This window comes from Anopheles maculipalpis, chromosome 2RL (genome assembly GCF_943734695.1).
Source record: "Anopheles maculipalpis chromosome 2RL, idAnoMacuDA_375_x, whole genome shotgun sequence".
NCBI classification, from domain to species: Eukaryota; Metazoa; Arthropoda; class Insecta; order Diptera; family Culicidae; genus Anopheles; species Anopheles maculipalpis.
The window spans coordinates 23,062,170-23,134,258 of record NC_064871.1 but is presented as its reverse complement, the minus strand read 5'-3'; the positions used below and the strand labels follow the sequence as shown (position 1 = coordinate 23,134,258).

Genomic DNA, 72,089 nt, shown 5'->3' with positions numbered 1-72,089 from the left:
TTCATTTGCTCTTGTTTACTAAACTAAGTCTTATGATGTCTAAGTCTAAAAAAGTCCCCTCTATTGCGGTCTTCCTTAAACCTGTTCTTAAATGTAGAATTCCTCTGGTTACAACATGCAAGAGAAAAATTGGGTCAGATACGATAAGGTCCGAATAGGCTTCGCAATTTTTACCATCGCATACGTTCATATATTCATAAAGCACTTTCTTTTTGAATAAGGCAAAATAACCTTACCCGGAACTAAATGCGTACGTGGCTTTGGCAATGGCCTTTACTGACCATCAACCAGACGAAACAAAAAAAAATCCACGAGAAATGAAAGCAAAAACCCATCTTTTGCGACTTGTTTTCGGTCAAAAGTGTGCGTGGGATGAAAGAAAAAGTTAATTGATACACCCCAGCCACGGACATAGTTGGCGGCAAAAATTTGAAGTACAAGGAGAACAAGAAGACGCGAATGTACCAGACCAAACATTCGAGAAACATAAACTGTGTCTGTGTCACCGACCATCTTCGAGGAGGCCTGATGATAGTGACGAATCAAGGTTTTTGTGCGTTTATATTGTGACGCTAGAGACTAACTGTTAGCGAAATCCACTGTCAGCATTTAGTTGAAATCAGCTAGATAGCACCAATGGAAGTCCCAACACCAAAAAGCTATTAGTTACCTCCAAAATACTCACCTAACGTATGCTTCGATCTTTCCCTTTTCTTCACAGTAAAAATTCTACAATCACCTGTCGTACAGCAACTGATTCTTCCCCGGCCACTGATAGCCGCCGATCCGAGTGTTGCTGCAGACGCACCGGCGGGAGCAGATACGCCTAAGAAAGAATCCAAAAAGCCATCCCCTATGAGCGATGAACCGTCTAAAGTGTCTCAGAAAGAGAAACGGGAACAAAGCGACGAAAGCGATGTGCCGCCGATACGTGCGTTCCTGATACCCCGGACAAGATCCTTGCCGGGCTGTCCATTGTGTGATGCATCGGTGTACAGCTACTGCGACGAAAAGGTGTACCATGATGCGTGCTGCTGTGGTTCCATCAATGGTGCGGTACCGTTTGGCGGTGGTGGCGGCGGCGGCGGTGGTTTCGGAGGTTTTGGTGGCTTCGGACGACAATTCGGTGGACCCGGGGGATTTGGCGGTGGCTGTGGTTTCAAAGGATGTTCCTTCCTGTACGCAAACTCGTGCTACGAACATCAGCTAATAGTGAACTGTTGCTGCAATTCGCCATACTAGTGAGTGGAGTCGCATTTACGGACGGACGGAATTTCTTGCTTCGGATGCTGTGGCCCTTTCGTGAAATAGTCACTCTCGCTCTCTCTCTCTCTCTCTCTCTCTCTCTCTCTCTGTATTGCTGTCTGTCAGCTTTACTTGTTTAATTTAGCGAAATTACTTGCTTCATTTTTTTCTTTTCTCCATTCTTCTTTTTTCTGGTCTCATTCTATCACTTACTTGTTCGTAGGGTTAGTTTAAGTTTCGGTTTCGCCTTCGAGTGCGAAAAAAAGGGGACAAAATATTATTAGTATGAATCCTACAGTGGGATTCTTATTTATACAGCTGCCTTAGTTTTTAGCAGAGCATCGTGGGTGGTTCTCTTATGTGCACATCGTCACCACCACATAGATAATGTGCACAGAGTAACAACATTGCATTCATTGCAAGCCCACATACATACACAAAAACACAAAACAGACACGCGGAGTACACTATATAAGGCTAAAGATTAAAAAGAATAAAATTAAAAGCGACCATCGCGCATCGCGCTCACTCACACATGCTTCCTTCTTTTCCGGGTCGGTCTACAATCGTATTAACAGCAAACAAATACACCTAGTAAAAAGGATCGCTTCGATTGCACGATCACATGCGAGCATTTACTCCACATCGTCCTTATACTTTTCCCGCGCTTCGGCACGCGCATCCGGTACGAGCTGATTTTTCACACCACCGAGCACGTTGCTGGTGGCCTGTGTGGCCAACACGATCGGCTGTACCACGATCGGCGGTATTTGGCGCATCACCGCACCGACGGCACCGGTATAACCTTTCTGATCATGCTCGAGGGCAGTGATCTCCACTAGATTGTGTGCCGTCTCAGTGATACCCTGGCAATATTAGGTGGAGGAAATGAAGGGGAAAAGGCCACAAATAGATTATTATACTGTCTCCTCTCCCTCACTCTCGTTGCTTACACTTACCTCTCGTACTATCTGTATGGCGTTGGACATTCCCTCGCGAATATCTTGCGGTGGATGCAGACGCTTCCTTTTACCTTTGCGGTTTCCACGACCGCGCCGGATCGAGGGTCCGGGTGAAATCATATCGTACGCCGTTTCAGCCGTTATCTATCGAGAAGAATAGTTGTATTAATGTATTTTCACATTGCAATTTTGCTCGTTGCTACACTACCTGTAGCAAATGTATGATTCGGGTGGTAATCTCCAAAGCAGCCAGCGCCGTACGGGCGGTAAAGCTTTGTGCGCCACGCTGTAGTCCTCGCACAATGCGTCCATCCTTTTGGTACTGCTCAATCGGCAACCAAAACAAATCCCAAATACCTTGCACTGTGTTTGAAAAAGGTTAAAACAAGAAATTGAACATTGGTTTATATTTACAATCAACGTACAGCATACTGTAGTCAAAATTCTACTCACATAGCTGCACCAGCGAGTACATCGGTCCAAAACCACCGATAATCTTCGGCAGCTGATGTTTTTTAATATCCTGCAACCATTCCTGCAGCAAGAAGTTCAACAACCTGTCCACCCCGAGCAAACCGTGCCGGTAGGAAATTTTCTTTAACCTTATTTCCGAACACTGCAACTGCCCTAAACCCATCAACAATCCGGCCAACGAACCGTGCGACAACTCCATTCGCTTTCCATGATAATCGATGCGTATCGGCACATCCGGACTGAAGATCACATTACGGAAGTATATCGGTGCCGTATCACCGGCCTCACTGTACGCCGCACCACTCTCCTGTGTGTCGGCTTTGTGCTTTTCCTCCTCCTCGATCAGTAGCATCAAATTTTCCGACACCATCTTCTTCGCCTGCAGTTCCTGCACCGCATCGGGAATTGATTCCACCGTCATTACCGGCGGTTGATGGGCCGGCGTAGTAGTTTGGGAATTGCGACCACCGGTATTTGGAACACCACCGCTAGCAGTCGGTACCGTTGCATCGTTAATATCACCACCACCACCGAGTTGGTTGAAAAAGTTGATCAAAAACAGTAACGAATCTTGATCAATGTTAAGCCGTATCGGTAGTACGGACACCCGGAGACAGCATTCCTGCGCAGCAAGGGCGGGATTGGGACGCATGTGCAGTGCTTTGATGACCACCATATGATTCGTGCTCTGTTTGCTCGTTGGTCGGCTCGGCAGCTTGGGATGGTAAAGGAATTTCTTAATGTTCGATACGGCCAACCCATCCACAATTTCCAGCTCGTTGATCAGTAGCACCTGGCGGGACGCTTCCTTCGTGTTGGATGGATACGTTTCGTGCGAAAACTGTACCTTACTGATGTGAATTTCCATCGTCACGTCATGCTTACGGTCGGGCCCACCACGTGTTTTCCACGTAAGCTTCGCCAATGCAGCGTTAGCCGGACCTCCGAAGCTTACCGATGGCGATCCTTTTGAGTAACTTACGCCCGATTTGTACGCTTCCGACATCGGCAGAGCAGTAGGCAAATGGACGGTACCGACGGTTGTAGCTACAGTCGTCTGCTTATCCGTCTTCCCAACTGTGGACTGCTGCTTCACTTTACGACGCCGATCGTCTTTGGTGAGAAAATCGCGCCCACCGTAAATGTGCCACGTTACCGTCATCTCACAAATTGTGTACCGTTCCACTGCGCTGGGGAAGTCTTCCGGAGCCTTCAACAGATCAGGCTTTCCACTCGGTATGCTGAAATGATTGTCCACAATGCGGATTGGATCTTCCGAAACCGGCACCTCCTGGTTGTGTGCATCCTCTCCCCGATGGGGTCGTTCTTCATCCGCAATGATGCAAAAATCATCATCCGTATCGGAGCTAATTTTTCGCTGAGGGAAATGTGTGCCCACATTAGGTGCATCAACGCGATGTTTGTTCACATCTCCGAGCTCTTTCGTTACCTGTGGTAGGGCTTCCACACCCGTATCATCATCATCATCATCTCCAATTCCATAATTCATCGGATGCTGCCCAAGCACGGAACGCTCAAAATTCATCAGTTCGCGCATATTAACACTCGCATTATCATCATCCACATCTGCACCGGTGAGATGTGCTCCACTGGTGTGATCATGTTGCCTCAAGTAGTGATCATCATCGTGATAGGATGATGGTATACTGGAACCATCATCAATGCTTAACGAATCATCATCCGAACCGAAGCGTCGTTTGTTGCTGTTACCTCCAACGGGATCCTTTTCGTCCTTGGTTCGCCGTTGCCGCTCATCCGGGAAGAAAAACATCTCCACACCAGCACCATCACCACCACCCCCGCCAAGTAGCGGATCGTCTCCTGTTCCATCACCACTTGACGTACTCTCGATGTACAAGCTTTCCTCCATTGCGTCGGCCATCAGTGTGTTAACGTGCTGTTGCTGTTTTGGTGTTACCACCGGCCCACTAGCGCTGGATGGTGGACGTACCGGTAGTAATTCACCTTCCGATTCACCACCCATCGGAAGACCTTGCATGAGGCCATCCTTAGGCTCCAGAGCTCCAACACCACCGATTGCAGCGTCCGATCCGCCAGCTGATGAAATTCCAGCTCCACTCGTCGAAGTTTCCGAATCTCCTTCCGGCAACAGTAAATCTCCTTCTGCCGCTAGATAACCAATCAACTGTGCTAATGCACGTGCCGAATCGGCACACGTTCGCACGTGAACATCGTTGATGGCAGTGCGCAAATCAAACTTGGGGAACTTTACTGTCACACGCTCGTTAAGCATCAGTGAAATCTCGAACAAGCCCACCTCCAGCACGCACACCAGCTCGTTCGACGGAAGGACGGTGATTTTGCTACTATTGTTCGCCATTGCTTGGTGTCCGCTGCTGCTGCTGCTACTGCTGTTGGACGAATCTTTTGCACCCGTTCCCGAGATGGCGATTTGTTGCGGTGCCAGCGACAATGTGACATCTTCCGCGATAAAGTTTAGGGTCAATCCACTGCTGGTGGTCGTAATATTACTGCTAATCATAAACGAACCAACAGTTATTACCGCCCGGTACGGGAAGTAGAGCGGCCGATAATCAATGGCGCAGTCCCACAGATGTAGATGCATCTCGGTAACAACCCCTAGTGGTACGTATCCCTGTACCGGATAATCCACCACATCCAGCATATCGAGCAGTTGCGTCAGCCATGCATGTTGCTGCAATGTGGAATGATGTCGCAGGGTTGTTAGCTGTATACCAGCCGCCAACCGTATGCGTTTGACCGCTAAATCGGGCACCGTTTTAATCTGAATAGCGAGCGACAGCATCTCCCGATTCGTACATCCACGTTGTTCGTGTAGCGTTAAATTTTTCGGCGTTGGATACAGCGTGCTCTGCAGATACGACGGTAGGACACTGTTGATCAAACGTAACGGTGGACTGTTGCACGGTGTAGGAATCAGTCCACAGTGGTAAAATTCGGCCGATTTTGCCTGAATGCAGAGATAGCCTAGGTTTGAATTGCCATGGAATCCGCTCACCGAGAAGATATAACCCGCAGCCAATCGTATCACAAACTCTCCAAATTGTCCCGGAATAACGTGCTTCTGAGCGTCGCGAACGGGAGCAAACATCGTTAGCACCCCTTGGCCGATATTTAGTCGAAATGCTACGGTGTTTGTGTCGGTGCCAGTAGCCGATGGTGCTAGCTTACCACCGTGCGATGAGCTGCGGTGAGAATGGGAAGATGACTTTCGTCCAGCTCCAGGAGCACCACCAGAAGCACCACCACCATCAAGGGTGGCACCGCGCGTACGATCGTAGACCGAGTAGAAAATACCATCGGAATCGGATTCCGATTCGGAATTGGTTGCGGACGAACTGGAATCTGAAATTGGAAGGGAAAATGTAATAAAATTCGTCAACATTGCAGGGCTGTTACAGAAGTCTCAATTAGACTTGGCCGCGAAATCCGCACCAAGTCTATGTACCCGGATAAAATGTGAAATATCTTGAGTTTTTAGAGTCTAATTCGTTTCATCGCCGATAAAGAGTAAACAAATGCGCGAAACGCAAAATCCACGCCCAGCTGTAACAGCTATGACATTACCCTAATATTGTCAACATGTCACGGATTACTTACCCAACTGGATACCACTTTGGCACATTGTGTAGGGCATGTAGATCGAGTCCATCATGCCCATACCGGCGAGACTAATCTCGGGCTCGCGGAAGGAAACACGTGCCGTTTGCTGTGCATTTAGTTGAGCCTCCGCTGCAGCCGTCGCCGATGGCGCACTGGGTTCCCATAGTAACAGATCCGTGCTGATGCGATTGTAGATAACTTCGTACAAATGTTTCGATCTGCGGATGTAAAGCGATCAAAAAAGGTTAAAATTTGCCATAGCCAAAGCAAAAAAGCAGGAAAGACACTCACTTCATCTGCAAACTAACGACAGGAAGATCCACGCGAATCTGCAATTTAGCACGCTTCATCGCGCGCGAACAAAACGTGTTCATTTCATCCGTATCACCCGGTAGTGTGAGCGTTTCCGGCGTATCCGAAGACACGCCCGTAGTGGATGTCTTCGAATGTGGTGTATCACTTTCCCGACAGACACGTTTCGCACTGAACGGTGTGTCCTCTTTGCAGCGTCCAGTAGTTACGCCGATACTTTCCCCAGAAGTAGGATCACTATCGCTCTCTTCATAGGCGCGATGATGATGCCCGGAAGCTGTGTGTGGTTTTGTGTGACCCTTGCTAGCGGCCCCACACTGTGCCGACTGTTGCAGCTGTTCGTCGAGAGCCTTCTGTAACGATGATTCACTTGGGATCTCGATGATTATTCTCGGATATTCAACCGAAGGGACCTGCCCGGGAGCAGCATTCTCTTGCATCACAGTTTTGCCTATATTTACACCTCCGGAAACGGTTCCGGATGTTGCTGCTTTCGGTTCCGATTCGTGGTAGAATAGTTTAATTTCGTTCGCCGAAATATCATACACAGGATGCGGACTGAGCGCAATTCCCGTGCGCACCAATTCCAGCTTTAGGAGCAAGAAGTCGGGCCGAATGTTTCGTCTCCACCAAGGAACGCGCTGAGGATCGTGTATTGGTCGCAAGTCGGGGATGGGAAACCGTAATCGAAAGTCTACCGCTAACGATTCAAGCTGGAGATCGGTTTTTGCTTCCAGCTTAGAGCGACCACCACCAGATGACGTACTGGTGTTTGGTGACGAGGAATTGGGTGAACTACTAGCCGTTTTATGGTAGTAGGATGTGAAGGGAGCTTGATATAGCAGTGAACTCAATCGATCCAGTATGGTAATGTCAAACTCCGTCAGAAACGGTGCCATCATAACGTGTATTTTCGTACGTGGAGGCGAAAATCGTTTGCCGCTTGAGCCTCGCAAAGCGTTACTGCTCTGTTCGAACGTTACACTAATTTCGGGTCGCTTTGGCAAAGAACTGCCGGATGTGTTAGGTCGCTGTTCACGATAGAATTCTACTAGTGGGACAGAAACTTCCAACAGTACTTCGCGCAGATCGGCTCGTGCGATTGAAACCGAAAAACGTAACAGTGAACCGCATCGATTCCGTTGCTCGTCACCTTCGAGTATTAGCGGTGCTAGAAACAATCGTAAGTGACTACAATCACATCCACTGTCCAGCACTAGTCCAGCATTAGTTACGTCATTAGCACCGAGTCCAAGTCCCAGGTTACCGATCGAACGGAAGAACCGATCCGCTTTCGTTTGTAGCTGCTGTACACTCGCTTCTGATAGGGGTGATTCTACCGCACCTAGCTGACTACTTTCCAACAAAATATCTTCATGAAGCAGTACCAGTGCGATGGCCGCTACGCGGACGTTAAACTTGGAAATGTCCGCATTTGCATCCGGATCAATCATGCGCCTACGGCTAGCTGCCGAAGTCGCGGTCGTTCCCGAAGCCGTACTGTTCGAGGTGAACGAGCTAGTCATGGAGCTGGTGGATGATATGATTGATTCCGAGTAGTCTTCACCACCGTCACCCCGGTATTCATCGCGCTGCAAAAACTCGGCCTGCTCCTCGATCATCGTTTGCATCGGATCGGCAAGCGACCAGCCCTGATTGATGCCGATTCCACCGCCCATACGTGTCATGTTGTGCTGGTAATCCATTTCTGATGCTGACGTCGCAGCTTCCTGGCGCTTGGCGGCGGATGCTGCTTTCATCTCCCTTGCTGTCGGTTGCGGTGGAGGCTCTTCATTGCCACCCAGAAAACTATCACAAACCAATACGAGCGAATGTAGCTGCCGAGGTGTAAGAAATAGCTGGATCGAACCAACGGACAGCTCCAGCTCCACGTTCGGTCCGGGCAGGTTGTCCGTTTGTTTCATCTTTAGCCGTATCTCCTGCTTGGAGGTGATCTTTCCAACAATGATCTCCCCGGACCGATACATTCGCAACCCAGCATTGCCTAGTTCATCCTCACTCTCCACATCTTCCTCTTCGCTCGGATCCGTTTCACGATCCGTGCCGCTACTGTTGCTACGCCTATAAAACTCTGTCCCTCGGCTACTGGGACCGCTATTATCACATGCGCTTGTGTGGCTATAGTTAAAGTATCCATCTGCCTCGCTAGCCGGTACGTTCGGTGGCGAACCGCCTTCCGACATGTGTGAGATCGTGCTGCGGAACTGTTCACTGTCTATCATACTTTCTGCATACTGCGGTACCGTCGTCGATTCCGTCGCATCCGCCATACCCTGCTGTTGCTGGCGACGCACACGCGGATTGTCTATCCGAAACTCTTCGGTGTAGAATGTGATGCCTTCGATCGTTATGTGATGGGTGGCGTGTGTCGCAATGAGGAACGATTTTTGCTGCTGTTGTCTGTTGCCGCTTCCACCACCGGTGACGGTGTGATCCGACACATCCGAGCCGGATGACGATGACGTTGACGTTTTAGGGCTACGATCGGGCGGATCATTACCAGCCTCATTCTGGTAATCGATACTGAAAAGGGAGAATGAATTTATAAGCTGCTTTCGCAATGCAATTTGCTATTTTCTCACCTTTTGATTTTCACTATCACAGCCACCCCACGATCACCTTCCGGTGACAAATATTCTATTCTAATTTCGCTGTCATAAAGTTTTGCCTTAATCCTATTTAGCACTGTAAAAGAGGAGAAGAAAAAAAATCGTTTTAGTACATACAACAGTACTGTCTCTAAGAGAAGAAGACCGACTCTGTCAGTAAATTATCCACAACTGTAACAATAATAAGCACAGAAGAAAGGCTAGACAGCATTTTTCCATGCTGTGTGCGCGTGCAACCACACACCGTCCTCGGCACAGACAAACGCACACGAGCATAGCTTGAGATAACGTAAATAAAAACAGAGCGTTAACAACAATGATGCTCTACAGCCCGTCCGTATCCCGCAAAACTTTCAACGCGCACCAACACGTTGGTTTGTTGGTCGGTGTCTTGAGGGAGAAACCAGGAAAGCACACAACACAAGGCAAGGCAGGTGTAAGCGGCCAATCTAATCATCAGCGACTTTGCCCGCTTGCGCACCCGTAAATTAGGTCAATCCGTGTGCCTGTGTGTTGTTACTTCGTAACGTAACGTAGGTTCTTCTTGCTGTTAGTGTAGTGTTTTGGTTTCCTGAATGAGGTTTGAGGACCAAGGTGACTGTTTGCTGTTCATCGAATGCTCTCTTCGTCGCCGACGCTCCCGAAATCTGTCACGGTCAATTTCCTTGCCTTGACTCGCCGTAACGCAACGTATTTTAATTTCAAATTTCACTCACCATTGTCAATAATTTGTGCAAAGTTCTCCAGCCCTTCCATGGCACTCTGGGGCAACTGTTGGCCGGAACCGGACGCACTGGCAAGGCCCCCCCGTCCATGGTTCTGACCACCGTGTGTTGAGTGTCCGTCCGCTATGCTACCGCCCGTACTTTCCCGTTCCAGATATTCTTGCGCTAGCTGCATCGAGCTGGACATGGAGGACCACATGGATTCGAGCATCGAGGTACCATCGGTGGGTCGAGCCTTCGGTCGCAAACTTATCATTAGGTTGGACACCTCGATCGAGCTGTCCTTGGCGAGTAGTGAATCGTACGGTACGTTCACGGTAACCGAACCGATGTGGCCTCCCGTTACCTCGATGCCCCATCCTTGCCCTTCGCAGAGTTCATTTAGTGCCTAGAAAAAAGGGGTAGAAATAAATAATTAGTGACTCATAAAAGTGTGACTTGAGTTGGATAAATAAATTTGCTATCGGAAAAAAACTACGTCCAAGGACTACACATGGTTCTCAGGTCAAGAGCCTCATATTATACATACACACACACACGCATACTTTATCTCTTCACGTTCCGAATTCCGAACATCAGTAAACAAACAATCATTTCACCCACATAGGCGATAATGTTGAACATGTCTCCGAAACGGAGACAAATGTGTTCCGCGTTCCGTTCCGCAACAGTTCGTTCAGGGTCATCGCAGACCCTCAAAATTATAACCGGACGGTTGAGCTATTGGCCTATAGAGCGCAGAGAAGCTGCTGAGAATGTGAAGCGAGTTGGTTTCGCACATAACAGGAAGGGGGTTTCATTTTTTTTCTTCTAATCGTCCGCATTTAAGCATACCAGAATGGTGTTTCCAGAGCAACGACACATCAGCTAGTAAGGGGTACCGCGGGGGAGCCGCCGAACGCCGTTTCCATATCACGTGGTGGAAAAGCAGGGCGCGACGCAGTGTCGTTTGCCACACTTACAGCAACAATCTCGACCACGGCCCCGTGCAAAGTGTAAACGGTTGAGCGTTTTGTTTGACCAGCACATTTTACCCTGTACGCGCGTTTGTGCCACGTGGTGCGTGCGTGCTAATACTGTAAATGATCGACAACAGTGGGATGAACTCTCGTCTGTCTCTGGTCGGTTTTGTTTGGATGCTGCTGCTAATGCTTCAACGTGTGCTTGATCTTCACAGATGTAAAGCATTAACCATGAGATGTCTTTTAAATCTTTCCGAGAAGAAGCCGCAACAAGCAGTACGAAATGTTCAGACGTCAGGTTCAATTGATTTCCGCACGCTGTCACTTATGGGTGATCAGAAAACCTACAGGTTCGTTTTTACGCAATTATCTAATACCATTTCTTAAAATTAGAATCCTTCTTTCCTGTCGAGAGTCATGTTTTGTTATTATTTTAAAATTCGATACTCGTTTTCACCCATATCAATGGTGCTTTAAATCATCTCATCCAAATACACACTACGTCACTGAACAAGCAATAGAGATCACCAGCGCAATAGAGATCACACTAGACAACGATCAAATGAAACGATCGTCCCATAGGATCAAGTGTGCCTGTCAGTAATAGCAATACTCTGGCCTCCAGTTTACAATGTATCTGGACCCCTAACGCTGATCTTTACAGCTGAGTAAACGAACTGAACTTCAGCGCGCTGAAGCTGCCAAGAAATGTAAGCGCTTGCGTCGCTCTTGGAGAGTTAGTGCGTCGCCTTGGTTAACGATGCAGGAGATCCAATGACCGGGATGGATCATTGGAATTGTTGTGTTGTAGTGAGTATAGTAGTGTAGCATGTGCGTTTTCATAAAGAACAGAACAGCGGAAACAGCGGAACTCGCATGTGTATTTATTGCGCCCATTAGATCACGTTTTATGATGCCAGTTAGTAGTCAGGGGACTTCAAGGCGGTACTTGAAAACAATGTTACTAATCGTTTACTTGTTTGTGATTTTGCACAGTTTGAAATGCGTCCAACGCTTTGGCACAACCGTAAATGAGGGTAATATATCTAATCGATAATGCCTATAGTACCGGTAATACAATATCCCTTCATAATGCTTTTTCTTATGCAGTTAGCTTATCTTGCATTAACTACGAATCACACAAATGTACCGCAATGAGAAATCATCGGAATCAACGAGGTAACATCACAACAATCAAATCAAACCTTTTATCAAGCATGGCAGAAAATTGATGGGCTGGGGCTGACCCCACCCAACTGTACTGCCATAAACCCCAACACATGTCCGGCTGTGTCCCGCCATTGCTAAGCACACGTGCCAGAACAAGTGAGCCATCCCCCTTGGCATATTAATCACGACAGAACCATTACATACAACACTTCTCTCTCTCTCTCTCTCTCTCTCTCTCTCTCTCTCTCTCTCTCTCTCTCTCTCGGTGTTTGCATAATTTCAATGTCTTTCCTTCGGCAGTTGTCCAACGACCGTACACCACCCGAGACTCAATTAGCTACCTTTTTGGCATTATGAATTTGAATTCTGCCGTTGTTTGTTTGTTTGCTGGACATTGGAGCATTTGATTCGCTGTGGCGCACACCTAACCACAAACACATGTGGATGGAGCAGCGTTTAGCCACAGTTTGCTTCACGTTAGTTTATTAGGTGGTTAGGGTTAAGGCAGACACGAACCCGCGTTGCGTCTTTGGCATAATAATGAGAAATATATATATTCGTTGGCAAATGGGTGTCGTGAAGCGAGTAGAATACGGAACACAGCAAACAGCATTTACAGCCAACGAGAGTTTTGGTGCTCGAATTTATCGATTTTGTATTCCGAACGGTACGTGATTCTTCTCTTTTTGGATGACAAAAATCTCAGTACACAAGATCAATTTTATCTAACAAAAAGAAACCTTTGTTTGAAAGATAAAACTCCAACTCTATTGCGTCTCACTTTCATTTGGACAACTTCTGCTTGCTGCTTCACAAACAAATTGCGAAGCTGTTTTGGAAATGGCGCTTTCTAGCGTCGTGTTTCGCAACCGTTTTGCGATTGTGCAAGGTCAGTTTGTGCGGTTCGATGTGCCAATTTTTCTTCCACTTTTGTTGGCCCACCACCACGCGCAAAATAAAAAAAAAAAAAACCTCCCAAAACCTTCGTCCAACTGTGTTTGCAGACTCGGCAAAAGCGAAGATGTATTGCCAATCGAAGTCTAGATCTAGGCATGAAGTAGAGAAGTTAATAAAGAGATCTACAAAACAAAGCGACAATCGGAAGGAAATCCAAGTCTCTATTTTTCGGTTTTTTTTTTTTGGCGAACCGGGGAACATGCGGAGCATTCGGAGGAGTTTGAATTAGTCACGTTTGATAAAATATGCAGTTGCGTGTGCACGCACTCTTTCTTGTGTCAAGGTTATACATGTCGACACGCAAATTATGTGTTGATGCGGACAATTTTCCACATCACTGGGGCTTAGTAGACAGTCACACACAATGCATCAACCGCTTGTCAATTTTTATATTAAAAAGACTCCGATAACCACAGCAAACGGATTTCAATGTCCGCAAAGTACGCTGTGTCCGTTCAGCAGGAAGTGAATAAAAAAAAGCGCGTAAGAGCTACGGTCACGAACGCATTTTGTACACAAATAATAATCAACCTTTCGCAAATGGACGCGCGACCCAACAACCGCGGAATATCGTTTTCTGTGTTTCGGAGCAAAATTTGCGTCGCAATCGAGAACGAACGACTTCGACACACACTAGCTTACAAAAGGTTTTCGTTCCATTTTTGGATTGGCTTGTGCAAAGAACCGGACCCACCATCAAAGTCCGGTTACTACCGTGGGGTAAACTCACATTAGTGCAGTTTCTGCACCACACCATCACGACGACGACGACGACGACGACGACTACTACTGTTGGCAAGCAACACCACGCGGACCAGGTTCAAGGAGCTCGGAAGAAACATCGACGACGCGATCCAAACATGGTGCTCGGCCGCTCAAGACATTCGCCCACCCATCTCCCCCCGGGGACCCGGAGAGACCACGGACTAACGGCTGTTTTGCGGCAATCAGCTGTTAATGAAGCGCACGCGCTTTAGTCTCACAGCGACGCGCGGACGGACGCGGTTGTGTGTATGCGTGTCTATGATCACGAGCAGATCGCGCGTACGATCGTGCTCGCATACACTCGAGCTGGTACAACCTTCAACTTGGCGTCGCTGAGTTTGCATGTTTGAGCCAAGCATCAGGAAGCCTTTTAAAGCCACACCAAACATGGAATTAATCAGGTAGCCATCGTTGGGACAAGGTTTGCAAAAGACGCCACACTTCTTTACCGGGATGATCTTGAACTTGGTCAGATGATATGGGACAAGTTTGGCAGTCAGATTTTGTTCAAGCTCTTTAGCATCACAACATGGACAAATGGGACAAATTGCCAATGTAGCCCTTTGTATTTTGCTGTGTGCAGTTATCACCACTACTGAGCGGTATCTATTAACAACGGTGGACTACAATTTGTGGACTGACCTTTCAAAACAAACGGTAGCCCTTCCATGCTTCACGCTATCGCGGACTGCTAACGGTCGGAAGTACACGGTACAGCGGTAAAAAAGGCACAATCATGGTGTACAACCATGAAAACGAGTTCTCCGCCGGGGATTCAACGTAGTGTGGTCTAGTGTGACTAATAATTTACCATTCAAGAGAGAACATGTGGGGTACCATGTTTCGAAGACTTGTAAGTGACGGTACCCAAGTACCATAGAATAATGGTTTCAATCCGCAAGCCCCCCTCAGTGATGATCACCACCATCAATCGATTATCGTGTCGTAGTTACAAACTGAGCAAATGATAGCACCCTTCAACCTGTATGTATGGAATCAGCACAGAAGCTTCTCGGGGAAGGTATAGCATCATCTCAAGTTGTTTATACAATACAGCACGCAGTCGAAGGGGCGAGAAACCGGGAAGTGAAAGTTCCAGGAGTAAAATCAAGTGTGTCTGTGTGATTAGTTTTCTTTGTTCAGGTTTCTCTGTCGGCTGGTACCAAAGATTTGCGACGGAACAGGCACAGCTTCCACAGGCACAAACCCACACACACACACACACACAAATGTATATCCAGCTCTCTAAGAAAACTCTCCTCCATACGCCATCCAACACTCTTTTCTATTGGGTTCAAGATCTGGATGTAGAGTGTGGCTGGCGTCAAGTGAATGCCAGCTGTTGGCACCGTTTAGTCTGCAGGCAGGCCTTACTGATGGATATTGGCAGAAATTGCAGCTGGAAGACCGTGATGACATTGGTCGAAGATGTCTATAGTTTAGATGAGAGAGAGAGAGTGTGTGTGAGTATAGACAACGACGAAATATAACATTAATTCCGATTGTAAAAGTCCTGCTGGAATGTAGTAATTAAAGCGGACAATGAGAAATTACCTCACAGTAGTAGTAGCACAACTGGATGTCTTGAAACGCTGTTTCTGGCTTCTCTTTCTGATCAGTCTGGATGGAACTGGATGATCAGTCATGAATAAGATTTGATATTGGTTTAATTTTTTGACTGACTTGAAAGCCAACATCCGATACGTTTATAGCATCGCTTCAATTAACGATTTAGTTGTGAGAAGCTCTTTGAAGCTATCCAGGACGATTCAAATTTTTTAACATCAATCCAACTTTCGAATCACGCTGATCTAGGATGATCCAATGAATCCAATGCAACATGGCATTTAATCACTTCAACTTCAACCAACTGCTGCAACATCGGCTACAGATAGCCCACACTCTAATCTACCTTTAACCTCGATTTGCTCTGCTGCATTGGTACTGTGACACGCTATGATTGCTAGTGACACGCGCATACTCCAAAGGCGTCAAATCAGAGTATTTAAAAAAAAATAACACTATAAAATCCGTCGTACAAAGCGATCCCTCCAGAAGGTGTACGTGTAAACGCGCTTTCTACCATTCACCACTTCTCCTGGATGGAGAAGGCTAACCTCAAGTGACAGATAAGCTCTGGGGTGCCGGTTGATACAACAATCTACACTCGTGTGGCAAATTGTCGACTGGCTGAGGGGCTAACGAGAGGGCGCGCGGATTCCCGTCTCTTGCCGAAGTAGGGTAGTAGGGTAGGATGCAACAAAAACTCGGCTCGGATCGTGCTTTTCAATCCGTATCACTTCCAGACGGTTGGCTTTCGAGCCGTTGTTAGTAAACACGGTGTGTCCGATGAGTGTGGCCAGGTGGTAGGATAGTATTGCACTCAAAACATGGAGCAAATATGGAACCACACTAGTGCATTGAATACAAAATCCGAAATAAAGTAAATCAATTCTTTGCGACTGAAATGACCTATTTTTTTCGGACAAACTCGGGCGATAAGGATATGAATTGATTCAGCAAGGACTAATAAAGGGATTCCGACCGTTATTACACTGGTAATGAATTTGACCCCGACCGTTCATGGTACTAAAAAGAGCATCAGTGTGATTGTGTCGGAGTTTAATGACAGTCCACAGAAGAAGTTTATTGCCCCCAGTTGGGACATTGGGAGCGTTATGTACCAAATGCATGCATGCATGTATTAAGAGATTGATTGATGGTAAAAATGGTAATGTTTGCTTTACAGTCAATTTCAATTCTTCCTAATTTGCTGTTTCAGATCAAGTCAAACTGTCAACGAACGCCCTGCCATTGCATGCTCGAGAGTGCGACATTAAAATGCATCTCGCGAACATGCTGAAGCAACAATAGCCAAGACTCATTTATTAGTGGCTCGCTCGGATGCTTGTTTTTTGTTGGCCAGTCACAAATACCGCAACAGACTTCCTTTGTTTGGAGAATACGTACATGGATACACAGGAAAATCGTGGTCTTTCTTCAAAAAAAAAAAAAACAAAATACGCACAGAAGAGCATGCACTCTGAAAAACGATGCGCTTCATCTATGACCCCCCCATGTGCCCCCCTGGATGCCCGTGTTTCCACAGCAATACCTATATTCCTTCGTACCATCGTGCCATCGTGTAATGGAAAATCGGTGGATGCGAAAAAACAAAGAATTCACCATCAACAAAACGGGGTACAGAAAAGGAAGCTGCGGGTGGAAAACTGGTGGCAATTTTGAACTTTCTGTAACATTTATGACTCATGACTCATCGCCGTTGGATGATTCAGCTTCCAAAGCTGCAGTGCTGTGAAATGTTTTTAATTGATTAATTATTCCGTACACTTTTTCATTCTCTTTTTACATAAAATGCAATATTATCAACACTGCACCGCCCTTCCTTTTCGCATGAAACTACTACTACCCTGTCCCACATCCACCCGGGGGGCGACAAACCTCATCCAAACAAAGACTCCTGCTTGAGACGTGATAAAGAAAAAGGTATCGATGCATGACGACGCACACTACTGGCAGCAGCACCAGCTAGACGGTATGGCGAGAAGCCTCGTACGAAGAGGGCACGGTCAAAGCGAGCGAGTGTTGCGGAACCGATGAGCCAACTGTGGCCAGAGCAGCAGACGACGGCAACGACCGATGTCAGACAGAGCCACAGCGAGAGACAGAACGATAGAGGGAACTTGATAGGTCGGAAGCACGGCGATGATTATCAATCGAAGATGCAGCAAACCAAAGGGCCCCAAGGGGACGAACGGAAGGTGAGCGTTTGGGAGGAGAAGGGGCCAAGAAAGGATGCAAAAGCAAAACGTTGCTAAAATTCACCATCTCCATCTATCTAAACGCAACAAAACTCGCGATTGAAGGAAACGTCTGGCTTGGATCGGGTGGTCTCGCCCGGTGTTGTAGGGAACGCCTTCATCGAGGGACAAAGGAAATGAAAGGAAAATGTTATAATACCAATGGAAGGGTGGAAATAGTCCAGACTTCCTTTGCAATTCGCCCTGCCCTTCCGTAAGGCGGAGGGGATCAATTTTCTACCGGGGAGAGGAACCGAAATGAGTGAGAGAAAGGCGGGGGAAACACCTGAACTCGCATGACCCTACCCCGCCAAAATCTTGACGAATCGCTCGGGTTTATATCCGTGTGTACGTGGTTGGATTAGATATTGATGTTTAGGAACTCGTGGAAGCATTTCTACATAGATTCAGTAATGGAATGGTACATTTAAAGGCTTCTAATACTATTTTTACTACATTTTCATCACGACAAGGTGACTACCCTGAAACGTTCAGCTAAACTCTCACCGTGGCAAGCAACCAATCATCAGCTGGAAATCGAGACAAACACTCACAATATCCACAGTAAAGCAACTCTCCAATCCAAGTGTTTTGCCATGCCTTGGGAGCTGGCTGCAAAAATCAAACCAGTAATTTTGTGAGTGAGATCAGCATCAACCATCATCATCATCAACATCGTCACACACACACACACATACAAAAACAGAAAACCCAAATCATATTCATCAACGCCAATCCTTCCCCCCGCTTTTGGAGTGGAGTGAAGTTGGCCAGAAAAGATCTTTGAACCGGTTTCGATCAAACCAACAACGAGAGACCACATAAAGAATCACTCCTCCCTGGTTCGCACCCTGCAAAAGGTCTCGCGCAGAAGAGCTAATGGGTGTTATTGCCGACGCTGATTTAGTTCTTTTACTTTTGCACGAGCTGGCCTAAGCAAGCGAAAGGGTACGATAAAACCTGCCGCGAGTTGACATGTGGAATAGCGAGCAATTCTTGCTTAGAAACGACAAGGGTGAGGCGTTTTGTTCCGCAACTTTGATCGCACTATGGATGACTCATGGACGATAGATCCGCAGCACAGTGAAGTTAGGTAAATGAAACCCACAATTCACTGACTGGCGCGATAATGCACGATAAGAGAATATTTATCTTGAATCTCTGAACAATAAATGGAGGAAGAAATTATTGCAAAATATAAGATATTTTTAACCCTTAGAAGACGTCGTATCTGACGATAAGTCAGATGTTTGAAGGTTCTAACAAGATGCTTTGAAGGGTTTTTCCTGCCATGGCCATCTCAATGCTGCTAAGGTCAGCAGATGCGTAAAGCAAGTCTTAACCGCGTCAGGAAGCGTTGTACAATGGAAAAACACACACAAATTCTTCCTCCTCGAGGGGGAACATCATCAAGCGGTGCTTTTGATGGAAAACTATGCAAAAACTATGGCAAACTTACTAACAGACATACTGTACTGTGCAGAAGTGTAAGCAAAAACTAAATTTTACGCATGATAAACGGACGACTAACGTACTCTACCACCACCACCACCACCACCAACCATTAGTGCTTATCTTGCAAAGAAGTGGGAGAACGCGATGAAGAAAAAATCACACACAAGTTGCGTAGTCCACAAAGAATGGTCCTAACTCATTGAAGCGTTTCATCTTAAAACTGTTCATCTACTGCGCCGGTGGACGGTGTTGTGCGTAGGTTGTTGTTGGTGTGCTTCTCGCCAGTGACTGCCAATGGACTGAGCAATAAATGTGTGTATATAAATGTAGAATTGATTAACGATGTGCTTTAAAAGTGCTTCAGCGCTTCTTCCTCATATTGACGATTTTTAGTGGGATAAAACACTTCAAAGTTGTGTTATGTTGTGATTGAATTTGGTTCCGCTTTTTTTTGCAATGTAATAAATTCTCCCATTAAGCTTGTATCTCTCATTTACAAACTTGCCAATTTTCTTTTTTCGTACTTCACTACAAACACTGTATAGAAGCAACAACAGAAACGGAATGTAACGGCGCCATCACACGAGGGACAACACACGGGTAACGGCGCAATTGATTCCACGTTGGAAACCACACACACCTTTTCCCCTATCGAAATCTTAAACAGCAACAATTTAACAACACAACCCCATTCGCCACAACCACATACGAAAAGCAAAGCAATAATCGGTTTCGTGCACTTCCCCAGCTGTGACCATAAAAACAACTGCTGCACACAACAACTTTTCATCGAATCAAAACAAAACTTCGCTCCTCAGGCTTCAGAGACCCCAGTGTGTATTAAGGTTCGCGCGCACAGTTTTTGTGCTGTGTACTTTGGCTGGTTCAGAGCATTCAGAGCGTTTGTTGTCAGTAACAGGAGAAACAATTGAATGCGAGCGTACTTGCCGCTGTAAAACTCATCTTCAACAGGCAAGCGCTAGGTTGCACCGCGTGACGAAAGCTCGCCGTCGAGTCGTCTCAAGTCTGGGGCATATACGGGGTGCCACTTTACATGACACGTTCTCCCACCGCGACTAGCCGGTCAACCGGCCTGCCAGCCAGCCAGCACTATTTATAGCCTGTTCCTTCCACTAACGACGACGTCGACTCGATTTAACGCCCTCGGTTTGCTGTCATGCACTTCGCCAGTATGGTTTCTCCTTCCCTGTTGACCAGTTTGTGTATAGAACATCACTTAAATTATAATATTACATTCCTTTCTGCCGCGCAATGGCGGAAACTGGCTTATCCTAATGTAATCGGAGGTGTGTTTCATTCCATATTTAAGAGTTTATGATGAAAATACTTCATTTTTTCGCTGTACCACAAATCATTGCATTCATGTGTTATGTGTGAGGGATGATCGGAACGTTTATTCTACGAAATAACGAAAAATAGTACAGCAAAGGGCTAGTCTTCTAAAAATTCTTCTGGCGTTGGTAATAAAATTTCACAGATCGTTCGGTGCAATTCTTATGACATGACCAGTCCCATCAGAGTGTGGCGTGTCTAGCATTGCTGCATGATAGTTAAAGTCACCGTTTACAGATCGTGGTACTCTGCTTGATGACAGAGCTTCCAGTTTTAGAAGCATGAGTGAGGCGTATGAAAGATCTGAAACTATGTTCAACTAAATGTTCTACACAATTCCTGCAATTACAATACAATTATTCAGAATAGAGGTTGGACCAGTAGAGGCGGACTAGTGATTGAGGCGACTGCCACGCCGATCTTCGCACGGTGGGATAGGTGTTCAAATCTTATCCGAGGACTACCCAACTCTGTGGTATCAGTAAGTCAGGTAAGCCATTCCAGAATTCCGGTGTGACGTAGTAGGTCATTAAGCCTAAAACAAGAAGAAGTTATGACCAGTTGATAGGCAGCATATCATGTATTTTAACTTTTGATCCAATGATAGGTGAAGTTTGGGAAAACTTCAAAGATCCAATCACTTATCGTTGCGTCACCTCTATTTAAGTCAGTATTTCTTTAGTACAAATCACCCATTCTACGCTTACAATTTTGATAGAACTGGAACTTAAACTAGGACCCAATGCGATGTTTTAAACTGTAATACGCTTTTGAATAACACGATCATGGTTATGATCTCACAATGTCTAGTATAGTTTACTACATATACTCTTCTGTTGCCATGGTAACCGCTTCAAATTAACTCTACAGTTGAAAGAAGAGATGTATCACCCAAATCTTAGTTTACGTTAGTATAGGATTTTTTTTATGTAATTGCCTACAAAACAAATTACGCATCATTGACTGATAGCATAGCAAATAAAGATAACAAAATGCTCGGTTTGGGTACTGTATCACTCTGCAAGATAATTTCATTCATCACGAACTACTTTACGTCGTTAAATTTGTCCAGTCGAACGTAATGAGAGAAAACAATACAGGACAAACCACAAGAGCTAAGGGACAGAGCGATGCCTCGCGGTATATAATACAAACAATCTGACATTCGTCACCGCAGAGCACGATGGAGTCTCCTTTTGCTTACGCAAATGAGCAATAACAAAATCGACAAAACACAACGCAATTGCAAAATAACCAGACCAATCCATCCTATCCCACAGAGACAGCTGGATAGGTGGAATAGGTAGTTGGTAGAGTGTGCTTAACGAGGAGTTTGTTGTTTCCAGGCGCGGCTGGATCTTGTTTGCACTTTTACATTGCAGTTGTGTTTCTTTTTATCACTTCTGCTGACAAGAGAGTTTGAGGCAATGAAGTTTTAATGATGATTTGATTGAATTTCTCAGCTTCTTCTGTCTCCATTTCTTCCCGACAGGCGTTTGATGGTTAGTTTGTTTATAGGTCAATGGTGGCTTTGTCCAGAGTCGTCGATTTGTTGGTTTCGTCTTATTTTATATGATCCCAGACTAACCGAAAACCTTCCCCAGAAGATAAGAAACAAGAGTGTGTACTTCTTGTTCCAGCAGTGTTACTTTCTGATAACAGGTGCGTGAGGATAGGCTGAGGACCAATAAAATCGCTTCAAAAAAGGAACATAAACACTATCAAATATCAATTCGAAGACTATAACTTGATGTCGTAGAAATCTCGATAGCGAACCCGATCCTCTATTAGACCAAACCAACCAGCCATAAAATGGCACATATTCACCGATTGACATTTGCCGTTATAAATTATACATGATGGGCCCTGCAGCTTTCTCACCTGGCAGTAAAGTGTGACGTTGTTCACTGTTCCGGTACCATTGTAGAAGTCAACGTTCAGCTGATCGAGCGTCAGCTTCTCCTCCAGAAACTGGCCCAAATAGCGCTGGAGCAGAAAGCGGCAGATCTTCTTCTTGATCACGTCCGACCATGGTGCATACCAAGGCATGATGCTGATGACGCAGGATGTTCGTCCGTGGCGTGATTGCAGCCGGGGGTTATCCCGGGCCTATCGGATGACGGAAATACGATCGAGTGTCGATCGAGCACCACTAGTAGAGTGTGAGAGAGCTGGCCGAAAAAAATCACGCTTGTTCAAACGACACTCTTTGGCCCGTACACGTTAGAACACGTTAATCAGCCGCGTGTATGTGTGTCTCGTTATCGGGGCGTTTTGCTTTCGAGATAGGGGGGGTTCAATATTCACCTCTTTTCTAGGTGGGTTATGCACTTTACGCGTTTTGATAAGGTTAACTTTTAAATGTGTAATTAAAAAATGCTTATTCTTCTGCACACGTACGTAGACCTCTAAATGATTTTGTCACACTGCTTGTAATATTACAACAAAACTTAAACAATTACACCAACCGTTCACAGACATTAGTTAACAAAGAAAACAACCGTTCACCACCACACGCGAGAGAACAGGGAACTGAGTGTGAATACTTGTATGAACACTTTGCGAGATGTGATCTCTTCTTCTTCACAGTTATTGTTGTTGCTGTTTGTATGTTCGATAGTTTCAATGAAGATGTTGGACTGCTGAGGTTCCTTCCTTTTAGCTTGATCTTGCTTTCAGTTTTATGCAGGAACGGATCACTTTTCTTTCCGTGCAGTCTCTTTGTAGTGCGTGTTTTAAATTGTTTTGTTCTCGGGATGTAACCTATATCCCGGGGATCAGTAGCCGTTGACAACGACGAATCAACTACAGCGAATGGTCTACACCCAACGGCTGGCTACTGTGATCTGCGATGCTGCTAATGCTGCTGCTGCTGGTGCTTAGTGGTGGTTTCTGCGTGTGTTTGTACCTTCGATTACCTCTTCCGTTTCGTTCCTTCTCTTTCTAACTGGTAGGGGGCATTGAACAATTTTGCTTTTTTCTCTCTCGCTCACGCACTTGCCGTGTGTTGCGATTTCTTTGTTCACGCTCAAAGCACCCGCGCACTATACCGCGCTCCCACTCACACATACGCGCGCGCGTTCTTTCTCTTCCTTCCACCAGCTGTTCACTCTAAACACAACAGGGCACCATGCGCGATCTGTCAAAATTTCCACGGGACACACACAAACACGCGTGTGTGTTTTGCTGCCAGTTTCAAGAGGAAAATCCGCACCAGGAGAGGAAATTTTGTTGTCTAGAGTAAAGACCTGGAATAACGCGAAAAAAAAATCGAATCAAATTTATAACACCCTGTTTGTGGCTTTTGTTTAGAAAAATGGTTTTCTTTTTTAAGACTATTCTCCAATAGATTTATAGGTAGATGGGATTGTTTTTCAAAAGAAATCAAACATTCTATCGCATTTCTGATTCAGCATTTACACGCACTTGATATTCCGGGGCACCCGTAGATGCCTCCAAGGCACCCTTTTTCCCTTCAACGGACGAGGTACGTTTATTCACACAACATCAACACTGTTTCAACACAACGGCCCGTTTGGTGCGCTGCAGAGCCCTACTGCATGTGCGAGTGTGCGTGAGATCGTCCGCTAGCTGTGGTTTCGTCGTAGTTTCTGTTTCGATGAAAACAACCCCGTCCCAAGCACACCACTGCTAGCACTTTTCCCTTTTCGCGTACGCACACCAAACCGATGGAATATGGCCCCCAGGAGGAGATGCAGAGGCTACTTTGTTCGATTTGCTTAAAAATTCCCTGTGCTGTGTTTCCACTAGTAAGAGAACCCCTTTTTTCGGGCCTCACACATCGTGCTCCATTTCCGATGACACTTTTTAATGGAATATGTTTATAAATTTTGCACTCTTACCTGTTTGATGTTTCCATGCACAAAGCACACCTCAAATATCCCTTTTTGTCCCACTGTTGTGTTTACGCACACCTCTTTTGTGAATGCATTTGCGTTTCTGCTGTCTATCGACCACTTCCAGTACTCGAGTCTGTGCTGTGTGAGGATGTCTCGAGAGGGGCTCTCGTGTGAGTTATTATACTTATTATTATTTACGTAATTAGTAAAGTGTTGCTGCGGATTTGCAACACATTCGCTGCGAATGCTTTAGTTGCGCTTGATTTTTTCCCCTCCTGTTGTTACTGCTACTGTCTCGATTTACCCGTCCGCACTGGCAAATCGCACTTTTTGCGTTGTTTCTTTCTCAATGAATGCTTGCTATGCTGCGTTTTTCTGCAAACTGCTTTGTTTACCACACTGAACCAACATTTATATACAGTGCGCCAGGTTAGCACATGGCGTTCCAACTGTCCAACTGTCGTTTGACGTTTGGGTTTGCAAATAAAGGGATTTTCTTCTCACGGCGGTAATTTATTTCATTTGTAGTTGAGTTACTCAAAATTTTAAAATTGCTTTCGAGTGTTTGAGTAGTTAGACTTGTAAATTATTTTATTAACGCAACACACTTCCATTCTTTTTTATACATGCCACGTTATCCTCCAACAGTAATGCCACATGCGCTTACTCATCCTTCCGTCCAGGTCCCATTTTACACTCGGGATACTTTTCCGTGAGATAGCTACGCACCTCGCCCGTTTCCGCCATCATCCGTAGCCGTACCTTATCCTGATTCCGCAAATACTCCTGCTTCTTAAGGTAAATCTCCCACGACCGGAACTTCGTATAGAACGGTGGGAACTTTTTCTTCTGCAACTGAATCTTCCCATCCATACAGTACTGCGTAAAGTCAAGAATTTCATTATTTTCTAGCTCCTGCTCGGTACGACACACCGTCGGGCTTGCAACCACTTTCGGGAAGTTCATGTTTTCCGGCCGAAATTCCACCACATGAAGACCCTTTTCTTCCGCTATTTGTTGGTGATCCTTTTGCTTCAGTAACCCGATGAAGAACGCTTTTACCACGTGCTGCACATTGGTTGAGCCTTCACATTTGGCGCGCAAATCCTTAATGCCCAGCACCTCACACACCGTCCGAATCGCTCGGTGACACTTTAGCCCAAAGCCTTCTGGTTTACGCTCGACAAACAGTTTCGTAGCTCCGAACTGACAGTGAAAGTCGTGGAACACCGTGTGCCCATTGCAAAGATCGAAATGCATCAGTTTCTGGCCGGCACGGTTTTTTGCCTGCCGCAACGCGGCTCGTCCTTCAATTGCCTTTCCGAATCCGAACCCGGCCAGCCCGTTTCCATTGCCCGTTACTACCATCGCCGAAACGCGACGCTTCCGGCCATGGTTACCCTTCATGTTGACTACCGCCTTCAGCTCCAGACACTTGGTGTCGAATCCTACAAACTCATCTTCACCGATTGCATCTGGTGGTCCGATACTGCGGCCCGGCATTTTCGAACCGGACCATCCACGCTCGAGCGGGCTTAGCTTGAGCCGTTTAAAGTTTACCATCTCATCGCGAATGCGCCGCAGCTTTGCTTCACGCTCTTTGTCTTCCGGTAGCTTTTGCTGCTGTACCAGTTCGCGGCCACGTATCACAGGGGCAGACAGTCCGGGCCATACCATGTTCGCTTTACCGTAGCCAATAACCTGTCCCCTGTTCAGATCCTTCGCCGTGATGCGTCCGGAACCTTTACCACGACCACGCTTCTTACCGGCATTACTGACCGAGATGACACCCTTCCAGATCTGTTCCGCGGGAACTAAAAGATAGGTCATAGATAATTGCTGTGAGCGTTTGTGATTTTGCATCCGAAATACTATACGATAAGATGGATTTGACTTACGTTTGTTGAAGAAACTCGTTTGCCTCACATTACATAATGTAGGAACGACAGGTTGCAGCAGCGTACGGTCTCGATGCGGCTCATTTGCCGGTTTGTGGCTGGTGGTAAAATGCAGCGCCCTTGTTGCGCCACATATCGGAACGGTTTGGCGACCAATGTTTAATGCTGCAAACGCTCGTAGCAGCGAATCGCCAGACGACACGATTCGAAACATGTGTGCGGTTTGAGTTCAGCTCACTATTGCGTTACAATAAACAATCACGTCCTGGAAGCGAAAAGTCGTGATTCTCTTGCAAAACAAAACATTGAATGAATGACGTTTATGAAAGGTTGTGGTTTGAACAGCAGGCGCTGGAGGCGCTTCTGTGGGCAAAAGAGATTTAGCTATTCTCCGCTGCGGCGCTACTATCGCCAAAAAGACTGGTACAAGTCGTTACATCACGTTACAGACGGTTGGTTATTCCTGAGGTGGGGATGCTTTTTCCGGAGTTGATTTCCACGGTCTGCTTTTTTACTGGAACATTTTAAGGGGCACTTGGTCCAACGATACGCAGCTATACGGGCTTCTAGGCGAATAGGAATTATTGATGTCGACTGTCTTTTTGGTAGGTTGCCATTGGTAGCCGATCATGCCTGTTTTTAATTTAATTTTTTTCAAGTAAAATTATCAGTGAAAAACGCTTCCTGATTGTTACCTTATTGTTCTTAAAACCATTGAAACAAAACTTCAACACTTGCCCAATTTCACTGACCTCAGCACTCATCGGCGCTTGAGGGCCGTTCCAAACCAAAGCTCCGTTCCAATGCTCCTGCCATTGCGAGGTGCGTCATCGATTTCCTAATTCGCGCTGTATTTGTCAATTTTCCATCGTTTCAGCAACAGCAGCAGTCGCATCGTTTACCGACCGAATTGTTTACCGTACACTTGAATGTTAATTACTTTTTTTCACCTTCCCCCCCAATCAACCGACCAACCTGCCTACAATCGCTGTGACTATGGCCATCTTCAGTCTCTTGCTCCCTCCCATGCATCATGCATCTTTCCGCTACCGCTTGTCCTGGCCCTGGCATCAGTCCGTGGGCACTGCCTGAATGTTGATTTGTTTCGTTATTATTGTTTCTGCCTGTCGTCGTACCGAATCGTCGGTTCGTTCGCCCTCGGATGAAATTCGTAACCCAAATTGTATCCAAACACAACCGACCCTATAGAGTATCGGTGGCGTGGCCATCCCTGAATCAGATCATCATCGATCGAAAAAGCTCGCCCAATAGCAGGGCAAGAGAAAGGGGAAGGATGCGGGTGAGAGACGGCAAACAAAATAAGCAAACTTGTGATACACGTGGCAAGGAGATCCGGGTGGGCACGAGACAGGCGAAGACTTCTGCCAAACAAACAGTCCGGTCCGGTGGTAGTCAGTCAGTCAGTCAGCCAGTTAGAGTGCAGTGCGGTGTGCTGCTACTACTACACCAATGCAAACAAACAATAGGAACGATATTTTTCAAATTAATATTAAAATAGTACGCACCCCGGGAGTGCTCTGTACACTTTTGCCTGCTCCAAATAAATGTGATGCCACTTTCGCTCGTTTTCGGAGCCCGTTGCCATGGGAGATGGAACGGTATGGATGCGGTATACGCTTGGATATTTGCAACTGTTTCAAGCAAACGGATCACCATGGCAACCGAATGCTCCATCCGTGTTGGGTTGGAGTAAAGTAATGGCGAAGTATTTTAGCTCCGGAGCTTTTAAAGGGATCAGTTTTACGCTTACGGAGTTTATGTTTATTTTAGAAATATCATCAACAAATGCTGTCCACATTTGAAGTAAAATTGAATGATTTAAAACTGTGTGTGTGTTTTTATAAAGCCGCTTTTACGCTCCCTTCAATAAACACTTTCCACTTTCCACCAGAGTCAAACAAATTGAGCAAATATATTAAAAATGCATATTGATCCATCCATTATTCCCGATTTCATCGTTCCTAGCGCTAAAGGAAAATGCTCTAAAATGCTATCGTTTTGCGAATTTTCCATCATCATTTGAACGGCGGTGTATTCTGCCAACATTCTTCTTGCCCCACAGAACCAGAAGCCGAGAATCGACGTACGCAAGTGATGTTTGTTAGCTTAGCTACAGTTCAATATTTACCCTTGAAACAATGTATGCGTGCGTGATGGCGTTGTATTTACCCCGGGGGAACTGTAAAACGGCAATTTTACTTTCCACGCGATCCTAATCCACACACCACGTGGAACAGAACGGTGCCGATGATGATGATGAAAGGGGGCAGAAAAATGAGAATCAAAATGTCTTTTCTATCACGACTCAGCCGCTTGGGAAGCGGTACGATTATACAAGGCTAGCAACTCATTCGGTCCTTTCTGGCTAGGTTTGCACTTAATTAAATTTTCATGATGACAGCCCTCTCAATCGTATACGACTAGGAAGGCTTTTTGCTGCAAATAACGCACGACTTCCCAAGCGGACGTACATCCATCATTCAGGACATTTACCACCATTTTGACAGTCCCACATTTTGCATGACATTTATCGCCTTTTGCACAACGGTTCGCACAGCTGTGTGAAGGATTCGTTCCAACACCATCCGGAACGGGGTCTCCGGGAACTAATGAGACGATGATACGTAATCGCATTCCGGAACACTCGGGAGCCCATTGGCTGAATGTTATCTGTCAATCTACGGACATCTCGTGAGGCGCTTCTTCCACACACCACGTTTAGGATTGGTTTGGGAGGTGTGTAGTGTAGAATGTTGAATGTTTACATTTCGTTCGTGCCACTGTTGCTATCATATCGTAAATCTTCATCTAGGGCCTGCTGTATCTCTGGTGCCTGGGTGTTAGTACGGCTCATTGCACATGCGAATAGCAGAAGGACCAAAAGGGATCAAATAGTGTTTTGGGTCGATTCGGGATGGTTGCCTTTCTGGGAGCGAGGATTGCCTTTGGCGGGAAGCAACATCGAAAGTGCATATTTATAAAGTAGTTAAGATGGTAAGCGTACTGATACCTTTGAAAGGCTCTGTACAGGATATAGAAGGAAAGAGATGATGAGCTGCACAATTAGTAACAAAGGAGAAAGCGATTGTGATTGTATGGGAATCGTTTAATACTAGCAGAAAGATTACACAATCGGTAGTCGGATTGTGCAGATAATTCTGACTGTCATTGAATTAAAGACTTAAGATTGATTTTAAAAGGTGAGCCAACTGTTGTAGAATTTTCTTCTTTTACTCTACAGTTTACAGTTTTTTGTTTGTTAGTTAGCTACATCTTTTCTTTGTACTTCATGCAAAGTTTTAATTTGAAACTTACAGTGATCGCCAATAATATAAGACTACTTTTATGTCCGCTTTTAAAAGCCTCAAAGGTCCTTCTGCCATTTGCATGATCCTCCCAGGTATAACTTTACTTAGTTTTTTATGTTCATCAGCAGCTGAACTTTCTATAAGATCTTTTTTTTGTGCAATAGTTTATCAATTATTGTGTAATAGCAAAAAAAAAACCTTTAGTATTAATTTTTATATTTTAGTAAGACGGCTCTCCGCCTTGCTGTGTTTGAATTTTAAGTATGTTTGAATATATTTTGATCCCAAAAAATCTAACTTTTTGAGTAAATAATGGGTAACCAAAGCGATAAAGATTATTTTGTTTAAATTTCCAATTTGATGAATGGTCTTGTTTTGGAATGTTTGATGTTTAGCCACTTTTGAGCCACCGACTCATGAGAATCGAAAAAAGCGACTACTAATCGAATTCTTGATTCATCCAAGGACAGAAACTATTACCAATGTGTTTAACAAAATTTTACAAAAATAACTGAGTAAATTCGTTGAAAATTGGCTTCACAATCTCATATTTGCCTGGTGTGCGATGGGTGTCTTATTTTATTAACGGTCTCTGTACAGTTTGCATTTTTTGCAACAATTTTACTTCATCAAAAACTATTTAAAATAAAACACACTTTAATGATTTTTATCAGCATGATATCGGTTGGTAATTCCATAAATGAAGATTATCCCCTAATTCTATCTTAACGAAAACACATTCATTCGTCCAAACCATCTTTTGGGTTAATCTTTCTCGCCCAATCCCTACAAACGCAGACTCACAAACATCGACCAAAAAAGGGGGCAACTTTACGCGCTCAAGTGTTTTGTTCGATACTTCAAACCATCAAAGTGACCAGTGGGGCGCCATTTGGAGAAGCTAAAGAAGTAGAAACAAATCGAAGCAACCCCCAAAGGTTTGGCATTTGCAACAAAAAAAAACTAAAAAAAAAAGCTGAACAAGGGTAAAACAATTTTAATCCTTCCCAAGCACGCACATACAGCGGATGAGATGATATGATCGACGCGTTACAGCACAGAAACAAATAGCGAAAATGCACAAACACACACACGCCCATACGATTGACCCAATAAAGGGCGTTAAACACCCTCCACTCACTCAGAGCCGGGAAAAAGCACACAGCGGTGAGTTTTCTTTTTATTCATGTGATCATTCTCACTCTCACACACTCTCTCACTCTCACTCGCTCCTGCTAGCAGCGTGCTCTCTTTGTCTGGTAAACAACACGCAGCAATGGCGCCGATAATCCGTCCTGTGGGCAGAACCCACCCTGAACGGCAGCAGTGGCGATGGCTTGAAGACCTGCGCATCAAATCAAGGTGTTGGTGGGGTGTTATTTGTAACATATTTCGCGACTTTCCCACTTACTTGGATCGCGCGGCGTATTACAACTCTCCCTACAACCCCTTGGTGGCAGTGCTGTGGGCCCTGCGACTACCGATGCTTTTCAAACACACACACACACACACACACACACACACACACACACACACACACACACACACACACACACACACACACACACCCTGTTGGGATAAAAACAATTGCTCGTTTGCCGAAACGGTTTAGTGACCCCGGGATGGCCCGAAACGGGAAGAATATGTGCAGTTTCCGTTTTCCTGTCACCACGCTATTGTTGTTGTGATATTTTTTTCCTCCCTATGCTGTACACTGGAACTCACACAACGGTACTGGGACCTTCAGCGTGTATGTCTGTACCGGGGGCTAAAATCCTGTTCTCAAGTGCGCTAATCTTCGTCTTTCAATCGCCGAACCGTTTAGTGAAGCTATCGTTGAATTGTTGAGTTTTGTTGTTGTTATGAATAACGTATTTTTCATTGCGTTTGCTTGCTTCATGGTACGAAATTCCCTTTTTTGTTATCGGGATTGTTGCACAATAAATTTATAAGAACGACAGGGCAGTGGAAAAGTAGGCACATTGTAGACTGCTTCGAGCTTAGTAACGGTGTCGAACAATTGAGGGGTAGAGACTTCACGTGGTAGGACCGAGGTTCAAATCCCATCCGGACCGTCCCCTCGTAGTAAGGACTTACTTTACAACTATGGGGTGTCAGCAAGTCTAGCAAGCCATTCGATGGCCTTCCGATGGTGGTCTAGTAGAGGTTTTTCTGCCAAGAAATTCAGTTTTATTCAGTAGAAAAACAAGCAAAGTTATGCAGAAAGCTCACAATTTTTTAGAACATTTCTGTTTTTTTAGAACATTTTTTAGAATAACACTCATTCCCAGAGAGTGTATCAATTGGCGAGAATACGCTGCTGCCCTCATATGTAGCACGTGTGCTGGTCAAAACATGTGAAGACATCATAAGTTTGATAGCGTCCACTAGCTTAGCCCTTGATTTTTCTGGCCAAGTTGAGCGAATCTGTTTAATCTGTTTTGATTTTTCCGACATGGTAAGCTACCTAAGGGGACGCGGAGTGGCCCAGTGGTATAAATGGCAGCGGCGCTGGTCTTTTACACTGCAGAACCGGGGTTCAAATCCCATCCGGACCGTTCCCGCACAGTGAAGGCTACGCCATTAGATGACTGGTGTATCCTTAGAGGTCGTTAAGCCAAGAAGAAGACGAAGAGGACACTAGTCTTCATCCGAAATGTTCTTCCCGTAATGAGGACTGACCTGGTATCAATAACTTTCTTAAACTATTAGATGACCGACATAATCTTCGAGGTTCGTTGAGTCATGAAGAAAAAGAAGAAGTATCTTAGTAGATGAGGCTCACGAGGTCACTTGAACTCTCCATCAGCGACGTCCATTGAAGAAGCCTCTTCCATTACGAAGTCTTTTGATGAATTACCCTAGAATACGAGGTCCTTCAGTACTTCCGAAGGACACCTTAAACTACCTTGAAGTTCGTTTAAACGGGTGAGTCTTTTAGATGATACAAAATCATGTAGGTAGGGTAGGCCCCCAGAACAATTTCTATGCCATATTTTATACTAAAGTGTCGCGGACGTTCAGTAGTCAAAAATGTTGTCCATCTAATATTGTTTATTGTCCTCCGATTTCATGTTCCCCTCTATTATCGTTTGCAATGTTAACCAGCGATTGGAATGTGGCCACCCAATAAGATCGAGCGACAAGTGCCATACTATCAGCAGTCATTCAAATCTAACCACACACATTCTGTAATAGAGAGAAAGAGAAGCAAGACAAATAGAAGACTTTAACCCAAAACACGTCCTGAATAAACATGCCAAAATAAAACCAAAAAACCAGTGAAAAAAAAAGTGATCCTTCGTCACTCCAGGTGAAAGCTTGCACCAGCACCAACTGAACGTTGAATTTTTATTGCAATCAAATGCCTTGGTTTGTTGCCTTGTAGAGTTCGTAGGAAATTTCGTCCTTCTAGTTACAACGTGCTAGGAAATCTGAGACTTTACGTCCCACTCATCTATTACACTTTCCACACACACACACTTCAACCCAAGCGCCCAGAAGTGAGTTGCTGCTCGGTCTCGATTCTAATCTCAAGTTTGTTTGTACACGCGAGCGAGAAAAGTTTCCCTCCTTGCACCCCTTCTGCTGATCCTGCTGCACTGAGGTGGACGAAAAGAAGAAGGGGGATGGAAAAAAAAGCGGAGAACAGGAAACCCAGGTTCAAACGCAACAGCCACGCAAAACGAAACACGAAATCCCTGTTTTGCCTGTTTTTCCACCACTCGTCGCCGGGCCCATTTTCAAGGTTAACACACAGCGGTGTGGCGGACAGGTTGGATGGTGGCACCATGAGCCACCGGTTTGAGGCTTGGGAGGATCGAGCGGTCCCCCGCGGCAGGGGGGTGGATGTGTAAGGTAAGAGGCACTCTTTTGGTCAACAGGGTACTCATCCTTGAAGGAGTACGATTTTGTTGTAAAGCAAGCGAAAGAGCATTTTTCATTTTATTCGTTAGTCGCACACACTGCGATTCTGTGTGGCAAGTGGCCATGTGTGTGTGTGTGCGTGTGTGGACGTTTGAGGATCGTTTGAATCGGCAAGGATCGGTGTAGCTGTCACCGCTGTAGTACGATCACAAACTACACATGCTCGAGATCCTGCTGGAGGACACTCTTAAGGGTGGATGTCAAGGGGCGTATTAAGTGGCACTGTCAACGGTGGGAAAATGGTCAGTGCGAGTCGGAAGGAATGGATCCACGGTAGGATCGTTTACATGTTGATTAACTTCAAACAAAAGGACCTGATCAACATGTGGTTTTTGCCGTTTTATGATGGTTCTTCCTTGAATTGAACTTCCAAAAGCAGGTGAGGAAAAGTCTTCTTTCTTTAACGTCGTTTGAAGGTAAATGTAGAAATAGACATCGATCAAAATGGTCCACAGAGCATCAAAGGATCGCAAGGATTTTCACCAATATGTGACCTACTTGTGTGGTACGTTTCATACGCCAACCAATCACCGTCATTGGGTTCCAAGGACCACTCCTTGACGAACAAATCCCAACCACGCTGTCATCCGTTGGCAGAATCTCGCTGGTTGAATTTTTCCTCATCAAACTAGACGGTAACGGTGCATGAAGAGCACTTCCCGAACACAGTCAGCCACCTAGCGAGAGGACAAGAGTGTGTTTTGACACCCTTGAGCTGGAGTAGTATCAGATCAGTAAAACCTTAAGGACCTGTAATCGGGAATGGACGGCGACGGCGACGGTGGTATTGCTAAGCTCGTGTTAAGGGGCACCATTAATCAGATCGCGTTTGCATTTTGGTGGTCGCGCACCCAGAACTTGCAGAAGTGCATTAGAATTGGCCACTTCTGCTATTGGGCCATTCATGGTTATGTCAGGCGTGAACAGCAAGGTACTAGGGCGGTGTTTTGATTAGTTTGAAAGGAAATCAGTTCAGTTTAATAACTTACAAAGCATTATAAGGTCCATTTCCTTCTCCTCTTCTTCCTCTTTTTTTTCTTCTTCTTCTCTTTAATCCTCAAGTCTTTACATAATCTCGTTCACGAAATAAAAGACAGATCAGAGCTCTCTTCTCCTTTTGTAGCTGGACAAACTTTCGGGTAAAGCTCTTTTGTTTTCTGTACAAAATGCTGCATAATATCAAATGAAGTGTTCATTAGCTTTGGCAGGAGGCCTGACAAACCGAAACCGTACCCAACCAACAAAACACCGGTGACTTCTGCAATGCGTTTTTCATCGCTTTTACTTAGGACACAAAATGGACGTAAAGTTTGTCCTTTTGGTGGGGTCGTTTTTTTTTGTTGTTGTTGCTGTTGTTTTGGCCCACAGCATTCGACCAGTGTAAAAGCGTGGTCGTGCGCGGCGCGATCCGGTCTCTGGTACCGATGTTTTCCCCTTGTGGACAACAAACACACAACTAGAGGTGGAAGAAAAAACGGCAACTCTAGTAATAAAATCAGAAGCACCAACAAACAACAACTTCTAGGAAAGCCGGCGTGGTGCTACAACAGCAGTAGCAGTAGCAGCAGCAGCAGCAATCGCAAGTAGTGGTAAAATCAACTACGCCAGATTCAGCATTCGAGCGGCATTAAAGTGGCCACTCCAAAGTTCGCTAGACCGCGCTCAAGCGTACTTTATTGACACCTAGTTTTCCTACCGTATCTATGGTTGCTGCTGGTGCCAGGTCACAGGGCGCAAACTTCAAAAACCCTTTCCATTACAAAAGCGTCCTACTACTGCTAATGGTGTTCGCCGTTGATAGTGTGGTAGTGCCAGCAGCCCCGAACTAACACATTGCGCGCGTCTAATACTATTACACGAGGCTAGTTTTGCTGGCCCGGCCCTCGCCTCACACTCGTCGTGTTTGGCTCGGTTTTATTGCCGCAACTATCATCGTCCATCATTATTACAAGGACATGCTTGTGTGCGGTTGGGTGAAGTTTTTCTTTTTCCACAGACACTGCTCTCTCTCTCTCGCTCTCTTTTTCCTATCTCTTTTATTACCACTTTGGGTGGGTTGTTTTTGTTTTGTTTGGTGCGGACTTTAAAACAGTTTTGTTTTTATTCCATTACTGCTAAGCCAACGGTCCAACGAATGGTCGTTCTAGGTGTGCAAAAAGGCAATACGGTTTGTGGTCAGTGACCAAAAATAGATATGACAAATTCATGCGCGCTCTGAGCAGCATGTATGTGAGGTGGAGTTCTTGCTTAATTTATATTTTTGGCCAACACGCTCCACGTTATTTGATTTTAGTTTTCAAAATTGTTTAACCTCACAAATTTGTACACTAGTTCAATTCGGAACAAGCAGAATTGGAATCCTAATATCAAAGCGGCAATTAGGGCATTGTCAGCTCTATAAACTAGTTGCTAGCTGCTCCCGTGCTCCGAACAAAATGAACGTTTACGATCGATCGATGCTGGATTTAATGTTAAATAAATCAGTTTTCTTAGCCTCGATGCTCCCAGTCCCATCCCATCCGCATTTTCTCTTTACGCTCGTGCCATCTGCCCGTACACGAAGCAGAAAGCTGTTTGATGAACATTTAATTGTGATTCCATCACATCCGGCCCAAAAGGACGTCCTCTACTTGTGCCGCGCTGTTTGTCCTCTCAATCACACACACACACGCCCTGTGCCTCGCAACCATGCCAACGCTAATTTTCTTAGTGGAAAATCTTCTCGCTGGCAGCACCGCATCATATCACAGTAGGCTTTGGTCGCCAGCTAGAAGAGCACAGAACAATAGCGGATGCCTTTGTTCTTGCATTCCGCTATGCTCCGTGTGCTTCCAACCTACCTACCGCCCCCCACCGCGGGATCCGGACTTGCAGCTCACACACACACATACACGCTCGGCCGGAACCTCTTGCTATTGATTTAACGTCCTTCACGTCACGAGTTCCCTTTTGTTCCCTTTAACCCGCGGGACCTTCTCTACCATTCTCCTCTTCTCCTCCTTTTTTTATCGAAGAAACAAAAAAAAAGAAGAAACATCACAGAAAAAGAAACCTGGTAGCCCGTAGTGGAACGCGCTTCGCAAGCCCGTGGAGTCCTGTTGGAGTAGGTGCGTGAGGAAGGAACGCCATCCGTCCGTGCCTCCCACGTGCGAGCATGCGTGTTTTAGGTGAGATGAAATAAGAGACGCACACTGCACCGTGCACAAGGCACCGGTAGAGCAGAGGGTAGTCCTTACCGAACGCGTTTTGTTTCACTTTGGATTAGCCGAAAGCCGTGAAATCCACCTCTTCCTCCACGAGCAAAAAATGCTCCCTACCTTTCGTAAGTGTGTACGGTAAAATGACAAAGAGCGAATAATATAAACTATAATAGCAAATAGCGCGAGCATTAAACAACAACACGGAATGAAGAGAAACAACAACAACAAAAACTGAAAAAAAAACACTAGTTTCCCTCTTTCGAAACCTTTCCACCCCGTTTTTCCCTTTCCTTTCTACCCCTCGTTTTCCACACTTTCCATAAGAGAAGAATAGATGAAAAACACAATAACAATTTTCGGATGAAAGACACGCCTTTCAAGAGCACTCGAGAACCAATCAGATGGTGATGATGGCGAACGCACACACAAAAAATGGTGCTCGTAAAGTGGGCGTGCTTCATTCCCTTCTTCCTTCTCCTCCTCCCTTAAACCTTTCACATTACAAACTGACAACATACATCCGAACCACAAAACGCACGAAACACGTTCCATGCTCGCTGACTAACTCCGCCCACATTTCTCACCGTAGCGTTTCTCACGCGCCGAACGTCTCAGCGTCTCTCACCAAAGCGGCCCTAACCGTTTCCAAATCGTAGCTTTTTTTTTTTTTCGTTTCGCCCGTATTGTGTAGTAGGGATGAAGGAAGCTGTACCGCATCGAATGGCAGCAGTTCGTTCGTTCAGTTACTGGCAGACAGACCTCTTCAGGCCTCGCTTGACGGACACATTTTAACCCTGCGTGCGTCTCGAGTGGTGCGTGTCGTGTTTTTGTTGTTGCTGGTGTGCGCTGTTCCGCCGGAACCGTGCTCGCATCCGACTGGAAAGCTTCTTGCTACGGTAGCGTTCAGTGGCCCAGCTAGTGGTAGTGTTTGCCCTCCTGGATGAGTGCGCGTCGTCGAGCGATAAGAGTCTAATTTTGTGTAAACACCACCCTATCCCGACCCGGGTGCTCGAAAAGTGACCAGCGAGTGTGCGAGCGAAGAAGCTTGTGGCCGCCAAGGATGCATGCAACGATGGAAGGAAAATTTTAAACAGAAAACGGTTGGAAATGAAAAACGGTTTTGAAAATTAGAGAAGCAGTAGTGTGATGAGTGGATATGCTGATAGATAACGTCTGATAGCGTTGTGTGAAAAGTGTAAAACCGTGTGAAAGTAAAAGAACGAAAGAATATTCCTTTGATAGTGTCGAGCTGTCGGGTGTTTACAGCTTCAGTGCGATCTTTAGCGGGTGATATGTGACAGAATAAAGTTTAAGTCATTGCATCCTAGCAAGCGGTGGTTACTAAGCTGAGTTTTCATTCGAGCATCGGAAACTTTTCCCGTTTATCCGTGTTTGTGAGTGTGAGAGTAGACAAAAAAGTACATTTTCCTTTTGGGAGCAAAAGTAGGGATACAATTTTTGAAGAATCTTTTAGTGTGTGTCTCTGTTTGATGTCCTCTACGATGAAAGCCATGGATTAAATGCTGATTCCAAGTTATATCGCAATTGTTGCAACGAAAGTGAATGTGTCAACCGGTCAGTGAATTAGTGTCGATGGGAAATTCTGGGTCTGTGCAAGTGCTTACTAATTCGTGGAAAGAACCCCCAATCCAAAAGCAATGAAACAACCGTGGTAACAAAGCAAAAAAAAAACGGAAAAAAATATTACCATCGAATAGCAGGAACCATAAGCGAATTACGAAAACCCTTCCACTGTCTGCGCGACAGTGTTCAGCGGTGCGTCGTACACTTATTCTTATCCTTCCCTTGTCGGCTGGCGCTCCGAGCGAATTCGGGTACATGTCCACCACGCTATCGAGTGTCTCTGGAGTGTATCCAGACGATTCCGAGCAAGAGCATGGACTGTTACCGGATCTGAATGGTGTCGATCTGGTTATGAGCTTGTCGCCCAAGGCGCCAAACCACCACCATCACCACCATCACCATCACCATCTGACCAGCCTGCAGCATCTGCAGAATCTGCAGCACAATTCGGCCCTCCACAGCCACTCGACACCGTTTAGCGTCACCGACATACTGAGCCCGATCGAGGAGTACCGCAAGCTGGAACTGACCGCTAATCCACCTTCTCCGTACAGGTGCGAATTTTCATTATTTTGGAGCATGTACTTTTTACTCATGTTTAGTTTGTCTATATTCAGGCAAACTGATTAAGTGAGGCCTGAGTGAGGCCGAGGTGAGGATAAGGACATTTAGGGCAATTTCTGGAAACATTTATGTTTCCTCAACGAAACAATTTTATACTTCAATGCTCTTCTATTTTGAGATTGTGCTATTTAACTTTTCCCCCCTTCATATTCATTTATTTCATTTCTCCTTACCTTTGGCATAAAATATCCTTTAATTTATTTGAAACCTTTTTCATTAAAGTAAAGATTCTATTCATTAAATCATTTACTTATTTAAGCTGAATTTTAGATTTGATTACGATCCAACATCTTACAAAATAAATTTATTTGTGATTTAACAAACACAGCAAATAACTGTCGTAAGAAGAAAGGATGATTTTCTAATAATCTGACATGTCTGCCTAAACTGTCAGCTATTTGAAAACAAAAAAAAAATATAATAATTTTCTACTATAAAAGTCAAACCATTCTGACGCAGTACACTAATGCGCTTAATCCCTGGATTCATTCCGTAGCGGCGGTAGCAGCGTCAACTCACCGAGTGCCCTCGGGCCTAACACGACCACCGGCAGCACGACGACCGGCAGCAGTAGCATGGCAAACCCGTACGCCATGGGCCCACTGTACCACAGTCCCGGTGTGCAGAGTTACTGTGCGCCGACGGACAACCTGTCACTGGCCGGCCACTACACCGATATGCGCAATTCGGCCGCCGCCGGCTGGTACGGTTCCACCGCCAGTGATCCACGATTCGCGAGTAAGTTATACCACAATCTTGAGAAGAAAAACAATAACTTTTCTCTAAACTGTTCGATAAACTGTGGCAAACAAATTGGAAGCATTTTAAAAGTGCAAATAATTCAATCCGTTGTAGTGTAAGTGTATCGGTTGAAGGATTTTGGAGCACAAAACACAACAGACTGATAGTGTTAGCGACCGAAATACTGTAACTCGTTCAAACTTTACTCTCAACTTCCGCAAGCTTCCACGAGAGTTCCAACTTTCAACGTTTGCAAAACAAAACCACTCGAACTGCTGCTGGGCCACCACCGCACAGTTTTAATGGATTTAATTCGACTTGCTGCAGCGTGTGCACCGTTGCTGCACTGCAAAATATGTGCATTTTAACTGTATTTAACCACGCGGCCCCACATTCGGTACGGCCAGATTCACATCGTACCGAATTGTGATGCAAAACGGTTTTGCAAGCATAAACAGACCATCATCGGGCTTGGTATGCATGTTGACAAAACGGGATTTGCAGGCCGGGCCGCAATCACATCGGTTTCACTTGTACACACGATGCACACATTCGGTGCATAACGACCGCGACCGTGATATGTGTGTGTGTGCTCGTTGTCCAAGCCCAGCCGAAGAGAGTGTGCAAACATTTGGGAAGACTGCACAGTGCACTATTTGTAGTATGTGTGTGTGTGTGTGTGTAAGGGGGGATATGCAAAAAAGTAATCAGCGAAAAAAAAAGCAAAAGGAAAATGACAACGATCAACACAGTGAACTGAAAGCGCTGATGATTGACGTTCGTTGCATTGAGTTTTTGCAACTGCATTTTGGTGCATTCAGCTGTGGCGTATCTGAACGGCTCAGATGGTTAGAAAGTAAGGACCTGGGGCGAAAATGGATCGTTTTGTTTGTGCAACTGCAATCGAATGCTGCAGATGTTAGTGAAAGGAAATGATGATCATTAACGGGTGTATAATGATCTTTTTTTTTGTAGTAAAATAAACACTTTTGGCTATAGTGCAATAGTGAATTTTATTTTTAAAAAATCATTATAAAAATTATAAAAGTTTCCGTTACAGAAACAATAGGATTAATACGTAATAAATGCAGTCCTTTTAAAAAGTATACAAACATTGGATGCATTTTTGAGGTTTAAGCAAAGTCTTGAAGGGATAGCTGCATGTTTTTCCCGTATTTTTTATGAACACTTAAGATAAGTCAAGCGTTTGTTTATCGAACACGCAGTGCCTCCAGGCTGAAAAGTGTCCGATTGATCGACTTTGTGCACGTTTTTCTTAGCCCAGAGCTGAAATGGCTTGTATAATGACGCTACATGAGAAATTTTATTAATAAAATTATATTTTATTTATAATAATGAAGGTTTCCATTCTTTTCTGTCTTTCAAACAATATCCAATGTATTGTTTTATTTTTTGATTATGAAGTGCTATTCCTTTCACCTTTTAAAACAATAAATATGAAACTCCGTGAGTGTGAGATTGTACAGAGCTTTCAAAAAATTCTGCTCTTGATATACCTTTGCTGGGAGTTTAATTTTCTAATACTGTTTCATTTATGATATATTATATATTTAAAATTATATATAATATATTTAAAATTTAATGATTTTGCCATGTTCTATATGAATAACGCCATTTTGCCACATTCACAATATTGATGAACAATACAACTGATTGGTAATGGATAAAGCTTTTGAATAACAATCCATGTGTTTTTCAAACAATATTTTTATAGTGTTTATAGTTTTTCAAAATAATGTTCTAGATATTATTTTGCAAGGGTGTCCAAAAAAAATTAGTCATTTCTTTTGAAAAAAAATAATACAATAATAGTTACAGAATACACAATCATGATAAATGCCAGTTTAATACGGCCACACCACACTAATTGCTCCATTGTTGTACCCTTGTTTGTAATATGGTAACAAGTTGATTGATTTATAAAAAAAAAAACCACACAATACACAGCCACACACCGCCCCATTGGAATTAATCCCTTGCGTAGTAAAAGTGCCACCCGAAGCAACCACACCCTCTCACAAACACAAAAGTGTCAAATCTTTTTGGACGAGAACGAAAACTCACCACCATCTCTCACTATCGAATTACCGAATTACCCAGCTCACCGACACAGCGAAAGCTAATCAAAGCAATCCACATCCTCAGCCATGTGTGCGATCGCCTGAAGCAAAATGTACGCTTCGGATCCCGCTCCCCGTCCAGCTTTTTATTCTTCGATGCCAGTTTTTGACAAGTCTTCTCCACCCCAAGCCAAGACAGACAGACACACACGCACTGGCTGGCCGACTTCTTGTTGAGGCAATATTTTGACAACCAATTTACCGCACAATTATGCAGCGAATCATCCCCACGACCCCAGGAAGCACAGCGGGCGTGATGCGGTGCGAAATGGAAGTGAAAATTAGATTTTCGGGTTAGAATAATAATTATCGGTTTGAAAACTTGAGCCACGGTAGCGAGGGCAGTGTGCGGGCATGGGCTCCTCTTGTGCTGCAGAACGATTGATAAGTGTTGAGTAGATGATAATTGATAGTTAGGAAGAACTTTAACAGTAGAAATTCTCGCCTCTAGATGTAAGTAAATTAATGCCATAATTTACAATTGTTGTAATTGAAGTGGTAAATTTCATAGAGTACTATAGAGCACTGTGAATAATTTAACATACTTTTACTGTACATAATTATGTACGCATTTTATTGGTGATGGAAATTACCAAATAAATAGAAAACCAACTGTAAATGCTATTTTTGCATGTTTTTATGCTCTTTTATCTGGTCTTCCATACCTATGACCCAAATTTTCATACTAAAAAAGTACAAAAGTTCATCCTTTTCAAGAGATAGTAGATTATACGTAAAAAGAAAGTTGGCTTATAGGCAACAATTGAGTGTTTAGAGGCAAAATTTACTGGATCAAGAAATGATAGTTAAAATAGGCTACGACAGTTGTATTAATTTGATTTAAATTATAAGTTAAATGTTTATTCTTTGTGTCATATTTTCGTGGAAGCTGAAGGACCTTTTTTTTACATATAATTAATGAGATGCGCGTGAAAGAGTAAGGGTCAATAAAATGTTTTAATCTTCTAAATTTACTATAAATGTCCTCTGTTCTCCATAAAAAGATTGATTCCTTCTATGTACGATATTTAGCTCCATGTCTTGCCCAATGAACTTATCAATCTCTACATAAAGTTTGTTAAACCTTGGAAAAAGAATCATTCCGATTGGAAGGGACAGTTACGGGTTAGGTTATTTCACGCGTTGTTTCACTTTGAACAAAAACCCAACACTCCGCATCCTTAGATCCTGCGATAATGTCCCATAGAGTAAGTGTTTGTATGAGTGTGTATGTAAGCTACCAGGGCACAAAACCCGTACCAGAGCCATAACAAGAGAAAACCCTCAAACGGAAGTGATCAATTTCCTAGCTTCCCGGAGGCAACACAGAAGCAGGACACTTTTCCCTCACAAAACCTACCCACACAGCCACACACAGGCCAGTGTTACATCAATCGCAAACGAGAGCCGGCCGGTTTTTGTCGATTTTGTTTTGAACCACAGCACAGGACATAGACACCCCGCCTGGTTTTCCTACTTACATTTTTAGATAGCGGTAACGATAGACAGTTTATTACCGGAATGAAATTATGCGTGTACAATGCCGTGTACGAAGCTTTGATTCGGCGGGAAACGGAAGGAAAAACTTTGAGCTGGAGAGGCAGTGGAAAGGACACCCGTGTGGAAAATGGAAACAATAAATTTTCGATTAAGTGCAACCAGTTTCAAGTGGCTTCAGTGCACAAAAGGGGCGTTCATCGTCTGCTTCTGGGGTTGCGGTTGAGTGAATGCGTGCGTATGTGCGGTTCCGGTGGGGAGGGAAAAAAAGATGAGGGTCTGATTGTAATGCTGCTGACCAAACATCGGCGGGGGAAAATAATGAATCGCCCTGATCTCGCCCGTTTGGTGCCCGTATTTGTGGCGGGTGCAAATTGGTTGAATAATAATCGCCGACGACAGGGGCGGAAAAGTGGACCGCTACTACCAATGGAAGTTGCAAGAGACCAGTGCCCAGTGGAGTGGATTCGGTAAGGATCTTCCCAACGTGTTCTTCCGTATCAGGAAAGAATGATAAAAAAGTGAAGACAGGATTCACTTAAAAAAACGCACAACGATGGCTTTATTTGTATGGTAGCCGAACATCAACATTGTGCCTTCAACCGATCAATCCTTGTATGATCTACTACCGACTAACCACCTGTGTGTTTGTATGTGTGTGTTATTTTTTTTTGAAATTCTTCTTCTATCGATTATGCCAAGCAAACTGTACGCTAAGCCGAAAACTAACTACGTGTCTGTTTTTGAAAGGATTTTTATCTTTGCTTGACCGTTCTACCCTGCTTCTGTCGACCATCATCGATACAACGAGCAGCGTAAAGATAGAGAGCGGTCATCCTGCAATAGGATTACATCTTCATGATAGCATCGTGCATTCCGCAATCCGTTTCTAGCCGGACCTTTGCCTGGCAGGTGGATTTTGCACTGCTAGGACCAGAACAAACATTGCAGCTCGCGCAAGCAAATCGTTATCGTTTGGCCGACTGTTTGTGTTTGTTCTTCGCTTTGCGAAACAAAACCCAGGTAAGCGGATTGTCGCTAAGATATTTCCCACCAGTGCTGTTTCGAATCTCGAAGTGGTTGTTTTGGTTTGGTTGGGACAGTGCGGACAACCTTCGATGTTAGACGATGCGCACGGTCAAAGGATTTATGACGAAAATTGGAAAATTGTCGACATTGTTTTTTGAAGGTACGATGAGTTACGTTTTGCTTTTCTTATTTAACTGCGAGTTGATTGCATTAGTTGGATGAATAGGAGGAATGAATGATTGCACAATGTTTTGCTTACTTCATCCAACGTTTCTGACAACAATTAAAAACAACTTTTAGGCTTAGAATTCTTCCTATTCTTGCCTAAAGCCATCGAATGTCTTACTAGACTAATCAGTTCTTACTACGGGGGAATTGTCCGAATGAGATTTGAGCCCCGATCCTGACGTGTGAAGACTAGCATCGTTGTCAACTTTATCTACTTAAAAAGCCTTGGAAAAAAGATTTCTAATTTGCAGTGTAATAGTAGGACTATTTTTTCTTACTCAAATATTCACCAAAAACATGTTTTTTAACGCTTGTATTAATAGTGATGAAACACAATACGTCTGTAAAATAGTGATTTCATCTATATTCATCCTCTTCTTCTTTAAAATAGAGAGAAAATAGAATAACAACTTTTTGCTAGCAACGAACTAATATGGCAAAAGCATCATTTGATATCAGAATATAGTCACATTTTATTGCAGAAGTCCTGAATTTAGACCTTTAAAGGTGACAGGATTCCGGAACTAATTGATGATATTGTACCATCTTGTGCTACTGCTCCTTAAAGTTTTCGCCTTCCTATGAAATTACATAAAACTCCTAATTAGTTTCTATAAATCTTGTTGGAGTATCTGGCAAAAATAGAACAAAATCTTTTGAACAACACGTTTTTATACCTAATTGCATACATCAAAATAAAATAAATGGATAAGTCGTCCCAAAATCTCATAAAACAAGTCAATGAATAAAATAATCACCACCACACAAGTGAGGTAAGGCGAGAAAGTTGTGATGAAATTGGAGAATTTCATTGCCACCGCTTGCAGCGTGTTGATGGTGTTGACACGGGCTGACACGACTGGAAACCGAAGGCGTGGAGGGGATGTTGAAAGCCCACTTGCCTTCGGATCGTATCCGATTACATTGCCGATCCTTTACGTGTGACCCGGGGTGCGTCGGGAAGCTCACATTCTGGCCTTCTATTAGGAAGTCAAATTTTCAGCTAATTTCCTTAAGCAAAAAGGTCCACCTTCTTAGTGTGAATGTGCGGTGTTATGGTACATTCTTCCTCGTAACTTGAGCCGTAAATCATCAAGAGAGCGATGGGGTTGTACTTGACGATTCTTCGTTTCACCGTGATGATTTGGGCATTCAGGACATGTGTGCGGGAAATCTTCGGGCCTTGCTTTGGCTGGGTAAATATCTTGTGAAAAAAAGGAAAGTAAATGTGTGGTGTGATTTCCATGCATTCTCCTCACATTCTCCACTGGAATAGTTGAGGCTGTGGAAGCCTTTCTTTTACTGCTTTCCCTCGCTTCCGGTTGGGAATGCTACTTAAAACCGATCCTGGCTAGTGAGTGCGTTAAAGTGGTACGGATTTTCGGGCGAAACACGAGCACGTACACACAGGGAATGAAAATGATTTTATGCAGTTGGTTTGAGGTTTTCCTACCGTTTATCCATTGTTGAATAGTTTCGGTTTTGGTAATTGGAGAATGTGTTAAGTGGAGCCCCAACCATTCGAGCACAGTGAGCTTATTAAGAACGTTGTGGCGAAGTATTGAATGGGTATAAGTTTTGGGACGCGCGCTGTATGTTTGATGTTACAGTGCAGCAAATAAATATTTATCAAGCCATTCTATTCGAGATGTCACATAGAAAGGAATGATATGGATTGGTTTCTGTGACAGTACATCGCTTTGCTAAACCCATGCTTTTGATCGCGGAACATTCCTTACCGATGAGTCCGAGGTCTGTGTGGTTTGGTACGCGATTCTGCTGAATGGAGCCACGTTTACCAAGCACTTGAGCATCACATTATTATGCAAATTGTTGGAGAAGGAACGATCGTAAACAGCTTTGGGTGTGTTATGCAATTCTGAACGTATCCGGATTATTGTAACGAGTGGGAAAAAAGGATCATAAATTCTATTTCTTATTTAGAGTCTGTATAACAATTTTCAGCAATTCTCTACATTATTCTTCAATATTTTAATCCCTACTACTATCATCTGCTTGCCATTTCAGTATCCCGATTGATGGGGGGATCGGCCGGCGGAACGATGGGTCACGCCATGTCCAACATGGGCAGCCTAGCAGCGTGCAGCGTGTCCGACACCAAACCGATGCAGTTTCCACTCGCACAACGACGAAAGCGACGCGTACTCTTCACACAGGCTCAGGTAAGTTCAAAAGCTTGACGTCACTGACGATCGCCAGCGCTAGTGTGCGACCTTCATCACGGATGAGCTGCCGTAAGGAATGGCGGCCCTGCCCTCAGATAGACGCATTTGCATTACGTTACTTAAAGAAACAACTCAGCACCGAATCTACTACATCAACAGACAGACCTTTGCTAATGATCGCAACTGAAAGCTGTTTTGCAAGCTCTGCGTGACGTTGCTGATATTGACATCCGTGTCGCAACGTGATCGTGTGTAATTATGAAACGCAGCTAGCTGTTTGATCGCCTTTCTCTACGATCGTGTGCTGTGAGTGAATAATTTTCCAGCCCCAGCGACTCGGCAGGACTGATCTTGACAACACAAACATTCATGCGAAACGATCAACAAGAAGGGGAAATTTTAATCCAGAATTACACACATATACAACTCATCTTCGCGCGGGTTTTTGGACGTCATTATCCATGCCAGTCGTTTAGTATTTTGTGTGTCAAATACACTCATTGGCACAGCGTTGACATTTCATCGTATCAGCTACCGTTTGACGGCTGTTGCCAGAAACTGGCTGGCAATGCTGTCAATAAACCCGCGCACAAACAACCAGTCAACACACTCCGAGGACGATTCGCAGGCGACAAAATGTGCTCTGTGCAGGCATAGCAGTAGTCGACCAGCTAGTAGCGCTGTAATCGTTCGCTCTCCAGTTCTATGACACCGAGCTGCGTGACTCGTTTCTATTGTAGTCGTCGTCGTCGCTCGTTCGGCTACCGGGATATGCTGCTGACAAACTGACTGCTGTCCCCCGGGTTTTCCACAAACCACCACCCACCGCCACCATCTTCCTGATATTAGTTTGCTGATGAAACTTGGCATTTCATTTCAAGTGCTTTGTAAATAGATATTCCCGTGCGGACGGTGTTTCCCCCAATTGCTTGTCCCGCTTCGGTCCTTATTCCTTACCCGTCCCTTGGATCTAACATTGTGTTTATATAAAACGTAACAGCAGCAGCAGCAGCATTCTTAACCCCCGTTTGTCCTGTGTCGGCCCCCCCGGGAAAGTTCTGCGCGCTGCACGGGCTTCGAATGTGCCCGGCCCAGCGGCCAGTTATTTTCAATCCTCGTCGCTGCATCCAAAGCGCGCACTGCAGCGTAGATGGGGTTTTCTTCGCTTCTACACAAACACACGGCACATCGCTCTCACGGACATTCAAATATTTTACTTAGATTTTTGTTTAGAGTTTAAGAACGGCCTGCGGAAGCAGGAGTTGAATAATAATGGGGAAAACGAACTACTGTCCAGCCAGCCTCCGGCGTCGGTTAACCGCCTTGCAGAAAAGTCAAAGTTTTGTTCGTCCGAAGTTCGTCTTGCTGGAACTCAAAACACTTCTGTGAGTGAGTTCTTGGGGAGCTTTTTTTTTTTGTTCCGGCGCTGTACTGAGCCTCAATGATTATTTTAATGAATTTTGCTCCATAATTGTTTGCATGCTTGGAGAAAAGAAATGAACATTTTAAAGTAGTTTGTGTCGAGCAAACTGCATCCTTCACTTAAAGGCTCATATTGTGTTGAAATGAGAGATATCTTTTACTTGAGCTTTTTTTTTTCTTGGTTGTCCCACTACATCCAGATGATTCTGTGATACGATTACAAAACCACGACATGAGCGAGAAAATCAAAATCGAGGTCGCAAGTGGGAAATGCAAAAGGAAGCGTTCAAGGTCGAGAGGAGCATGATCGCACGTTCCACTCAACCCGGTGGAACTGACGTGCCGTCGAACAAGCGCTTTCAACAAACTGTCAACAAGCTGGCCAACGAAACCAAACAGAGACCCGAAGCCGAAAAGTTTACCATCATCAGCCCAGTCCTGCCCGCATTAGCCGCATTTTGCTACCGAACACACAGACGAAGACGCGGTCTAGGTAAAACAAAGATGTCAAAACACACGATCCGCAATGCGTCGGGGCTCGTGGATCAATATTTACCTCAGTTTTAATTTTAAGTGGATGTCACCGAAAAGTACGCCACTGCGACAAAAATCTACCGTCTTTCTCCCTTCGCTTCAAGCCTGCGCTCCTGTACTCCCGCGGTAGCCAAGTAATTGGGGGAAAAAAACGTTAAATAATCAACAACTTTTTCGACAGTGGCCCACAACACAGCTCACTAGACTATAGGACTTGCGCTGCGTGGGTCGTGATCGATTTGTCAATATTTTGCCACTTGACTCAGCTGGAAAGGGGGCTATGGCTGGCTGGGGATGAAATGATAAAATGCATGAAAATGTTCTCAGAAGTAGCTTAGTGAGAGGATTAGCCAAAAACCACGACCTTGTTTGATGGGCATCGTTTTGCTGACTGGTACACAGACAAATTAATCTTCGTAAACGACCCCCAGTCCCATGGCAGGCAGTAGTAGTTCTTGCTGGGACTTCTTCGTTTAAATATTTGATTAACTTTCGCACCACACCAATCCTCCTACGTACGTTGGGCGTGCGGGTTTGTCGCTTGGTGATGAAATCTCCCCAAAAACCGGTACGACGTAATTCGTTGCTAGGCGTTTTGCTCGTCTACCAGGATCTGAGTGCGATCTTTCTATCCACCCGCACAATCTTTGATTCATTTTCCACTGCGTAGCCAATAAGCTGCGGCTCGTACCGATGGGGTAACGTTTTGTTATTCTCCACAAACGGTACGATTAACTCCAAAACAATCAACGATTAAAGACGAAGAGAAAGAGAGAGAGAGAGAGAGATAAGGACAGAGACCACGATTCTGGCCCTGGAGGGGAGCTAGAGGACGGGGAGAAAAGGAAAAAGGGATTATCATAACTTTGTCCTTTCGAGCGGGGGCTCGCCAGCACGAATGGCACAACCCGGTGTGTATCGTCGGCGTACAGATTCGAGTCCCTTTTGCTCCCGAAGCATAACGCAGCAGTAGCATGGCTGGTTGTTTGTCAATACTTTTATGCATGTTTCATGTTCGTTCCGACCGTTGCCATCCGAAAGGGCAAATATTTGCTCGTCAAAGATGAACCTTTACTGTGCGAGGGATGAAACAGGAGTTCTCGGCACTTTAACCGGTAGCAAAGCGGGGGCAAACCAGCGCGACCAGCCCTTTGGTAGTTGCCGGGTTTTAGCTCGGACTCGAACCTTGGAGAGGAAATGTAAAAGCGGAAGGCGGCAGAATGGCCGTAATAATACCGGCAAAGGGGCATTGTGCGTTTACCGGGGGATCAGCCGTTTGCGTTGTTTGGTTTTTCGAATTGCAATTCACAAATGAATCCTGCTACTCGGTTCGTTACCGTTTGCCGAAGAAGGTCAAGTAGGAGAGGGCCTTGGTTTTTCTGCTGTAAGACTTAAGACTGTGCCAAAATAAAAATGCAATAATTGTAATTGAATACTATTTGCTGTAGGGATGGTCTTTCAATTTATGGTTTAATGCTGCGAGTGGACAGTATTACATCGAAATTTTAATTGTGATTAATTTTTAACAGAAAACAATTTTAGTATAAGCAATACGACCTGGTCGTCCTTTATGAATAAAAAAAACAATAATAGTATATTTTGGCAAGGATGTATTGAATACAATAAGAATATTAAAGTCTTCGCTATAGTCTCTGTTGTTTAACTGTTAAGAAAACCAAACGCATGTTTACTTATTGGTTCTTGTCTTCCTCTTGGCACAACACAGCCTTTGGAAGTTTAGGACTAGAATTTCTGGTAGTAACTGGATAGTATATATTCAATTTACAAAGGAACGGATCCGTCGGTGTCGTTCATATTTATGTGCCGTCAGAAATGAGCAAAATCTTTAAAAAGTTTAAAAAAATGTGTGAGCTTCACATAAATTTGTATGTTACGAGAATGAGAAGGCAAGAAACATATGGAAAACCACTAACTTTTTTGTGAAATAATTTTACATTCTACCAGTTGTACTTGCAAGGGTTTTTCTCAAATTTTCTCTAAAAAAAAATTCCGGCAGGGTACTCCTTCAGGCGCTACAATCGTTATACGGACATGGCATTTCATTACAGAACATTCCACTTGCCATCTAGCGCCATCGTCTTGGCCTACCAGGGTCTCTATCTCTATGTGGATACAATAAAACGACTTTACGGGCTAGGTCGTCCGTTGTTCTTCCCATAACATTTCCAGCTCACTGTGTTTCTAGAGGTTGGCGTGTCAAATCATCCTCTAAAGCTATTGTAGATCTTCGATTATCCTTTCACAGAATCCTTCCGAGCACGTGTGACACATTTCTTATCACACCAAAAAACCCTTAAAGTGTCCAATGTTAATGTCCGTCTTCTCTCTCTCTCTCTCTCTCTCTCTCTCGGTGTTCTCCTCACAGGTGTACGAGCTGGAGCGAAGATTTAAGCAGCAAAAATACCTATCCGCCCCAGAACGCGAGCACCTAGCCAGCTTAATACATCTCACGCCAACACAGGTAAGCGAAAAACGATCGATTGCATACAATTCTATGATCCAAATGAGCCCACCAATCCAGGTTTTTTTTCACACTCATCATAATAAAAACCATTCCATGAGATTGGAAAAATAAATATTTCCACCACACAGAACCACGTTTGATTCGATACGCGTGTCGTTGACAGGGTACGAAGCACGCCGTCCAGTGAGTGTCATTTATTTTCCCAGCACAGTACAGACACAGGTTCGAACCGGACCACTCTTGCCGAGCGAAAAATCTACCGTGCTTAGTGTGCTTGACAGTTATCCCCTTGGCAGGCAACACCACCGACACGCACGCACGCAATAATATTTCTTTTTGGGCGTGCGTGAATTCTTACCGTGCGTGCGCTCTCTCTCCTCTCCTCAGGCCAGCAAGGGGGAAAGATCTTAATAGACCGTGCGATTATGACATCCAGCCAAATTCCGTTCCGGATGCTTTATACGGGTTAGGGATGGTTGTGCGAGGGGGCCTGCCTGCTGCTGCTTCTTCCTGTCGGTGACAGTTTGTTTGGTCGACGGGTTAATCGATTCTAATCGCTTCCTGGCCTGCCGTTCGCATCTGTTTGCCCTTTCGCGCGCGCCCACACACACACACACACACACATGTAGTCCTTAAGGCAACATACAAATAACGCGGCCCCGTTCACGTGCTGGCGAAAATAAAACACGGATCGCGGACATTTCAAGTGATCCGTTTTTCCTTCCGGCCCGGGGGTGTGATTGTGTAAATGTGTGAAAAGTCGTTCTGAATCAGTGGTATCAGAGTGGAGGTGCGATAGTGTCTCAGGAACTTGCCAGATGATGTTTGGTGAAGAATAATTTAGCAAACAGTTGAGGATATTTGTTAGGGCTGTCAAATAAATGAATCCGTCGGTTATTAGTAATTGATATAGAGGGTGAAAAATTGTCGGGAAAACACAGATTGGAATAAATATTTTTAGCCAAAAAGAAAATTTCTATTGACCAGCTTTTTACGTGCCACATGTTTTAGATGTATTCTGCAATGTAACTGATTGTAACAGGCGCGAAAATCCTTTCACAGAAACCACTATAACCTTAACCAGCGTAACATGGTAGACCCGATTGTTAACCAACAATAGAGTCCTGGGCGAGATCACGGCAGGAGTCGTCCTAATGCGTGGTAACGTGTTTTCATCTCTGTTTCGGTTCTCCCTGCCGTGAAGATGCCTGTGCTTTGGCTCACATTATAACAACACATTAATCAGATTACCGACGGGAAGCGGATCGAAAGACTGTCCCGTTGATTCAAAGGATGCACTGTTGGAGAGTGTTCTTGGTCGAATTTGAAAAGTTGAGTCATACCTTTTTTTTTAGTTTGGTGCTATAACAAGTCCTTTTCAGTCTTTTTAATGCTCTGGTTCTTGCTGTTTTTGTTGCAAATAAAAAAAACTCCTCCTCAACGTATCCTTAGCATCAACCCATCAAAATCCCGCTGAGTTGGTGTACTATCGCGCAAAAAAGGTTTTGTGCAATTTCCAAGAAATGAAGGGTGTTTCTATAAATGCACGCACCAGTATTTATTTGCCATTAATTCGCTGTAAAAACATCACCTTGGAATGGACACTTTCCCAACAAAAAAAAAATCACCAACCTCACAACAAAGGACTTTTGCCCTACTCTGCTCTCATGGGACGAGTTCGCTAAGCGCGAGGACTCAGCGTGCAGAAAAATTGTTTCACAATCAAAAGTGGTGTCCCTTTTTTTGCTTTAGGTTGGAAGTTCGAACAAAAGCCAGCACGAGTGGAAAGGATTATAGCACCTGATGATAGCCCGATGATTTATATGAAGCATCAATTTAAAGCAGCTTTCGCACTCGATCGCCATCGATGCAGCGCGCGCTGATAAAGATACAGTTTTTTTTTTGGGGGGGAATTCCTGGCATGGATCATCCGTGCCACTTACTCGGGTGCTGGCCAGCTTTGATCCTCACTCTAGAGTCGAGTTTTCTGCGCATAACGAACACTCAATGCGTCGGGATTTCGAGTGACAGTGAGAAGTGAAAAAACAAACGCATATGGCACAACAACATTTGCGATGTAAAACGACAACATCAACGGCGGTGCATAAATGTCATCCAATGCAACGCCCACATTTTGGTGAGGCTTAAGTTTTTTGTAAGCAATCCTCGGGCCTGGCTGGCAGGCGTTTTGTTTCTATTGCTCCAATTTACACACACATACACACACCGCCCAACAATCACACTGCACATTGCCTATTTTGGCACACATACATACACACGCTCTCGGTTTCTATTGAATCGCCACTCTTCGCTTTTCTGACGATGTCACTTTTGATTAACGGTTCAAGTGACACTTCGTTTTAGAAATTCAATTTGACAAACGAGACTGTCAATTGAAATCGAAGCAAACCGTCGCTGCGGAAGCGCACGCGGTGTGGGTGCAAGCGTCAAGTGTGTCATTGTAGATCCTTCCTTCCCTCTCCATACTGCCCTTGAATTTTGCGCCACCCGCTGCCCCACATATACCCCATGGCTTCGCAAAAATCATTGCCATTTCCGAAACTGAAATGCCAGTTTTTGGGGCTGCTGAAGCTGGAGAGACAGACCGAGAGAGAGAGATGACATACGATACTGGTGTCCCCAGGAACGATAGAAAAAATTACTAACGAAGCCAACGTATACTAGCTCACGCTCCACCCCGTCGGTTTCTCTGTGGGAGTGTGCATCTGCTTTGAAACCGGAACTGGACATTTGGGTTTCGGATTCTGGGTGTTCGGGACCAGTTTGAATTGTGTTTGTGTGTATTGTGTATTTTTATTGGGTGCTTCAACGCAACGAATTGTCGCCGGAGTGGTTTTGGACCCGGCGAGAGGTGGATTGATTGTTGGCCAAAAATAAAAGTATACTAGCACGAGCAGGTGAATGTTTTGGAGCATGTTTTTATTGGTGTGTCAAGCTAGCAAACAGAGTGAAATAAGTTTGACATTGGCTTCCATGCCCAAAGCTCATCGAAGACCAGGTTAACTGCCTGCCTACCAGCACCAAAGGACCAGGACGCCAAAGATATCCTTTCCAGCAATTAAAAATAATTTTTATATTTGTATTTAAATGGTTACAAATTCTGTTTGGTCAAGATGGATATCCAACAGCAGAATTTCGTTTCAATTTTGCATATCTTTCTTTCTCCCAAACCATAAGCAATCAATCAAAGCCCTAAAAATTTCATAACAACCTTTATCCATTGAACAGCGAAAGCAACAAAAGCTTAATCCCACAGTCAGGTTCCATCTTGGGCTAAGAAAACATAACAAATAAAAACAAACGAATCCTTAGAATTTGGAATTTCAGAATGGGATTTTCCTTACTGTTGCCTGCCTGTCTCAGGGCAAGTGTCAAAAGTCATTCCTGCCACTGCCGGAAGCTGTGCGTACGGAAATTCTCAATCCTGCCAGCGTACAACATCGTCTTGACATGCAAACGAGGGCTTGGATTAGCGTGCGTAAACATAAGCAGCTTGTGAACCGAGGCAAACCTGCAGATTCAACTGCTGTAACAATAAACATTACGCCGGAAACAATATTGGCATGCCTGGGGCGGAGAAACAAAAGCAACAGCGTCAGAACGATGGACAACACAGTTTCTACCTTGCAGCCTAAACGTCCTGGAACGTATCTCAGTAAGATAGGGACGTAGGACGGAGACTAAAAAATCAAATCATTACACTCCATCAATCGATAAACACAGACTGAGCATAACAATAATAATCTAAATGGCATTAAAGATATAAATTTGCAAATGCCCAAACAGCTACTTATCATACGTCGATATCCGGATAAGCCGCCTGCTTTTACACAGTACTTCGTAACCACAATCACAGTTTTTTAATCGGAAAATATGTTGCAAAGTTAAAAAATGGGGTAGAATCTCCATTTTGTTTCGCTGCCACTGGGAAGCACGTTCGACCGGAGAGCGTTATGTACAGCATACGGCATTAAACCCGTGCAATACCCGGCAGGAGACATAATATTTGCGTGCGGTTATCGATCGAGGGCAGATGTTGTTGACGGTTGTGCGACGGCTCCAGCAGCAAACAGCCAGGATCAGCAGGACGAAAATCAGGACGAATCGAACGCTAAGCCAACGGTGGAGTGGTTTGAAAGCAGTTCAAGTGGTTTCGCTTCTTATTTTCATGAGAATTGCGTTTTATTCTTTATTATATGGCGTTTTTTTTTTGCCTCGCCACCACCATCATCAGGCTTGCCGTGGTGGTAGCCATCCCGGATTGTACGAATAAACCGTTCCCCGTTCCCGGAGGTTTCGTAACACACGCACGCACATTATAGTACGATTCCACAAACCTCTCGAGCCGTCAAGGTTCAGGCTCGGAGGTGCTTGACGCGCTCGGGACTTCACTTAAACATCTGGTAATCATGACCCTACGGATTTAGGTTCAAGCTTTTTTTTCGTCTTTCCCTTTCTCTCTCTCTCTCTCTCTCTCTCTCTCTCTGTTGCTGCTGCTGTTAGACATACAAACTTATTTAACGTGTCGAATGTGCATTGCAATATGGACAAGGTACGCGTCCGTCGTTTCGAAAGGTAACCTTAAATACAATACAATTGCCGGATGACGATGGCGTGTGCAATGGTACAGATTTGAAGAAGCTGAAGCCAAAAACACATTATCGGACAACAGGAAAGGGTCCGAGAAAGAGAGAAGCGGGAATGCAAAAATAATAACGCAAAATGACGAATGTAAAAACGTTGAAGCAAACACCGGTAGATCGGTTTGACGGTCACCGGACGGTGGCTATACCGACGGTTAAATGGTTCATTATACCTCGGTGGAATGATATCCACGGTTTGGGTTTGGTTGTTGCAGAAGCAAATACAAAACCAAAAATAAAAACATTCATCATGACAAATATAATTTGTTAAATAGAATGAAATTTTTACTTACAACAGGAAGAGACGCACGGACGATGATTGAATTTTGGTTGATTTTTCTACATTGATTAGACCCGACGGTATAAAATATTTAATAATGCTTTGTATCTTCATTATATAATGACATTATGAGGTCATACCAATTGGTAACATGAAAGCAATCGATTTTTGTTACGAATTGAAGAAATTTTCACAGTAAAATCATTCGAAATATCTTCCTTCGAGTTTCGATACATGACACTGTTTCGAAAGACAAACACAGCTAGTGAAGGACTGATTCCGGTCCCCCGAAAATACCCAACGAAAAGTGCCGAATAATCCTACGGGCGGCATTGGTGATCAGTAGGGGGGCTTCCTCGGTCAGAGTACCCTGTTAGTTTTACTACACAAATAATGCCAGAACCAAGGCCGCGCCTAGACCGAACCAAAAGAGCCTTTACAATTCGCAGGCATTATTGAGCCAAAAAAATGTCCCCAGCCATTTATTGTAATGGTACAAAACTTATGTAAAAGAAATCATTTCTGGCATACTTTCACTTCAGCTTATGCAACCCTCACCGCCTTAGCCCTCGGCCAACAGGTTTGATTTTAATATCTCGATATTCATTTAGCCTTGATCCGCCACAGTCAAAGATGTTACATTTAAGCACAAATGTATGATGAAAAATTAGGAATTTTTATCGGAAGGATTTTTTTATTCCGATAAAACGGCCGGGCCGTATTGCTGCACCTACATGGATTTATTATAATTAAGTTTAGTAGTTAAACCGTCGACCTAGGCGGTAAATAATGTACATTACATGCAGACTGATGGCATCAAGAGAAGAAAATGTACTCTCAGAGACTCAAAGCCTCCAAAAGTACACGAAAAAAGGGCATGCATTTGATGCATGAAATATATTTCCGTCGGTGGTTGCATTGCGATTGAAGGGACTTCAAACTAGTGTTTTGGCCAATATATTTCTGTTCCTTTTATTGATAGGAATGATCAATCCTAGCGGCAACTGAATGTTCGGATCCGTTTCTCAAAATCATTCCACTTTCATTACGATCCGTTTTTCACCGCTCATACTTTCGTTCCGTTCCGATCCGTTCTTTTTCCGTTCCTTTTGGAATATCCAATTTTTTGCATCCCAGATTCGCATTCCGTTCCTTTTGCAATTAGAACCAGCTCCGTTCCGTTCCTTGCCTCAAAAGCGATCAATCGAAGTTGAAGGGAACACCCGTTTTGATGGAACCTTAACAAATCATTCTATAGTCAACGGGAGTATCACCTAACTGTCAAGACTGCAGAAGAGCACAAAAAATGCCACTTAATCAACTTTGGGCCAGCTTTGGCCTACTATCGTGTATTAGTTGTATGTTTATTGTACTCCAAAGCTCGTCTGTTAGTCTTAGCACATACGTCAAACCGTTCTCTTCGAGTTACGTACTATTCCAAAGAATTCAATACCTACTTTTATGTTGTTGAATAATTTGCAATGAGGAAGACTATTGACTTACACAATTAATCATGATGAGATTTCCAGGTGAGATTTAAATTAAGCAGTAACAGATTTCGATTGCATAAAATAATCTTTTTAATAAGATAAACATATGCTTGAGTTGATTTAAAACACCCAAGTATACATAGATAGAAATTTACTTATGACTTATTTTATAACCTTTCATAAAAAACTCCAGCACAAAAAACAAAAACATACACATCGTTCTGCAGTCCACCTTTCTAAAAGATTCTCCTGACTATTCGTATCCTTTTTATCCTTAATTTCCATCAGTTCCTTGAGTTTGCTGCAAAGAAAAGCTACCGCTTTGCCAGAGAATTACTTGGACATGTTTATTTACCTATACCAAACCACAAAATAAATATTTTCCCAGTTTCAAGCTAACTTTCTTGCAGTTTACTACGCTTCATTGATAAATCTTAGCTGGTTCTGGAAGGTTGGTGGAAATTCCAGTACCATCACTTCACGAAAGGATATTCATTTCCCTTTTTCCCTCACGGCTCATATGTATCCCGCAAGTTTGATTGCTGTTGTTTTTAACTCTTTCCGTTCCGGGTGCCGGGAAAACCCTCCCTCAGGATTCCTTGTACAAACTATCGAGTGAGTTTGCCCCTGGAACGGCACATCCTCGATCCCGAAATCCGGATGCGAATGATTAAGCGTGCTGCCGTGTTATTGTTATAATCTTTCACTTTTTATGTTTTTCATAAATTTGCCTAATCTTTCCTCCCTTTCCAATAGTGGGTGCGTGCTTTTTTTGTTGTTGTTGTTTTCGGTAAACAAGCAATATTTTCGCACCCATGGTGAAACGGTTAAAATATCCGTTCGCTTTGCAAGGGTAAGAAATGGGGAATGAATCGCACAGAAAAAAAACTACTACTTCCCTTTCCCTTAAGATTGATGTTCCGTAAACTTTGCTACCTTTTTAATCTCTCGCTCAAAATCGGGAAAAACCGGGCGCTGCTCAAGGATAGCCGTGCCAAGGATTCGTCGATGATGGTTTGTTGCGAGCAGGGTTGAATCTAAAATAAACAGACCGTGCCGTATTTCGATTCCGTGCAGGTACCGCTTCCCCGAAGGCCACAACAGCAGTCAAACGCTACGGTCCAGGGCCACCCGCAGGAAAACCTTCCCGCATCCTTCCTTTCACCACTTCCGGCACGACCAGCTTCCCAATTAAGCTGCTGCCACTGACTTGCTGCTGAGCGTTTTGAGGTTAGAATGTGTGACGCATCGCTTCCCACGCGGCTTACCCTACCCAATTAACAAGTGCTTTACAATGGATTATGATCCATCATCACAACGGCATCATTATTAGCGATGAACCGATCCGAGTATCGCTTTACTTTTCCTCTTTTTTTTCTGGTTACAAGCACGGTTGAGTGCGCACAATGGGACGGAGAAGGTTGGCTTGCGAAGCTTCAAACATATCACAGTTGAAGGAAAAAAATAAATCTTAATCTTTACGGTGCAGATTGCGAAAGTGCGGGTTCGTTACACGATGCTATAAGTATCATAAACATGAGCTCATAGGACACAGAAGTTATAAATTCGCCACAATATCATCCACATATCATTCAATTGCATCCAACACGTCGAAGCTAACAAAGCACGCAATTACATGCAAATTACTAATAACACAATTATTTAAATCTAAAAAAAATGCTCTTAATTAAAATCACACACACTCATGCAAAGAATCGCGTAAATTGATGCATTTATTCTTTCAGGAAATATTAAAAAGAGTCTAGCTTGTTTTTTTTTTGGACCACAATTTTCCATTTGTTGCGTAAACCGTTTACATTCCCATTCAGGCAATAGCTTGCTTTATTCGGTATAGTTTATTGTATGGTTTAGCCAATTCACAGCGTCACAGACACTTAATTATGGACGTCTTGCAAGAAGACACAGATTAAATTACATCCTTTTCAGTTTTGTGTGGATTGGTCCCTAACGGTGTAACGGCACCGCAATAGCTCCAACATGTTTTGTTACATGGTAATGAGGATGCTGCACAGAATTGACTGATTGTCCACCGAGAATCCGCCTGATTCCAGGCGAATAGTAATTATAAATATTCCACAAATGAATCCTTTCGCAAAACTCCTTTCACTGTCCTACAACATCTTTTATGCTTAAGCCGTGCAGCCAGAATGTATCTGCAACGTTATCGTGTAACGGTTTCTGGCAAGATCGCCCATTATAAGGCTGAGCCGCGCGATCCTTCCTACTCTAATAAATGCATACGCTACATGGCTTGAATGGAAGATAAAGTAGGAAACAAAAAAAAAAACAAATAAAAAATTTTACCTCACACCATCGGGCCACAGATATAGGCCTGCCGGTGTGTCGGCGTTATGTGTAGTGTTTGCATCATTCGAGTGTCCTTTTTTGTCTTCACAAGCACGTTGGTCGGTTGGTGCTGCTTGATTACGCTACTAATTGCACCACGAGAAAGCTGCTGATGAGATAATATTACACTCATCCACTCGCTGAAAGCTTTGCTTCCTGCGGGAGAGACGGTCACCGTGCGGAGCCACCACTTCGAGATGGATTGAATTGAAGAAGTTGTTTGCATACAGCACCGTCAGCACACGGTTGTTATTCTCACCCTTGCAAGACCATCATGCATCCATAAAACAGACCCACACAGACACACACACACACACACACACACACACACATTTCTAAGAATATCAAGAGGCCAGGGCACAAAAATAGATAGCATCCACGCCAGTCGTCGTACAGCCCTTCTTAAGCAGGACAAAGCACGCAGCCCATGGTCCACTGCCGCGTGCGCGTGCATACACACACACACATACACAGACCCACACACGATTTTCCACCCGAACGCTGAATTGGTTTGCATGTAGTGTGGTTGATTTTGCTCGTAATTAAAAAGCAGGAAAGTGGCTGCCGCTAGTGTTAAATGCAACTCGCAGCGCTCTGTCCATTGCATTTGGCACTATTCAAGCTCGTCCGCTCACCGCATTCATGCGATCCTTGGTGGTGGTGGTGGTTCCGAAAGGAAAAGACTCGCCACTTGAGGCAAGAAGGTTGCATAATAGCCACCGTGCCACACATCCAGCCAGCCAGCCAGCCAGCTAGTGACGGTTACATTGACTACAAAATGGATGGCTTCAGGTTCCGGTACTGGTGCGACCCAGTTAGCGCGGACACACAGCACATGAAAATCGCCCCGAACGAAACTCTAATCTTTAACGGGATGATGGGCTGGTGGGTGCGAATTTTCCCCCGCGTCTCAACACATCACACTCTTTTAGCACTCATTTTCAAATTTTCCTTCACTAGACGTCGTCTTCGTTGCTTGTAGGAAAATCTAACCAAGGCGCGCCCTGCACGCGGATAATGTTCAATTTTGCAAAAGAGAAAAGATTTGGCAAGCATGGCGCGAGTGGTCCGATGCAACCGAATGCACCGAACACTTTAAGTTCGTGCGGTTCAACCGGTCCCAGATATTCCTTTCGTCGGTGTAATGATGTGTGTTTTTTTCCTCTTTTTTGTTGCATTATTTACTCAAAGAGAATACTAAATGAATGTTTACACTTTGAAGGGCATGTGTTGTAAAAAAAAAAACTACCACACACACACACACACGCGCGCTCTTTTAGTTTCTCCTCCTGCGGCAGTACTTGTGGCACTTGTGCAACGTAACAAAACGCCTCTCCAAAAGTCTCGGCCATCTAAGCAGCAAGGCCTTTTTGGAGAAAAGGTTTTGGCTGTGCGCCACCGGGTCAGTAGGTGCACAGGATATGTGTGTCCATGTTTTTCTATGCTTGTTTTTTGTTATTTCATCCTTCCATCGTGTCTTGACGCTTGTCCAGTCCAGGGTTGTATGGATACGATTATGATTATGGAGCGGTTTTTATTTTCTTTGTTTACGGTAAGTGCAATTGCTTCGCTAACTCAATATGTACTTCATTAGTAGTGAAATGAGCTTCGAAGGACAATGAGAAAAAATACTGAATGAGGAAAAAATTATAAGTTTTGCAATTATAACGTTTCATGAATGGAAATTATGCATCCTGATTTTTTGAAGAAATTTCACCGTAAAAGTGGTTTACTTTAGCGAAACTGGAATTGATGGTTTCACAACCCCATTGATGGTTACAACAGATAAGTGTTCTGTGTGATTTTCTCTTAAAGTAAAAGTAAAAGTTTGCAACAAACACATCAATAGCTAAACAACAATTGTAAACATAAATTTCCTTCTCTGAAAATTATCAATTGGTTCAGAAAAACCACGACTGGCCTCTACTGTAGCACTAAACAGCTCGATCCCATACACGCATGCCACGCAAGAGGAAAGGCTCTTAAATCGAGACTAATTTGTCGACCCCACAATTCTTCACGGAACCGGTTCCCGCTAGTGTGCGGTGGCAGTGCAAAACTGCATCACTTATTTCGGGATCTTTAGCACAAGGGTCCTCAGTGGAAAAGCATAGTGCACACTTATGTGTAATTTTACTCCAACCAACTTACAAACACACACACACACACACATACATGTATACATGTTCTGGGTGGCCTCATAGACCTTTTCGCCGTCATTCTCCAGCATAGGCCAACTCAACTATCATCAAAGAACCAACGAGCCACAATGCAAAAAAATGTGGCGACGACGAAAAAAAAAATACCACACACACGCGCGCTTTAAATCTCGTCCGGAAAAAAGCTTCCTGTTCATCTGGACAGAGAGAGAGAGAGAGAGAGAGAGAGAGAGAGAGAAAGAGAGAGAGAGGAGGGGGAGAGAAAGAGACCGGATGGGGAAAGGTTAGTTTGGGAAGGAAATACCTAAGAACTAAAGAAAAAAAGAAGAGATGCTCACACTCTTTGAAGCCCACGGTACATGTGGCGTGCGACAAGACTACTGACGTCGCAGGAAGGTCTTTTTTCGCGATCGTACTTCCTGCATCCGCATATACTACTTCCTGAGAGCCGGTGGCCTTAGGCCGGGGACACCCACGCCGTATATTAAATCATATTGCCTAAGCCGACGACACTTCTAACGGTTTGTCGTGGTTAAGCGCGTTTTGACGTTGGAAATGCTATTTCCTTCCTCTGGGGGGGGGGGGGGGGGGGGGGAGGAGGCGGGAATGAGGAGTTTGTTCCACGGTTGCATGATTTTTTCTCCATCTTGCTTGGATACCTGTGTGTGTGTGTGTGGATGGGAAGCAGAGAATCTACCACATCGTTTGAAGCGCCTGGATACACCGCCAAGGTAGCTATGGAGATAGAGATGAAATGGCTAAAGATCGCTCGCCCGGTTACGGTGCGTTTCTTATCTTGCCTTTAAGCATTAAAACTCAACGATCAGCATTTAAAGCCGTAAGGATGGCACGCCGCTTGCTTTACGATGACTGCAAAACAAATCGAGAAAGCAAATAATCAAACGTTTCTTGAGCAGGCGGCACTCGAGTATTTCCTGGGCATCCCCAACGGTTCCAGCATGTAGTGGAGCAGAATGAATATTGTGACATATTCAAGCAGCTGTCTGTTGGCGTAGACATTTTGCGATTTTCATCATCTAATTTCTTCGTCCAATATAGGCACACACACAAACAAATGCAATGCTTTTATTGGACAACATATTACATCCTATGTGAGTTATCTAGGATTACTGCGCCAGGATGGTGCTGGATTTGTCACATGCCATATAAACCCATTCCAAGATCTTTGGAAATCGTAGAATGATCCCTTGTCTGTCTGTTCGACTGCGTAGTTACACATATCCCTTCTTTCTCTTCCCATCTGTTCTTATAGGTGAAGATTTGGTTTCAAAATCATCGATACAAGTGCAAACGGCAGGCGAAGGAAAAGGCCATGGCGGAGCAGAACCAACACAATCAGGTTAGTAATCGTGGTCAGCATCACGTGCGCAACCTCGGTCGAACGGTGTCCGGTGGCTCTATTGTGGCCGCGGCTGCTGCTGCTGCTGCTGCTGCTGCTGGTGCTGGTGCTGCCGGTACCACGACGCTACTGGCGGAATCCAGCACCACCCCGACCGACCTGCCGCACCATCCCCAGCACGACCAGCAACACCAGCAACACCAGCACCAGCAGCAGGACCAGCACGAACAGCTACGGGTGCAGCAGGACCAGGAGCTGCTCGACCAGGACCCGGACGAGCTGCTTCCGGGGGCGCATTACGGTCCCGGGGCGACGATGCTGGTCGGCATGATGCCACCGCTGCTGCCGCCGGGTTCGTCCTCCGCACCCCTTCGTCCGACTAATGCGCGGTTTGTTTTTCATCCCAGTCAGCCAGCTCACCACGACGTGTGGCCGTACCAGTACTAGTGAAAGATGGCAAGCCCTGCTCCGGCGGTTCGAACGCGAGCGCAAACAACACTAGCAGCAGTAGTGCGGCAGCTGCCGCTGCTGCTGCAGCCGCTGCCGCCGCCGTCCAACAGCAGCAGCAGCAGCAGCAACAGCATCAGCAACATCAGCAACAGCAGCACGGTCAGCATCCGTCCCAGCATGGACAGCAACATCCAGCACAGCATCATCAGCAGCAGCAGCAGCAGCAGCAACACTCGCACCAACAGCAATCGGCCACCGGTGGGCTAGGTGGGAGCGGTTCGGCCGGTGGGTCGGGTGGCTCGTCCGGAAGCGGAACGAGCGGGCCCAGCTCGAACGGTAGCAGCAGTGCCAGCAATGGTGGCGGTGCGGGCAGCGGTGCAAGCAACGGTAGCGGAGGTCCAACCAGCACCGGCAGTATTGTGCTGCTGAACGATTCCAACGCCCATTCGCCAGACACGGCGACGGCGGCTCTGCTATCGTCGTACAACGGGGCAGCCCATCAACATCAGATGCTGCAGCAGCCGTGCAATAATGCGCTCATGTCCAACAGTCTGGCGATGGCGTACCGCAACCAGAACAACTTCATGACGAACAGCCACCAGCAGCAGTGTGGAGGCTATCTGCCGTTGCAGACGCGCGCTTGGTAATATTAGTGGAACCAGTTCCGTTCCGTGCCGTCGGTGGTATGATCTGTTTTGCGGGCGATAATCGCTGCGTTTAGTTCGGGTACGAATTGTTTGAACCATTGCGTAGAAAGCGTAGTACTTCTCTAGAGAATCACCTCACTTAACGACAACGACGACATTTCGGTAAGCCCTATTTTTGCTTCAAGTTTGTTGATCAGAAGTCTGTTGCTTTGCTGAGACTTTGCTGGCACGCGGTACTCAGCTAAGTGTCGCACAAAAAAAACCGTCTCAAACTTACTTGTACATAACCGTGGCGTGTACCAGAGCAGTACAATCAGTTTTCCTGTCTTATAGCCGTGTTTATAGCTCGTACTTGATAAGAAGGGTTTGCGTTTTTGCCTTTTTACTGTGTAGCATATTTTGTGTAGCTCTGTTCACGATTGTAACTCGTTTTCATCGTAGTTTTCACGCACGCACACACGCAAATTAAATCAAAACAAACGGAACTGGATTTGAGGCACGTGTCCGGGTGGTACGCGCATAACGTCAATCAGGCGGACACTAAGTAGGGCACAGTAATAGTAGGGAATCATCCAACATCTCACTGTAAGGAATTATGGCACGCAACGGCGCTGCTGCTGCTGCTGCCCATTTTTGTGTATGATAAATAAATATATTTTTTAAAACAGACAGCAGACTACAGTCAGCCCGACACAACGCAAGGTCCTGATGTTTTGGTCGGGTAGTGGAAGGTGTAAGCTTAAGCTAGTGAAGGGAATACACACGCAAACTAATCAAATTTGGCTTAAGATTGTTCAGGTAAGAACATGCTCTCCAAAGGTTATTTTGTGACGTTTTTGTTTTTTTTGTACATCGAAAAAATGGACGAGTTCGGGTGTAGAAAATGTTTAATATTCACTCTCTTCACCATGCTCTGCTGGCTTTGTTCAAAGGTTCACATGTGCTAGTTGGGACTGGCGGTAACGTTTAGCTTATTGTAAGGGTAAACAAGGTAAGGCAATGAAGAAGGATCATGTTCCAAGTGTACCTACTTCCGGAATTTAAAACTTAAACCACAAATTAAAAAAAAAACACACACACAAACACGTTTGTAAATAATTGTACTATCGAGCATCGAGGTTTAAGCACTGCTAGTTTTGAGTAATTAAAGAAGGGAAAACCAAGTCACGAACCAAGGTTCATTTGGAGTAGCTTAGGATCATCATTACAGTCATAATGAATGAATGAATGTTGGAAATGAGAGGAATTTCCAGCAGGCAGCGCATAGTAGAAACGGAACGAATTAAGCAAAGGAAGCAGCAGGCTTATAATAGCAAAATGAGATTAACAAGCTAAAGTTTCTACGAGGCCAACAAAGTCAGCAGGGACGTCTAGGGATAGAAGAGGAAAATTCGCGCCTGTTAAAATATCACCCGGAAGCTATAATAGTAATATTTAAAATCGGCGGTACATAAAATAATTAACTAAATAGACACACAGCTACCCGAGCGTAAACCGATATCGCCAACCGATTGAAGAAGATACTTTTGTTAACACTCGTTAGGATTGCGATGAAGGGAATATTCGGACGGGTGTATTCGGAAATTAAATGTTAATTTCGCATAATAATCTCTTTCGGGGTTTGTTTTTCATTCATCTTTCCATACTTGAGTCCGAGTTGATTCTTTTCCTAATCGCAATCGCAACGAGAAGGTATTGACATGCAGCGAGAAGCGAACGGGAAAACGAACAACAAATGAGAAGCGTGTGTGAAACAAACATAAGAATGTGCAAATTAAATACAAAACAGACATACGAATATGATGATTAGAAAACGGTTTTGCTTGCTCGAACAAAGAAAGTGTGGAGAAGCATTGGCAGAAAATATTGTACGAAGGGAGGGTTAAAACCGCGTTCCATCGGTGGGATGGAAATGAGAAAAGAAAAGCAGACGTAAGAATATAAGAGAAAATATAAATCAAGCGAAAATAAATAAACGGATGCAAAATGTATGATGCTGGTGTTCTGTTTTCACTTTTTAGATTATCCATTTTTATTACAATTCTTTTAGTTTTATGGAATCCTTAGTTGAATAAAAATAACCGCATAAAATATGAATTTCCCTTCAGCAGAATACATTCCCGCTTGGTTGAGCGTGTTTCCCGTATCGTTTTGTTACACTGAATGTAAAATTAAAATTCATTTTAAAAGCTGCAAACTCGCCACAAACTAAACGTGAAACGTTTACGCCTCGAAACAAGAGGAGCAAGATTTTACATCATTTTCTCTAAAATCCGATGACCTCATTTGCAACACTGATGACTGCCGCTAACATTGCGATATAATCTTGATTTTTCGCTACAAAAAAAAGGAAAAGATTTTTCCATCTTACCAAGCAAACACAAAACCAAAACAGAAGCTGGAGAAGAAAAACAACGTTAAAGAAAAGCATGGTTTGCCGGTTCCAATCTTGGCATCATTAAAGGACCGGAGTTCTATGTTATCGCCGAAAAGTGTGGGCCAGCAGCGAAATTAGTATTCATGCTGCCGATGTAGACGTCTTTGCTAGATTCCATTTTTTATTTTAAGAAAAGCAAGAACAAGACGTTTTAAAACCGCATTTGTATAAAGGTCTTAGAAAAAAAGGGGTTCTCGGCCATTTTTCATATCCTTCCTTGCTGCTGACGAAGCGCTCTACCTCCGCATGGAAGGAAGTAAGATGGAAAAGCAACTCACACACTCCTTCACAAATCTACCGTTGTTGTTAGCAGCATAAAGTTGTCCTCCATTCGTTGGAAATGGTGATGAATTTTGAATAAAACAACCCCCGACAAGATGCTGCCGTCTTAGCCGAAGGTATCTTTCGCCCAATCGCGGGGGACCGTGCAGTTTCTGTATTTTTGAATCACCCAAAAAAAAAAAAAAATACACCATGGTGGTGCGTGGAAGAGTTAGAAGAAAAAGGGGCCGCCAGAAATCTTTCCTGATCGTTATCGGATTGTTTGTTCGCAACAGGAAGCAGCAGTATGGCGGGTGTTTCGTTTGAGTTTTCGACCCGTAAGATGTTGTGTGCTTGTAGAACGGTTTTGTGCGAGAATGATTTATGGTCTTGGAAGACAGCGTCAGAGGCCGAGCAAGCGGTTGGTTATGAATATTTTAGTCTAAAACAACGCCTTTTACCCAACAACAGCGAAGATTATGTTTGGCGGTGGTTGGTAAAGTAGGATGTGATTGATGTCATCGTGAGCAAGAAGTCAAATGAAGGGGTTTGACATTTCGAGTGCAATAAACAGCATGTAAGTGAATTCATATAATTTATCATATCATTGCGGTTTTCACAATATCAGTCTCCGAAAGCATAGACGAGTGTCACATTTCCAACTTGTTGAGGCTTTTCGTATCAGACGAATGCAGTGCTAAATAGCCAAAGAAATACGTCGTCAGAACTCACATTGACGATCAATATTAAATGTCTAGAATTTAAGGTAGCTAGTCTGGTTAGTTTGATTTTACTGCAGTGGATAAGGTGAAGTTATTAAAAGTAAAAAAGTTTAAAACTCAATTCTAAAGCATAAAGGTTTTACACAGTCAAAAGCCTTGAAATGAGGTCCCCATCATACGCTGTTGACTTGAATAAAGCAATTTTCATTTTCGATTTAAAAATCGTTTGGTTTGGCTGACAAACCATGTACTGGATCATATGTAGTTAGAATAATTTTTAGAAATACTTGGTTTATTGATAAAATTAAAACCATTTTGTTAAGTTCTTTCACACAAAAATATAATTTCACAAAATGTGTTTCCTTAAAGAAATCAAACAAAGAAAAACAGAAAAAATAAGTATGTCTGCTCATACCTATGATAAAAATACAGCCGATGCATTGGTCAACCTGATTCTCATTTCATCAGTGGTAGACTTTTAACACAAAACGTCTGATACATCAGCAAAACTCATCATGAAAATTAATTTAAATATAATAACTGTACAAGAAATATTTTATATTCTCATTCCCCATCGGAAGGTGTGTCTTTACCATGTAATTTATTGATGAGGATAAAAACACGAACTCACTAACACAAAGAGTCCTCATTTCCACCAAATACTACTTTGCAGACCAGAAGCAAATATTATCAACCACTCGTGATCACAGCTCGGAACAAATTGCTGTCAGCAACGGCTCGTTATCAGACCAAACCAAAAGTCACGTGTAAAACTCAATTTGCTTGACGTTCAATTTGGCGAATTTCGGTGTATCCTTCTCGCCGATCCCTGTGCCCACGTCCCTACCGTTTAGAGATTGTAGGACCCTAACGAACTTGTCCCCTCTTGCCGTGGGTAGACATTTGTGAAATTACAACAAGACAGCGACAATGCCAACGTCAGCAGCAGAACAGCAGTGCCAGCATCCCAATCACAGCGCAACATTAACATCCACTGAACGCTTGCCTACGGAACATGGTAAATATGAGTGAGTGTGAATGTTTGTACGAGCGACAGTTTGAAAGAAACTGCCGGAAAGGCACGTTCCTGTCCCTGCATGTACAGACAGGCACGAGGAAAGTCGTCCAGGTGATGAACCAAAGTGATAGACCGCAGCCTCCGCAAAGCAGTGGGGCGTGCTGTGGGGACGGCGACAGCCGCGTGAAGCGCACACAATCTTGATATTTCCGCACAATCGTGACATTGTCTTTGTCGTACAGGGGCCAGGCTAGACCCGCAGCTATTGCTGCTTCCGTGTTGATCCTATTGTTCTGTACAGGATCTTTAAAACGGGAAAATGGGGAAGCGTGGTTTGCGACGGTGAAGTGATGAAAGGAAAACTCTGGTACGTGACTTAGACAATTGAACTCGTCGACGGCAGTTTTTGAGGTGGCAAAGGATGCACTGCGGATGTAGGAAACGCCAGGACGGAAATTGTTGTTACCCTCCAGCTCTTAAATATCATGGCCGTGTTTGTTTTAGTATAATCATATTTGAAACCTTATATCCAGAGTTCAGGGAATCGAATTTTCATGTGTGACGTGTATTCTCCAGAAAGGTTTTAATGTCTAATAATTTAATGTTTTCCAACTCCATCAATAATGTAAGATCAATTTTAACTACCATTTTCAAACTATTAGAAGAAGTGCAGGATGAACGAGTACATTAAGTTGTATTAAGCCGTGAAGTTGAAGTTCAAATTACTATTTCAGTAAAATGGATCCAAAAATCCGAACAAATCTATATTTTCAACCTCTCTAAGTCTTACCAATCATGATGAATCGCATACGCAAAAACTTCAGTCCAGATCGAAGATCTGCCAGTTTTGCTGACATGTCGATTATTGAACAAACAATATTTTACACCTTTACACTGACCCCCGATGGATAATTTTTTTTTATTGCGTTAGTCATCACTCAAGGAAACCTGTTCAAATCAAGTACCTGTTCCGGTAATAAAACAAATTGGACTTCTTCAACGTGGCACGTTCCGACCACGACAACCACCAAATAATGTTCGAAAATCGAAAAAGCAAGCAAAACGAGTTATGACGCCAAAAAATTGTACCTTTTGTACTCGGACAAAATCATCGGCCAAACGCCGGATCCAGCTTGCACCGTGCGTTACTGTTGCTGCTGCTGCTGCTGCCCATAACAACAAGCACACGTTTCCTGGCTCTTCTCGTGATGACGGATCACATCATCAACACGCCAGACAACGAAACGGATCGCTGTCATGTGATTAGCGTCGGCAATCGTGACATGTTCCGTGTGTTGCCTCGATTAATCGCTCATGTAACTAAACTTGCTTGCCACGAGCTTAAGCCCACAAGTTAAAAAAAAAAGCATAATTTGTCCCGTTTGGCAGAGAAAGGGAAATTATGGCCAGCGTCTGGAAAGGAGTGCGCCGGGATAGGATAGACAGACAACACGAGACGCTATTGTAAGGGATTGCGCCAGCAATTATCTAGAATCGATTATGGTTGTTTGACAGCACGGTGCGGTATTTCGCGTTTGACAGGCGAGCTTTTTCGTTTTTCTTTCTCACTATCTAATGCTGTTTAACGTGATCACGGACCAGCAGCAAGGGTACGCTAGGAAGCAGACGGGACGCGGATGGAAAACTTTTCGTCAAAAAGTTCATTCGTAGAAGCGGACCAAGGTAAAGAGTGAAAATGAGGTGATGAATAATTTGTTCCATACCTTCTACTTCCCCCAGGTACCGAGTCCTACCCTATCCCTTCCATCAACTTCAACTTCAGCATCATCAAAAGCGTCGATAATTCTAATAAATCATCCAGCAAACCATGAAAGGCTTTATTTTTATTGCACGATAAACGGAGACCACCACCGCTCGCACAAGTAAGCCAGAGCCTCAGGGCACGAGCCGGGCTGGATCGAATGGAGTGAAGGAAAACATTCCATAATTATTTAATTATCGCACTACGCACCACCACAGCCGACGGTGCCGACACAGGAAGGGCTGCAAACTGTAACCATGGCGGTAGTTGTCAGGTTACGGCGGCGTGCGTCCCTTCCGCAGTCAACCGGCTAGGCAGTCTACCAGGGAGGTCATGGGCCGTTGTTGAAGATTTTCTGCGAAAACTAAAACCCGACCGATTCCGAAGAAATACGCATCGGACGACAAACCCCCGACCCGGTCGAGCAGGTTAGGCCAGCAGTGAGTGAGTGGTTGTGTGATTAGGGCGCCATTTTTGCTGACTAATCGTCGTCAACATTTCATTGGATTTCTGGCTTTTCATCGCCAGCGCTCCACTAAGCACGCTTACGACTACGGGTTACGAGGCCACCCAGGGTCTTGATGCGTTGCGCATCTTGACAGATTCCGTTGTGCAGTCCTCGGTCCATCCACGGGGCCGGGGATCGTGTTTGAGCTTTTGTGCCGTGTGTGCTTGTGTGTTATTATTCCGCCATCCTTTCAACGGTGGTTTCATTTTTCCCAGAATCTAATGTCGGACAAAAGATTTTTGTTTTGTTGAGAACTCCATTGCGATACCTTTCGATACGTCAATCTTTTCTGCTAGCCCAGAACGTGTCGATCTGTTGTGGAGCGAGTTCAATGGCGTTTGCGTGCGGTCGTATGCTGATATCGGTTTCGTTGGGTTTTAAAGTGTGTCGAACGATCATAACTATTCGACACCGGACTTGATGATGGCCCTGATTTTTTATCTAAACACCTCCACAGTCAATGAGGTACTAAATCCTATCACATTTTTTCCACTTTCTTTCTTGTCAAATTTATCAATTTATCCTTTAAACCCTTGGCAATTCGGCTCACTAAAATGTAAATCATCATAACAACTCTGGCAAAGATTAATCCTTCGGCATTCGTTCTCCCTCTCGTTTGTCCCCAGTACCACCAATGCAGTCGAACAAAACCGAGAGGCTCAGAAAGGGGTTCCCACAGCAACAAGCATTTGCTTAGGGATTAGCCGATTTTAATGTGCTGTTTGTTTCTGCACCACAGTGGGCCTTACTGTTTGCCCGCGGGCAATTGATTTTCCCCTTCGCTTTTCCATGTGCGCGGATCCGTGCGTGAGATTGCTCGC

At 44.4% G+C, this 72,089-nt stretch overlaps 4 protein-coding genes across 4 annotated transcripts in view; 2 read left to right on the top strand and 2 right to left on the bottom strand.

Annotated features, from left to right (window-relative positions):
- The window catches only part of LOC126559049 (zinc finger homeobox protein 3), a 2,142-nt gene extending 900 nt beyond the window's left edge, over window positions 1-1,242 (top strand). The window contains exon 2 of the mRNA XM_050215151.1: window positions 722-1,242. Coding sequence (XP_050071108.1) covers window positions 722-1,242 — 521 coding nt within the window. The remainder of the gene's footprint in view (window positions 1-721) is intronic.
- Window positions 1,243-1,880: 638 nt separating this feature from the next.
- LOC126556577 (autophagy-related protein 2 homolog A) lies at window positions 1,881-22,587 on the bottom strand. Its single transcript, XM_050211902.1, has 9 exons — window positions 22,340-22,587; window positions 9,967-10,363; window positions 9,224-9,326; window positions 6,600-9,164; window positions 6,306-6,526; window positions 2,661-6,050; window positions 2,416-2,570; window positions 2,205-2,351; window positions 1,881-2,111 (listed from the first exon to the last, which is right to left on the bottom strand). Exons 1-9 carry the CDS (start codon window positions 22,505-22,507, stop codon window positions 1,881-1,883), a joined length of 7,377 nt encoding a protein of 2,458 aa, XP_050067859.1. The 5' UTR covers window positions 22,508-22,587.
- Window positions 22,588-24,976: 2,389 nt separating this feature from the next.
- Window positions 24,977-26,430, bottom strand: LOC126557972 (28S ribosomal protein S5, mitochondrial). Its single transcript, XM_050213901.1, has 2 exons — window positions 26,217-26,430; window positions 24,977-26,132 (listed from the first exon to the last, which is right to left on the bottom strand). Exons 1-2 carry the CDS (start codon window positions 26,428-26,430, stop codon window positions 24,982-24,984), a joined length of 1,365 nt encoding a protein of 454 aa, XP_050069858.1. The 3' UTR covers window positions 24,977-24,981.
- Window positions 26,431-38,481: 12,051 nt separating this feature from the next.
- Window positions 38,482-64,609, top strand: LOC126557732 (thyroid transcription factor 1-like). Its single transcript, XM_050213609.1, has 6 exons — window positions 38,482-38,810; window positions 39,377-39,618; window positions 46,545-46,699; window positions 51,045-51,140; window positions 63,377-63,463; window positions 63,871-64,609. The coding sequence occupies exons 1-6, from the start codon at window positions 38,512-38,514 to the stop codon at window positions 64,558-64,560; spliced, it is 1,569 nt and encodes a 522-aa protein (XP_050069566.1). The 5' UTR covers window positions 38,482-38,511; the 3' UTR covers window positions 64,561-64,609.
- The last annotated feature ends 7,480 nt before the right edge of the window (window positions 64,610-72,089 follow it).

What these genes read in the sequence shown, in the direction of transcription:
- LOC126556577 (XM_050211902.1), bottom strand. Translation starts at nt 22,507, where the DNA reads ATGCCTTGGTATGCACCATGGTCGGACGTGATCAAGAAGAAGATCTGC. An exon ending in GTGATAGTGAAAATCAAAAG is followed by an intron (nt 9,165 to 9,223) that starts GTGAGAAAATAG and finishes CTCCCTTTTCAG; the next exon opens with TATCGATTACCAGAATGAGG. An exon ending in GAATCATACATTTGCTACAG is followed by an intron (nt 2,352 to 2,415) that starts GTAGTGTAGCAA and finishes TCTTCTCGATAG; the next exon opens with ATAACGGCTGAAACGGCGTA.
- LOC126557972 (XM_050213901.1), bottom strand. Translation starts at nt 26,430, where the DNA reads ATGTTTCGAATCGTGTCGTCTGGCGATTCGCTGCTACGAGCGTTTGCA. An exon ending in AACGAGTTTCTTCAACAAAC is followed by an intron (nt 26,133 to 26,216) that starts GTAAGTCAAATC and finishes CCTATCTTTTAG; the next exon opens with TTCCCGCGGAACAGATCTGG.
- LOC126557732 (XM_050213609.1), top strand. Translation starts at nt 38,512, where the DNA reads ATGTCCACCACGCTATCGAGTGTCTCTGGAGTGTATCCAGACGATTCC. An exon ending in AATCCACCTTCTCCGTACAG is followed by an intron (nt 38,811 to 39,376) that starts GTGCGAATTTTC and finishes TTCATTCCGTAG; the next exon opens with CGGCGGTAGCAGCGTCAACT. An exon ending in TACATCTCACGCCAACACAG is followed by an intron (nt 51,141 to 63,376) that starts GTAAGCGAAAAA and finishes CTGTTCTTATAG; the next exon opens with GTGAAGATTTGGTTTCAAAA.